Here is a 65,122-nt window from a genome sequence, read left to right on the forward strand (position 1 = left end):
GACTGGCCATCCGACGCGCCCCCGACATCTGGCGCTGCCAGTCCTGGAGGCCCGTGCTGGTATCGACAGGGGTCTGCAGGTTTGCAGCCATGGAGCCCAGGGGGTTGTCGAACCCTGTCTGCGACAGTGCGACGCCAGCTCGCACATGGCCACTGGCGCCGATGCCCTCAGCGATGGCCTGCTGAGACTGGGCCATGGCCTGCAGAGACTGGGCCATGGCCTGCAGAGACTGGGCTATGGCCTGCTGAGACTGGGCCATGGCCTGCTGAGACTGGGCTATGGCGTTGAGCGCCTCTGCCATCTGGCGCTGGCACTGGCTCATGGCCTCCTGTGAGAGGGCAGCCATTTCCTGGGCCACAGACGCCGCCTGCACGGAAGGCCCCAGGCCTCGCAAACCGTTCCCCATGTCTGACACCGTCGCACCCATTGCCTCCACCGCGGACGCCACCCGTGCGGTGTCAGCCTGGGTGGCACGCATGACCGGGACCACTCCCAGCTCCTGGACGCGGGTGGACTCCTCCACCTGCGACCGCAGCCGCCGCAAGCCACCCGTCACCCTATTCGCTCGTCTCCGTGTCGGTGGTTGCATCGGATCTATGTGTGGGTGTGGTAACTGCAGGAACCCGGGATCCATCTGGGCGGCAGATGTTCGCTTGGCCTGGGCTGCCCTCCGACCGCCCGGTCCCTCTGCTGCTCCTACCTCCACCTGCTGTACCGGGACGGCTGTGTTGTGCGCACCAGTGAGTGTACCAGACGCCTCATCACTAAAGTGCCCAACCGTGGTGAGTGTTTCTGCGATGGTGGAGGGTGTTGGTGACAGCAGTGGCGTTGTGTCGTGCTCTTCGTCCCACTCTGAGTCCATGGCACTTTGGGGTGGGGGTTCGTCTCCACCCATCCACTCTGAGTCACTGTCCGGTATTTCGTCTTCCCGGGTAGGGGTGTCCTGGGTAGTGCTGTCCCGGGTAGTGCTGTCCCGGGTAGGGGTGTCCTGGGTAGTGGTGTCCCGGGTAGGGGTGTCCTGGATAGTGGTGTCCTGGGTAGTGGTGTCCTGGCTCGGATGTGACGGGGGCCTGTGGCTGCCCCCCTCATCGCTGGGTGGTCGCTCCCGCACGTGACGGGGGTGTCGTCTCCCTGTTGCTCCAGGTCTCTCCGTCTCCCGTGGTCTCCGAGGGGCATCCTGCGGGCGTCGCATGCTGGAGGGTTCGGGTCTCTCCGTCTCCCGTGGTCTCCGAGGGGCATCCTGCGGGCGTCGCATGCTGGAGGGTTCGGGTCTCTCCGTCTCCCGTGGTCTCCGAGGGGCATCCTGCGGGCGTCGCATGCTGGAGGGTTCGGGTCTCTCCGTCTCCCGTGGTCTCCGAGGGGCATCCTGCGGGCGTCGCATGCTGGAGGGTTCGGGTCTCTCCGTCTCCCGTGGTCTCCGAGGGGCATCCTGCGGGCGTCGCATGCTGGAGGGTTCGGGTCTCTCCGTCTCCCGTGGTCTCCGAGGGGCATCCTGCGGGCGTCGCATGCTGGAGGGTTCGGGTCTCTCCGTCTCCCGTGGTCTCCGAGGGGCATCCTGCGGGCGGTCTGCATCTGCGGGGATGGGTGCCTGGACGTTTGGTCCTGCGATACACAATGAAGCATGCATGGTTAGACATCAGGCAGTGATCAGGTGATACGGGAGAGGGGGATATAGGGGAGGGGGGATATGGGGACGGGCTGTTGGTGGCTCACTTGCTCGTGGGGCCCCGACCTCTGCATCAGCAACCTCCCGGTCCTCAGGTCCGCCAGCCAGTTCCAGGGCCCTTTCCTCGTGTACGGTCAGTGGCCTCTCATCAGCGGGCCCTCCTCCAGTCCTCACATGCTCCCTATTGTTGTGTGCGCGCTTCTCCTGGGGGGGGGGGGGGGGGGGGGTGGTGGCAGGGGTAAAAGGCAACAGTGTTAGGCAGGTATATGAATGCACGCCATCGGTTGCGCGTGCATTGCAGAGGTTAAGGTTAGGGCTGGATTCACTTGGGGATATGGGGGAGGGGGGATATGGGGGAGGGGGGATATGGGGGATATGGGGGAGGGGGGATATGGGGGAGGGGGGATATGGGGGAGGGGGGATATGGGGGAGGGGGGAATATGGGGGATATGGTGGAGGGGGGATATGGGGGAAGGGGGATATGGGGAATATGGGGGAGGGGGGATATGGGGGAGGGGGGGATATGGGGGAGGGGGGATATGGGGGAGGGGGGATATGGGGGAGGGGGGGATATGGGGGAGGGGGGATATGGGGGAGGGGGGATATGGGGGACGCTCACCCTGCCTGCTCTGACGAGGTCGTTCACCTTCTTGTGACACTGGGTGCCTGTCCGTGGTGTTAGGGCCACAGCGGTGACGGCCTCTGCCACCTCCCTCCACAGACGCCGGCTGTGTCGTGGGGCAACTCTGCGGCCGTGCCCGGGATACAGGGCGTCCCTCCTCTGCTCCACCGCATCCAGGAGCGCCTCCACATCGCGTGACTCGAACCTCGGGGCTGAGCGACGGCCAGCCATCAAGTCGGGTGTTGCGGTCGGCTGTTCCGGTCGGGTGGGGGGGAGCTGCGCGGCCTTATGAGCCGTCACGCCGTGCAGCGCGTATGACGCTGCACGGCGTGAACCACTGCGCAAGCGCGGATCCCGTTACGTCGCTGCTCGCCCATTTCGGGCCGCAGACTATCGGCCCATTTTTATGACGTGACGCAAGTGGGATTTGCGCCGTTTTTTGCGCCGATCGGCGGAGTTTCCGCCGATAACGGAGAATTTCGCCCCCTGCGACTAAGGGCGGGATTCTCTGATCCTGCGACTAAGGGCGGGATTCTCTGATCCTGCGACTAAGGGCGGGATTCTCTGATCCTGCGACTAAGGGCGGGATTCTCTGATCCTGCGACTAATGGAGGGATTCTCTGATCCTGCGACTAATGGAGGGATTCTCTGATCCTGTGACTAAGGGCGGGATTCTCTGATCCTGCGACTAAGGGCGGGATTCTCTGATCCTGCGACTAAGGGCGGGATTCTCTGATCCTGCGACTAAGGGCGGGATTCTCTGATCCTGCGACTAAGGGCGGGATTCTCTGATCCTGCGACTAAGGGCGGGATTCTCTGATCCTGCGACTAATGGAGGGATTCTCTGATCCTGTGACTAAGGGCGGGATTCTCTGATCCTGCGACTAAGGGCGGGATTCTCTGATCCTGCGACTAAGGGCGGGATTCTCTGATCCTGCGACTAAGGGCGGGATTCTCTGATCCAGCGACTAATGGAGGGATTCTCTGATCCTGCGACTAATGGAGGGATTCTCTGATCCTGTGACTAAGGGCGGGATTCTCTGATCCTGTGACTAAGGGCGGGATTCTCTGATCCTGCGACTAATGGAGGGATTCTCTGATCCTGCGACTAAGGGCGGGATTCTCTGATCCTGCGACTAATGGAGGGATTCTCTGATCCTGTGACTAATGGAGGGATTCTCTGATCCTGCGACTAAGGGCGGGATTCTCTGATCCTGTGACTAAGGGCGGGATTCTCTGATCCTGCGACTAAGGGCGGGATTCTCTGATCCTGCGACTAAGGGCGGGATTCTCTGATCCTACGACTAAGGGCGGGATTCTCTGATCCTGCGACTAAGGGCGGGATTCTCTGATCCTACGACTAAGGGCGGGATTCTCTGATCCTGCGACTAAGGGCGGGATTCTCTGATCCTGCGACTAAGGGAGGGATTCTCTGATCCTGCGACTAAGGGCGGGATTCTCTGTTCCTGTGACTAAGGGCGGGATTCTCTGATCCTGCGACTAAGGGCGGGATTCTCTGATCCTGCGACTAAGGGCGGGATTCTCTGTTCCTGGGCGTCATTCTCCGACCCCCCGCCGGGTCGGAGAATGGCCGTAGGCCGCCGTAAATCCCGCCCCCGCCGAAGTCTCCGGTACCGGAGATTGGGCAGGGGCGAGAATCAGGCCGCGCCGGTTGGCGGGACCCCCCGCTGGATTCTCCGTCCCGGATGGGCCGAAGTCCCGCCCAGAAATTGCCTGTCCCGCTGGCGTAAATCAAAGCTAGTATTTACCGGCGGGACCAGGCGGCGTGGGCGGGCTCCGGGGTCCTGGGGGGGTGCGCGGGGCGATCTGACCCCGGGGGGTGCCCCCACGGTGGCCTGGCCCGCGATCGGGGCCCACCGATCCGCGGGCGGGCCTGTGCCGTGGGGGCACTCTTTCCCTTCCGCCTCCGCTACGGCCTCCACCATGGCGGAGGCGGAAGAGACTCTCCCCACTGCGCATGCGCAGGAAACTGACAGCGGCCGCTGACGCTCCCGCACATGCGCCGCATTTCCGCGCCAGCTGGTGGGGCAACAAACGCTATTTCCGCCAGCTGGCGGGGCGGAAATCCCTCCGGCGTCGGCCTAGCCCCTCAATGTTGGGGCTAGGCCGCCAACGATGCGGAGCATTCCGCACCTTTGGGCCGGCGCGATGCCCGTCTGATTGGCGCCAGTCGGCGGACATCGCGCCGTTGGGGGAGAATTTCGCCCCCTGTGACTAAGGGCGGGATTCTCTGATCCTGTGACTAAGGGCGGGATTCTCTGATCCTGTGACTTTGGGAGGGATTCTCTGATCCTGCGACTAAGGGTGGGATTCTCTGATCCTGCGACTAAGGGCGGGATTCTCTGATCCTGCGACTAAGGGCGGGATTCTCTGATCCTGCGACTAAGGGCGGGATTCTCTGATCCTGCGACTAAGGGTGGGATTCTCTGATCCTGCGACTAAGGGCGGGATTCTCTGAACCTGCGACTAAGGGCGGGATTCTCTGATCCTGCGACTAAGGGCGGGATTCTCTGATCCTGCGACTAAGGGCGGGATTCGCTGATCCTGCGACTAAGGGCGGGATTCTCTGAACCTGCGACTAAGGGCGGGATTCGCTGATCCTGAGACTCAGGGCGGGATTCTCTGAACCTGCGACTAAGGGCGGGATTCTCTGATCCTGCGACTAAGGGCGGGATTCTCTGAACCTGCGACTAATGGAGGGATTCTCTGATCCTGCGACTAAGGGCGGGATTCTCTGATCCTGCGACTAAGGGCGGGATTCTCTGAACCTGCGACTAAGGGCGGGATTCTCTGATCCTGCGACTAAGGGCTGGATTCTCTGTTCCTGCGACTAAGGGAGGGATTCTCTGTTCCTGTGACTAAGGGCGGGATTCTCTGATCCTGCGACTAAGGGCGGGATTCTCTGTTCCTGCGACTAAGGGCGGGATTCTCTGATCCTGCGACTAAGGGCGGGATTCTCTGATCCTGCGACTAAGGGCGGGATTCTCTGATCCTGCGACTAAGGGCTGGATTCTCTGTTCCTGTGACTAAGGGTGGGATTCTCTGTTCCTGTGACTAAGGGTGGGATTCTCTGATCCTGCGACTAAGGGCGGGATTCTCTGTTCCTGTGACTAAGGGTGGGATTCTCTGATCCTGCGACTAAGGGTGGGATTCTCTGATCCTGCGACTAAGGGAGGGATTCTCTGATCCTGTGACTAAGGGCGGGATTCTCTGATCCTGCGACTAAGGGCGGGATTCTCTGATCCTGCGACTAAGGGCGGGATTCTCTGATCCTGCGACTAAGGGCGGGATTCTCTGATCCTGCGACTAAGGGCGGGATTCTCTGATCCTGCGACTAAGGGCGGGATTCTCTGATCCTGCGACTAAGGGCGGGATTCTCTGATCCTGCGACTAAGGGCGGGATTCTCTGATCCTGCGACTAAGGGTGGGATTCTCTGATCCTGCGACTAAGGGAGGGATTCTCTGATCCTGCGACTAAGGGCGGGATTCTCTGATCCTGCGACTAAGGGCGGGATTCTCTGATCCTGCGACTAAGGGCGGGATTCTCTGATCCTGCGACTAAGGGCGGGATTCTCTGATCCTGCGACTAAGGGCGGGATTCTCTGATCCTGCGACTAAGGGCGGGATTCTCTGATCCTGCGACTAAGGGAGGGATTCTCTGATCCTGCGACTAAGGGCGGGATTCTCTGATCCTGCGACTAAGTATTGAAGCCGCCAATACTTTTACGACGGCGTCAACAGGCCCCCAGGAGCAGCGATTCTGAGCCCTACAGGATGCCCGCACGGCACTGGAGCGACCCACGCAGCTCCGGCTGCCGATACCGGTGCCGCTGATCTGCGCATGCGCGCTGCAACCTTGCACATGCGCGCTGCGACCTTGCACATGCGCGCTGCGACCTTGCACATGCGCGCTGCAACCTTGCACATGCGCGCTAGCTTCCTTCTCTGCGCCAGCCCCAAGGCAACTTGGGAAGAGCTACAGGGGCTGGCGCGGAAGAACAAAGGCCCCCACCAGGAGAAGCCAGCCCGCCGATCAGTAAGCCCCGATCGCGGGCCAGGCCACGGTGGAGGCCCCCTCCTCCCCGGGGTCAGATTTCCCCTCCCCCCCCCCCCCACCAGGCCACCCCCCGCAGAATGGACGCCAATGTCCCGCTGGGTAAGACCACATGTGACTGGCGCCGGCGGGACTCGGGCTACCTTGGCGGCCACTCAGCACACCCCGCGCGGGGAATCGCCAGGGGGCGCCGCGTAGAGCGCATCCCTGACAAGCGCAGCGCCGACACCAATGGCGCCGATTCTCTGGTTACCGTCGTCGGGGCGTCGCCGCATGAATCGTGCGTGGCCTGGCTATTCTCCAACCCGACCCTGGGGTCAGAGAATCCCGCCCTAAGGATTCGTGGACTTTCACGACAGCAAAACTGACGCCGCACCCGGACCAATTCAGCAGCCGTGGAGGGGCTAACACCGGCGCCACTCACAACACAAAGGGCAGCAAGGTAGCACAGTGGTTAGCACTGCTACTTCACAGCTCCAGGGCCCGGGGTAGCACTGCTACTTCACAGCTCCAGGGTCCCAGGTTCGATTCCTGGCTCGGGTCACTGTCTGCACGTTCTCCCCGTGTGTGCGTGGGTTTCCTCCGGGTGCTCCGGTTTCCTCCCACAGTCTAAAGATGTGCAGGTTAGGTGGATTGGCTGTGCTAAATTGTCCCTTAGTGTCCAAAAAGGTTAGGTGGGGTTTCTGGGTTACGGGATTAGGGCGGAGGTGTGGGCTTAAGTAGGGTGCTCTTTCCAAGGGCCGGGCAGACTCGATGGGCCGAATGGCCTCCTTCTGCACTGTAAATTCTATGATTCCAATGAGAAACGGTGTGGGATTTGCTGAGTCCATGATTGACACTTGGAAGGCTGACAAGCTACAGTTGCATGTGCATATTACACACCCCACACACACTCATCCCGGCCTCACACACATATTACACTCCCCACACACACTCATCCCGGCCTCACACACATATTACACTCCCCACACACACTCATCCCAGCCTCACACACATATTACACACCCCACACACACTCATCCCAGCCTCGCACACACATTACACTCCCCACACACACTCATCCCAGCCACACACACACATTACACTCCCCACACACTCATCCCAGCCTCACACACACATTACACTCCCCACACACACTCATCCCAGCCTCACACACATATTACACTCCCCACACACTCATCCCAGCCTCACACACACATTACACTCCCCACACACACTCATCCCAGCGCACACACATATTACACTCCCCACACACACTCATCCCAGCCAACACGATGGCACTGGTTGTGCTGGAGCGCGCCCATACAGCTGAGGGGTCAGCTGGGGCCATAGGGCACCTGGGTTGCCCTAAGTTCACCATGGGCTGTTAGCGATGTGCACAGCTGCATGGCTGCCTTGCCGGCTGCGGCAATGGTGTTCCGTGCCCGTCCACCCCGACCCCACAGCCCACCTCCTGGCCACCCCCCACTACTCCCCCCTGCCCTGGCAGGTGCCCCCCCCCCCAGCCAGCGGCACAACTGTCAGCAAACTATGGCGATGTTGGACATTGTCCGTACCCCCTCTCTCCCTCAGCAGCTGCCTCGCCAGTTTCCCGATTTTTCAAAGCACAAGTGAACCGCGCCGTTGGGAACTCGGCCCATCGGGAGGCGGAGAATCGCGGAGGCCCCGGAGAATACCGGGTCGGGCCTGCTAATGACCTGCCAACGGCGTTTACTGGTCATGCGTTCTGGAACGCATTGACGCCGCTGTCGAGGTGACGGAGAATTGAGATTTGGCTTGAAACCTGCGCCAGCCACGAATTCGGCGTCAAAACCGATTCTCCGCCCAATCGCCTTCCGTGATTCCGGCGTCGGCCAACGGAGAATTATCCCAATTTCTTTGATCCAGCTTTGGTCTCATTTCTCTGTACGCCGTGGGCAGCTTCATACTTCAACAGCAGGGTCGGGAAGCTAACAGTGGAGATGCGGGAATTCTTGGACCTTTAACACTATCTCTCCTGAATTGGAGTATAAATAGCAATAGGCGCCATTGGTCACAACGCACCTTTGACAGCAAATTCAAATCACCAGAAGTCCTGTGACTATTGATGCCTCGCATTCAGATGTTAGGGTTTCAGTCAGTTGCCATCTCCCATTCGATGCATTGCCAGAGATTTGATCATGCGACATTTGATGTGGCGTTCAATCATGTGACACCTGGGTGATCCTATTGCGCAGTAACTTCATTGCAGTGTGAATGTAAGCCTACTTGTGACAATAAATTATTTGCAAATACATGACTCAATGTTTTAGCATCACCAAACATCACAAATATTTGACTTTGTTTAATGCTGTAATAAAAATGTAGAAATTAAAGAACACATGGCATAAGTAAAGTGTAAATACACCAAGTAAATACAAATTGATTAAGCAGCACCATTGATAAAAATATCTGATACCGATGCAGCAGTCCGTACATGTCCATTTGCAGCAAGACCTGGACAATATCCAGGCTTGGACTGGTTAACATTTAATGTCATTATCATTGATGAACACCCACCCCCCCTTACTCTCAACATCCTAGACACCAGATAATGAATAGAAACATTACAGAAACAAAGTGGGCTCAGTAAGAAGTCTGACAACACCAGGTTAAAGTCCAACAGGTTTGTTTCGAATCCCTAGCTTCGGAGCACAGCCTCACATTCAAAGATCGCCTTGCTTCATTGACTTTCTCTATATATGCTGTATTTCTGGAACCCACCTCTTCATTCACCTGAGGAAGGAGCAGTGCTCCGAAAGCTAGTGATTCCAAACAAACCTGTTGGACTTTAACCTGGTGTTGCCAGACTTCTTACTGAGCCCACCCCAGTCCAACGCCGGCATCTCCACATCATAAACAAAGTGGCTACGGGACTGGGTTCGACGAGAGGCAGTCAATCCTGGAAGGCATGACTAACTTCTTAGCTCCACAAAGTCTGTCCATACTCTGCTGGACTGTGATGGAATTCTCCCCACTTGCCTGGATGAGCGCACCTCCAACAACACTCAAGAAGCTCCACACCATCCCGGACAAAGCAGCCCCGCTTGATTGGTGTCCCTTCCATTCACTCCCTCCCCCTCCGATGCCTAATGGATGCAGCACACACCATCCACAGTCATATTCACTATGTGGTTCCTGTGTCCCGCTCACTGACCCTCCTCGTCACCACCCTCCTGTTCACCAATCCTGAACCTGGCCACTTCCCTCCCCAGGTGTCCCTCTTTCTGCCCTTCTCCTCAATACTAGCCCACGGAGTGCTGGGGAGAAGGAAAAAGCAAGAAACGGCAAGGCTTGGGGAGTGGGAGCGCTCTTTCTCCCTCCCCCAGTCTGTCTCACTCCCTCTCTCTCTCCCAGTCCCTGCCTCACTCCCTCTCTCTCCCAGTCCCCACCTCACTCTCTCTCTCCCACCCAGTACCTGCCTCACTCTCTCTCTCTCCCAGTCCCTGCCTCACTCTCTCTCCCACCCAGTCTGTGCCTCACTCTCTCTCCCACCCAGTACCTGCCTCACTCTCTCTCCCACCCAGTCCGCGCCTCTCTCTCTCTCCCACCCAGTCCGCGCCTCTCTCTCTCTCCCACCCAGTCTGTGCCTCACTCTCTCTCCCACCCAGTCTGTGCCTCACTCTCTCTCTCTCCCACCCTGTCCCTGCCTCTCTCTCTCTCAGTCCGTCACTCTCTCTCCCAGTCCCTGCCTCACTCCCTCTTTCTTCCAGTCCCTGCCTCACTCCCTCTCGCTCCCAGTCCCTGCCTCACTCCTTCTCTCAGTCCCTGTCTCACTCTCTCTCCCAGTCCCTGTCTCACACTCTCTCCCAGTCCCTGCCTCACTCCCTCTCCCGGTCCCTGCCTCACTCCCTCTCACTCTTTCTCTCTCCCACCCAGTCCGTGTCTCACTCTCTCTCCTAGTCCATGCCTCACTCTCTATCTCAGTCCGTGCCTCACTCTCTCTCTCCCAGTCCCTGCCTCACTCTCTCTCCCAGTCCCTGCCTCACTCTCTCTCTCTGTCCCTGCCTCACTCCCTCTCTCTCTCTCCCAGTCCCTGCCTCACTCTCTATCTCTGTCTGTGCCTCACTCTCTCTCTCTCCCAGTCCCTGCCTCACTCCCTCTCTCTCCCAGTCCCTGTCTCACTCTCTCTCCCAGTTCCTGCCTCACTCCCTCTCTCTCCCAGTCCTTGCCTCACTCCCGCTCTCCCAGTTCCTGCCTCACTCTCTCTCTCTCCCAGTCCCTGCCTCACTCTTTCTCTCTCTCTCCCAGTCCCTGCCTCACTCTCTATCTCTCAGTCCGTGCCTCTCTCTCTCTCTCCCAGTCCCTGCCTCACTCTCTCTCTCTCCCAGTCCCTGCCTCACTCTCTCTCTCTCAGTCCCTGCCTCACTCCCTCTCTCTCAGTCCCTGCCTCACTCTCTCTCTCTCAGTCCCTGCCTCACTCTCTCTCTCTCCCAGTCCGTGCCTCACTCTCTCTCCCAGTCCCTGCCTCACTCTCTCTCTCTCAGTCCGTGCCTCACTCTCTCTCTCTCTCCCAGTCCCTGCCTCACTCTCTCTCTCTCCCAGTCCGTGCCTCACTCTCTCTCCCAGTCCCTGCCTCACTCTCTCTCTCTCAGTCCGTGCCTCACTCTCTCTCCCAGTCCCTGCCTCACTCTCTCTCTCTCAGTCCCTGCCTCACTCTCTCTCTCTCCCAGTCCCTGCCTCACTCTCTCTCTCTCTCAGTCCCTGCCTCACTCTCTCTCTCTCCCAGTCCGTGCCTCACTCTCTCCCAGTCCCTGCCTCACTCTCTCTCTCTCAGTCCGTGCCTCACTCACTCTCTCTCCCAGTCCGTGCCTCACTCTCTCTCTCTCCCAGTCCGTGCCTCACTCTCTATCTCTCAGTCCGTGCCTCACTCTCTATCTCTCAGTCCCTGCCTCACTCTCTCTCTCCCAGTCCGTGCCTCACTCTCTCTCTCTCCCAGTCCGTGCCTCACTCTCTATCTCTCAGTCCCTGCCTCACTCTCTATCTCTCAGTCCCTGCCTCACTCCCTCTCTCTCTCCCAGTCCCTGCCTCACTCTCTCTCTCTCTCTCTCTCAGTCCCTGTCTCACTCCCTCTCTCTCTCCCAGTCCCTGCCTCACTCTCTCTCTCTCAGTCCCTGCCTCACTCTCTCTCTCTCAGTCCGTGCCTCACTCTCTATCTCTCAGTCCGTGCCTCACTCTCTATCTCTCAGTCCCTGCCTCACTCTCTCTCTCCCAGTCCGTGCCTCACTCTCTATCTCTCAGTCCCTGCCTCACTCTCTATCTCTCAGTCCCTGCCTCACTCTCTCTCTCAGTCCCTGCCTCACTCCCTCTCTCTCTCCCAGTCCCTGCCTCACTCTCTCTCTCTCTCAGTCCGTCTCACTCCCTCTCTCTCTCCCAGTCCCTGCCTCACTCTCTATCTCTCAGTCCCTGCCTCACTCTCTCTCTCCCAGTCCCTGCCTCACTCTCTATCTCTCAGTCCCTGCCTCACTCTCTATCTCTCAGTCCCTGCCTCACTCTCTCTCTCAGTCCCTGCCTCACTCCCTCTCTCTCTCCCAGTCCCTGCCTCACTCTCTCTCTCTCTCTCAGTCCCTGTCTCACTCCCTCTCTCTCTCCCAGTCCCTGCCTCACTCTCTATCTCTCAGTCCCTGCCTCACTCTCTATCTCTCAGTCCCTGCCTCACTCTCACAGTCCCTGCCTCACTCTCTCTCTCTCAGTCCGTGCCTCACTCTCTATCTCCCAGTCCCTGCCTCACTCTCTATCTCTCAGTCCCTGCCTCACTCTCACTCTCTGTCCCTGCCTCACTCTCTATCTCTCAGTCCCTGGCTCACTCTCTCTCTCTCAGTCCCTGCCTCACTCTCTATCTCTCAGTCCCTGCCTCACTCTCTATCTCTCAGTCCCTGCCTCACTCTCTCTCTCATTCCCTGCCTCACTCCCTCTCTCTCTCCCAGTCCCTGCCTCACTCTCTCTCTCAGTCCCTGTCTCACTCCCTCTCTCTCTCCCAGTCCCTGCCTCACTCTCTATCTCTCAGTCCCTGCCTCACTCTCTATCTCCCAGTCCCTGCCTCACTCTCTCTCTCTCCCAGTCCCTGCCTCACTCTCTCTCTCCCAGTCCGTGCCTCACTCTCTATCTCTCAGTCCCTGCCTCACTCTCAGTCTCTCAGTCCCTGCCTCACTCTCTCTCTCTCCCAGTCCCTGCCTCACTCTCTATCTCCCAGTCCCTGCCTCACTCTCTCTCTCTCAGTCCCTGCCTCACTCTCTCTCTCTCCCAGTCCGTGCCTCACTATCTCTCTCAGTCCCTGCCTCACTCTCTATCTCCCAGTCCCTGCCTCACTCTCTATCTCTCAGTCCGTGCCTCACTCTCTATCTCTCAGTCCCTGCCTCACTCTCTCTCTCCCAGTCCCTGCCTCACTCTCTATCTCTCAGTCCCTGCCTCACTCTCTATCTCCCAGTCCCTGCCTCACTCTCTATCTCTCAGTCCCTGCCTCACTCTCTCTCTCCCAGTCCCTGCCTCACTCTCTCTCTCCCAGTCCGTGCCTCACTCTCTATCTCTCAGTCCCTGCCTCACTCTCTCTCTCCCAGTCCCTGCCTCACTCCCTCTCTCTCAGTCCCTGCCTCACTCTCTATCTCTCAGTCCGTGCCTCACTCTCACTCTCCCAGTCCCTGCCTCACTCCCTCTCTCTCAGTCCCTGCCTCACTCTCTATCTCTCAGTCCGTGCCTCACTCCCTCTCTCTCAGTCCCTGCCTCACTCTCTATCTCTCAGTCCCTGCCTCACTCTCTATCTCTCAGTCCCTGCCTCACTCTCTATCTCTCAGTCCCTGCCTCACTCTCTATCTCTCAGTCCCTGCCTCACTCTCTATCTCTCAGTCCCTGCCTCACTCTCTATCTCTCAGTCCCTGCCTCACTCTCTATCTCTCAGTCCCTGCCTCACTCTCTATCTCTCAGTCCCTGCCTCACTCTCACTCTCTCAGTCCCTGCCTCACTCTCTCTCTCCCAGTCCCTGCCTCACTCCCTCTCTCTCAGTCCCTGCCTCACTCTCTATCTCTCAGTCCGTGCCTCACTCCCTGTCTCTCAGTCCCTGCCTCACTCTCTATCTCTCAGTCCCTGCCTCACTCTCTATCTCTCATCCCTGCCTCACTCTCTCTCTCTCTCTCAGTCCCTGCCTCACTCCCTCTCCCAGTCCCTGCCTCACTCCCTCTCTCCCCGTCCCTGCCTCACTCCCTCTCTCTCAGTCCCTGCCTCACTCCCTCTCTCTCAGTCCCTGCCTCACTCTCTATCTCTCAGTCCGTGCCTCACTCTCTATCTCTCTCCCAGTCCCTGCCTCACTCTCTATCTCTCTGTCCCTGCCTCACTCCCTCTCTCTCAGTCCCTGCCTCACTCTCTATCTCTCAGTCCCTGCCTCACTCTCTATCTCTCAGTCCGTGCCTCACTCTCTATCTCTCAGTCCCTGCCTCACTCTCTCTCTATCTCTGTCCGTGCCTCACTCTCTATCTCTCAGTCCCTGCCTCACTCTCACTCTCTCAGTCCCTGCCTCACTCTCTCTCTCCCAGTCCCTGCCTCACTCCCTCTCTCCCAGTCCCTGCCTCACTCTCTATCTCTCAGTCCGTGCCTCACTCTCTATCTCTCTCCCAGTCCCTGCCTCACTCTCTATCTCTCAGTCCCTGCCTCACTCTCTATCTCTCAGTCCCTGCCTCACTCTCTCTCTCAGTCCCTGCCTCACTCCCTCTCTCTCTCCCAGTCCCTGCCTCACTCTCTCTCTCTCTCAGTCCCTGTCTCACTCCCTCTCTCTCTCCCAGTCCCTGCCTCACTCTCTATCTCTCAGTCCCTGCCTCACTCTCTCTCTCTCAGTCCCTGCCTCACTCTCACTCTCTCAGTCCCTGCCTCACTCTCTCTCTCAGTCCGTGCCTCACTCTCTATCTCTCAGTCCCTGCCTCACTCTCTATCTCCCAGTCCCTGCCTCACTCTCTATCTCAGTCCGTGCCTCACTCTCTATCTCCCAGTCCCTGCCTCACTCTCTCTCTCCCAGTCCCTGCCTCACTCTCTATCTCTCAGTCCCTGCCTCACTCTCTATCTCCCAGTCCCTGCCTCACTCTCTCTCTCTCAGTCCCTGCCTCACTCTCTCTCTCTCAGTCCCTGCCTCACTCTCTCTCTCTCCCAGTCCGTGCCTCACTCTCTATCTCTCAGTCCCTGCCTCACTCTCTATCTCCCAGTCCCTGCCTCACTCTCTATCTCTCAGTCCGTGCCTCACTCTCTATCTCTCAGTCCCTGCCTCACTCTTTCTCTCCCAGTCCCTGCCTCACTCTCTATCTCTCAGTCCCTGCCTCACTCTCTATCTCCCAGTCCCTGCCTCACTCTCTATCTCTCAATCCCTGCCTCACTCTCTCTCTCCCAGTCCCTGCCTCACTCTCTCTCTCCCAGTCCCTGCCTCACTCTCTCTCTCCCAGTCCCTGCCTCACTCTCTATCTCCCAGTCCCTGCCTCACTCTCTATCTCTCAGTCCCTGCCTCACTCTCTATCTCCCAGTCCCTGCCTCACTCTCTATCTCTCAGTCCCTGCCTCACTCTCTCTCTCCCAGTCCCTGCCTCACTCTCTCTCTCCCAGTCCGTGCCTCACTCTCTATCTCTCAGTCCCTGCCTCACTCTCTCTCTCCCAGTCCCTGCCTCACTCCCTCTCTCTCAGTCCCTGCCTCACTCTCTATCTCTCAGTCCGTGCCTCACTCTCACTCTCTCAGTCCCTGCCTCACTCTCTCTCCCAGTCCCTGCCTCACTCCCTCTCTCTCAGTCCCTGCCTCACTCTCTATCTCTCAGTCCGTGCCTCACTCCCTCTCTCTCAGTCCCTGCCTCACTCTCTATCTCTCAGTCCCTGCCTCACTCTCTATCTCTCAGTCCCTGCCTCACTCTCTATCTCTCAGTCCCTGCCTCACTCTCTATCTCTCAGTCCCTGCCTCACTCTCTATCTCTCAGTCCCTGCCTCACTCTCTATCTCTCAGTCCCTGCCTCACTCTCTATCTCTCAGTCCCTGCCTCACTCTCTATCTCTCAGTCCCTGCCTCACTCTCTATCTCTCAGTCCCTGCCTCACTCTCTATCTCTCAGTCCGTGCCTCACTCTCTATCTCTCAGTCCCTGCCTCACTCTCTATCTCTCAGTCCCTGCCTCACTCTCTCTCTCTCTCTCTCAGTCCCTGCCTCACTCTCTCTCTCCCAGTCCCTGCCTCACTCCCTCTCTCCCAGTCCCTGCCTCACTCCGTCTCTCCCAGTCCCTGCCTCACTCCGTCTCTCCCAGTCCGTGCCTCACTCTCTATCTCTCAGTCCGTGCCTCACTCCCTCTCTCTCAGTCCCTGCCTCACTCTCTATCTCTCAGTCCCTGCCTCACTCTCTATCTCTCAGTCCCTGCCTCACTCTCTCTCTCTCTCTCTCTCAGTCCCTGCCTCACTCTCTCTCTCCCAGTCCCTGCCTCACTCCCTCTCTCCCAGTCCCTGCCTCACTCCGTCTCTCCCAGTCCCTGCCTCACTCCGTCTCTCCCAGTCCGTGCCTCACTCCCTCTCTCTCAGTCCCTGCCTCACTCTCTCTCTCTCAGTCCCTGCCTCACTCTCTATCTCTCAGTCCGTGCCACACTCTCTCTCTCCCAGTCCCTGCCTCACTCTCTCTCTCTCTCCCAGTCCCTGCCTCACTCTCTCTCTCTCCCAGTCCGTGCCTCACTCCCTCTCTCTCAGTCCCTGCCTCACTCTCTCTCTCTCTCTCTCTCTCAGTCCCTGCCTCACTCTCTCTCTCTCAGTCCCTGCCTCACTCTCTATCTCTCAGTCCCTGCCTCACTCTCTATCTCTCAGTCCCTGCCTCACTCTCTATCTCTCAGTCCCTGCCTCACTCTCACAGTCCCTGCCTCACTCTCTCTCTCCCAGTCCGTGCCTCACTCTCTCTCTCTCAGTCCCTGCCTCACTCTCTCTATCTCAGTCCCTGCCTCACTCTCTCTCTCTCTCTCAGTCCCTGCCTCACTCTCTCTCTCTCAGTCCCTGCCTCACTCTCTATCTCTCAGTCCCTGCCTCACTCTCACTCTCTCAGTCCCTGCCTCACTCTCTCTCTCCCAGTCCGTGCCTCACTCTCTCTCTCTCAGTCCCTGCCTCACTCTCTCTCTCCCAGTCCCTGCCTCACTCTCTCTCTCTCTCAGTCCCTGTCTCACTCTCTCTCTCTCTCTCAGTCCCTGTCTCACTCCCTCTCTCTCTCCCAGTCCCTGCCTCACTCCCTCTCTCTCAGTCCCTGCCTCACTCTCTATCTCTCAGTCCCTGCCTCACTCTCTCTCTCTCAGTCCCTGCCTCACTCTCTCTCTCCCAGTCCCTGCCTCACTCTCTCTCTCTCAGTCCCTGTCTCACTCCCTCTCTCTCTCCCAGTCCCTGCCTCACTCCCTCTCTCTCAGTCCCTGCCTCACTCTCTATCTCTCAGTCCCTGCCTCACTCTCTCTCTCCCAGTCCCTGCCTCTCTCTCTCCCAGTCCCTGCCTCACTCCCTCTCTCTCTCAGTCCCTGCCTCACTCCCTCTCTCTCTCCCAGTCCTTGCCTCACTCTCTCTCTCCCAGTCCCTGCCTCACTCTCTCTCTCCCAGTCCATGCCTCACTCTCTCTCTCCCAGTCCCTGTCTCACTCTCTATCTCTCAGTCCGTGCCTCACTCTCTCTCTCTCAGTCCCTGCCTCACTCCCTCTCTCTCTCCCAGTCCTTGCCTCACTCTCTCTCTCCCAGTCCCTGCCTCACTCTCTCTCTCCCAGTCCATGCCTCACTCTCTCTCTCCCAGTCCCTGTCTCACTCTCTATCTCTAAGTCCGTGCCTCACTCTCTCTCTCCCAGTCCCTGCCTCACTCTCTCTCTCCCAGTCCATGCCTCACTCTCTCTCTCCCAGTCCCTGCCTCACTCTCTATCTCTCTCTCTCAGTCCCTGCCTCACTCTCTATCTCTCAGTCCCTGCCTCACTCTCTCTCTCCCAGTCCCTGCCTCTCTCTCTCCCAGTCCCTGCCTCACTCCCTCTCTCTCAGTCCCTGCCTCACTCCCTCTCTCTCTCCCAGTCCTTGCCTCACTCTCTCTCTCCCAGTCCCTGCCTCACTCTCTCTCTCCCAGTCCATGCCTCACTCTCTCTCTCCCAGTCCCTGTCTCACTCTCTATCTCTCAGTCCGTGCCTCACTCTCTCTCTCTCAGTCCCTGCCTCACTCCCTCTCTCTCTCCCAGTCCTTGCCTCACTCTCTCTCTCCCAGTCCCTGCCTCACTCTCTCTCTCCCAGTCCATGCCTCACTCTCTCTCTCCCAGTCCCTGTCTCACTCTCTATCTCTCAGTCCGTGCCTCACTCTCTCTCTCCCAGTCCCTGCCTCACTCTCTATCTCTCAGTCCCTGCCTCACTCTCTATCTCTCAGTCCCTGCCTCACTCTCTCTCTCCCAGTCCATGCCTCACTCTCTCTCTCTCAGTCCCTGCCTCACTCGCTCTCTCCCAGTCCCTGCCTCACTCTCTCTCTCTCTCACTCCCTCTCTCTCTCCCAGTCCCTGCCTCACTCCCTCTCTCTCAGTCCCTGCCTCACTCTCTATCTCTCAGTCCCTGCCTCACTCTCTCTCTCCCAGTCCCTGCCTCTCTCTCTCCCAGTCCCTGCCTCACTCCCTCTCTCTCAGTCCCTGCCTCACTCCCTCTCTCACTCCCAGTCCTTGCCTCACTCTCTCTCTCCCAGTCCCTGCCTCACTCTCTCTCTCCCAGTCCATGCCTCACTCTCTCTCTCCCAGTCCCTGTCTCACTCTCTATCTCTCAGTCCGTGCCTCACTCTCTCTCTCAGTCCCTGCCTCACTCCCTCTCTCTCTCCCAGTCCTTGCCTCACTCTCTCTCTCCCAGTCCCTGCCTCACTCTCTCTCTCCCAGTCCATGCCTCACTCTCTCTCTCCCAGTCCCTGTCTCACTCTCTATCTCTCAGTCCGTGCCTCACTCTCTCTCTCCCAGTCCCTGCCTCACTCTCTATCTCTCAGTCCCTGCCTCACTCTCTATCTCTCAGTCCCTGCCTCACTCTCTCTCTCCCAGTCCATGCCTCACTCTCTATCTCTCAGTCCCTGCCTCACTCTCTCTCTCCCAGTCCCTGCCTCACTTTCTCTCTCCCAGTCCCTGCCTCACTCTCTATCTCTCAGTCCCTGCCTCACTCTCTATCTCTCAGTCCCTGCCTCACTCTCTATCTCTCAGTCCCTGCCTCACTCTCTATCTCTCAGTCCCTGCCTCACTCTCTCTCTCAGTCCCTGCCTCACTCTCTCTCTCAGTCCCTGCCTCACTCTCTCTCTCCCAGTCCCTGCCTCACTCTCTCTCTCCCAGTCCCTGCCTCACTCTCTATCTCTCAGTCCGTGCCTCACTCTCTCTCTCTCCCAGTCCCTGCCTCACTCTCTCTCTCTCAGTCCCTGCCTCACTCTCTCTCTCCCAGTCCCTGCCTCACTCTCTCTCTCCCAGTCCCTGCCTCACTCTCTATCTCTCAGTCCGTGCCTCACTCTCTCTCTCTCCCAGTCCCTGCCTCACTCTCTCTCTCTCAGTCCCTGCCTCACTCTCTCTCTCCCAGTCCCTGCCTCACTCCCTCTCTCTCAGTCCCTGCCTCACTCTCTCTCTCCCAGTCCCTGCCTCACTCCCTCTCTCTCAGTCCCTGCCTCACTCTCTCTCTCTCAGTCCCTGCCTCACTCTCTCTCTCCCAGTCCCTGCCTCACTCTCTCTCTCCCAGTCCCTGCCTCACTCTCTCTCTCCCAGTCCCTGCCTCACTCTCTCTCTCTCTCAGTCCCTGCCTCACTCTCTCTCTCTCAGTCCCTGCCTCACTCTCTCTCTCTCTCAGTCCCTGCCTCACTCTCTCTCTCTCTCAGTCCCTGCCTCACTCTCTCTCTCTCTCAGTCCCTGCCTCACTCTCTCTCTCTCTCAGTCCCTGCCTCACTCTCTATCTCTCAGTCCCTGTCTCACTCCCTCTCTCTCTCTCAGTCCCTGCCTCACTCTCTATCTCCCAGTCCCTGCCTCACTCTCTCTCTCTCTCAGTCCCTGCCTCACTCTCTCTCTCTCTCAGTCCCTGCCTCACTCTCTATCTCTCAGTCCCTGTCTCACTCCCTCTCTCTCTCTCAGTCCCTGCCTCACTCTCTATCTCCCAGTCCCTGTCTCACTCCCTCTCTCTCTCTCAGTCCCTGCCTCACTCTCTATCTCCCAGTCCCTGTCTCACTCCCTCTCTCTCTCTCAGTCCCTGCCTCACTCTCTCTCTCTCAGTCCCTGCCTCACTCTCTCTCTCCCAGTCCCTGCCTCACTCTCTCTCTCCCAGTCCCTGCCTCACTCTCTCTCTCCCAGTCCCTGCCTCACTCTCTCTCTCCCAGTCCCTGCCTCACTCCCTCTCTCTCAGTCCCTGCCTCCCTCTCTCTCTCTCAGTCCCTGCCTCCCTCTCTCTCTCTCAGTCCCTGCCTCACTCTCTCTCTCTCAGTCCGTGCCTCACTCTCTCTCTCCCAGTCCCTGCCTCACTCTCTCTCTCCCAGTCCCTGCCTCACTCTCTCTCTCCCAGTCCCTGCCTCACTCTCTCTCTCCCAGTCCCTGCCTCACTCTCTCTCTCCCAGTCCCTGCCTCACTCTCTCTCTCCCAGTCCCTGCCTCACTCTCTCTCTCCCAGTCCCTGCCTCACTCTCTCTCTCCCAGTCCCTGCCTCACTCTCTCTCTCCCAGTCCCTGCCTCACTCCCTCTCTCCCAGTCCCTGCCTCACTCCCTCTCTCTCAGTCCCTGCCTCACTCTCTCTCTCCCAGTCCCTGCCTCCCTCACTCTCTCTCAGTCCCTGCCTCACTCTCTCTCCCAGTCCCTGCCTCACTCCCTCTCTCCCAGTCCCTGCCTCACTCCCTCTCTCTCAGTCCCTGCCTCACTCTCTCTCTCCCAGTCCCTGCCTCACTCTCTCTCTCTCAGTCCCTGCCTCCCTCACTCTCTCTCAGTCCCTGCCTCACTCTCTCTCTCAGTCCCTGCCTCACTCTCTATCTCTCAGTCCCTGCCTCACTCTCTCTCTCCCAGTCCCTGCCTCACTCCCTCTCTCCCAGTCCGTGCCTCACTCTCTCTCTCCCAGTCCCTGCCTCCCTCACTCTCTCTCAGTCCCTGCCTCACTCTCTCTCTCCCAGTCCCTGCCTCACTCTCTCTCTCTCAGTCCCTGCCTCCCTCACTCTCTCTCAGTCCCTGCCTCACTCTCACTCTCTCAGTCCCTGCCTCACTCTCTCTCTCTCAGTCCCTGCCTCCCTCTCTCTCTCTCAGTCCCTGCCTCACTCTCTATCTCTCAGTCCCTGCCTCCCTCTCTCTCTCTCAGTCCCTGCCTCCCTCACTCTCTCTCAGTCCCTGCCTCACTCTCTCTCTCTCAGTCCCTGCCTCCCTCTCTCTCTCTCAGTCCCTGCCTCACTCTCTATCTCTCAGTCCCTGCCTCCCTCTCTCTCTCTCAGTCCCTGCCTCCCTCACTCTCTCCCAGTCCGTGCCTCCCTCTCTCTCTCTCAGTCCCTGCCTCACTCTCTCTCTCTCAGTCCCTGCCTCACTCTCTCTCTCTCAGTCCCTGCCTCCCTCTCTCTCTCTCAGTCCCTGCCTCACTCTCTATCTCTCAGTCCCTGCCTCCCTCTCTCTCTCTCAGTCCCTGCCTCCCTCACTCTCTCTCAGTCCCTGCCTCACTCTCTCTCTCTCAGTCCCTGCCTCACTCACTCTCTCTCAGTCCCTGCCTCACTCTCCCACTCTCAGTCCCTGCCTCACTCCCTCTCTCCCAGTCCCTGCCTCACTCCCTCTCTCTCAGTCCCTGCCTCCCTCACTCTCTCTCAGTCCCTGCCTCACTCTCTCTCTCTCAGTCCCTGCCTCACTCCCTCTCTCCCAGTCCCTGCCTCACTCCCTCTCTCTCAGTCCCTGCCTCACTCTCTCTCTCTCAGTCCCTGCCTCACTCTCTCTCTCTCAGTCCCTGCCTCACTCTCTATCTCTCAGTCCCTGCCTCACTCTCTATCTCTCAGTCCGTGCCTCACTCCCTCTCTCTCAGTCCCTGCCTCACTCTCTCTCTCTCCCAGTCCCTGCCTCACTCTCTCTCTCCCAGTCCCTGCTGGTTTTCCAGGTTGACACATTCGTTACGGATCCGGGTTGGTTTTCCGGATCGGGTATTCCGGTTGGATCCAGGTGGGTTTTCAGGGCGGGTTTTCCGGGCGGGATTCCCGCTTCCGGCGGGTTTTCCGGGCTGACGGATCCGGGCGGGTTTTCCGGGCTGACGGATCCGGGCGGGTTTTCCGGGCTGACGGATCCGGGCGGGTTTTCCGGGCTGACGGATCCGGGCGGGTTTTCCGGGCTGACGGATCCGGGCGGGTTTTCCGGGCTGACGGATCCGGGCGGGTTTTCCGGGCTGACGGATCCGGGCGGGTTTTCCGGGCTGACGGATCCGGGCGGGTTTTCCGGGCTGGGACGGTGGGGACGGATCCGGGTGACAGTTTTGACGGTTGGCGCTTTGAAATGTGACGGTTGGCCATTGCGACGTCACGGACTGTGACGTCGCGGCGGGCGCCGACCAATGGAAGGGGCGGCCGGCGCCCCACGTGGCCCCGCCCCGGCCAATGGCGGGACGGGGCGGGACATTTAAAAACTTCCGGTCGCCCGCGAGCCCCTTGAACGGAAAACTCCAGCGGGAACCTCGTCCCGGAAAACCGGCCTCGTCCCGGAAAACCGGCCTCGTCCCGGGAATCCGCGCCTCGTCCCGGGAATCCGCGCCTCGTCCCGGGAATCCGCGCCTCGTCCCGGAAAACCGGCCTCGTCCCGGAAAACCGGCCTCGTCCCGGGAATCCGCGCCTCGTCCCGGGAATCCGCGCCTCGTCCCGGGAATCCGCGCCTCGTCCCGGGAAACCGGCCTCGTCCCGGGAAACCGGCCTCGTCCCGGAAAACCGGCCTCGTCCCGGGAAACCGGCCTCGTCCCGGAAAACCGGCCTCGTCCCGGGAAACCGCGCCTCGTCCCGGAGCTCGTCTTGGGTGAGAGAGAATTTAAACCAGGAGAGAGGGAATGTGAGAGAGAGAGAGAGAATTTAAACCAGGAGAGAGGGAATGTGTGAGAGAGAGAGAGAGAATTTAAAGCAGGAGAGAGGGAATGTGTGAGAGAGAGAGAGAATTTAAACCAGGAGAGAGGGAATGTGTGAGAGAGAATTTAAACCAGGAGAGAGGGAATGTGAGAGAGAGAGAATTTAAACCAGGAGAGAGGGAATGTGTGAGAGAGAGAGAGAATTTAAACCAGGAGAGAGGGAATGTGAGAGAGAGAGAGAGAATTTAAACCAGGAGAGAGGGAATGTGAGAGAGAGAGAGAGAATTTAAACCAGGAGAGAGGGAATGTGTGAGAGAGAGAGAGAATTTAAACCAGGAGAGAGGGAATGTGTGAGAGAGAGAGAGAATTTAAACCAGGAGAGAGGGAATGTGAGAGAGAGAGAGAGAATTTAAACCAGGAGAGAGGGAATGTGTGAGAGAGAGAGAGAATTTAAACCAGGAGAGAGGGAATGTGTGTGAGAGAGAGAATTTAAACCAGGAGAGAGGGAATGTGAGAGAGAGAGAGAATTTAAACCAGGAGAGAGGGAATGTGAGAGAGAGAGAGAGAATTTAAACCAGGAGAGAGGGAATGTGTGAGAGAGAGAGAGAATTTAAACCAGGAGAGAGGGAATGTGTGTGAGAGAGAGAATTTAAACCAGGAGAGAGGGAATGTGAGAGAGAGAGAGAGAATTTAAACCAGGAGAGAGGGAATGTGTGAGAGAGAGAGAATTTAAACCAGGAGAGAGGGAATGTGAGAGAGAGAGAGAGAATTTAAACCAGGAGAGAGGGAATGTGTGAGAGAGAGAGAGAGAGAATTTAAACCAGGAGAGAGGGAATGTGAGAGAGAGAGAGAATTTAAACCAGGAGAGAGGGAATGTGTGAGAGAGAGAGAATTTAAACCAGGAGGGAGGGAATGTGAGAGAGAGAGAGAGAATTTAAACCGGGAGAGAGGGAATGTGAGAGAGAGAGAGAGAGAATTTAAACCAGGAGAGAGGGAATGTGTGAGAGAGAGAGAGAGAGAATTTAAACCAGGAGAGAGGGAATGTGAGAGAGAGAGAGAGAATTTAAACCAGGAGAGAGGGAATGTGTGAGAGAGAGAGAGAGAATTTAAACCAGGAGAGAGGGAATGTGAGAGAGAGAGAGAGAATTTAAACCAGGAGAGAGGGAATGTGTGAGAGAGAGAGAGAATTTAAACCAGGAGAGAGGGAATGTGTGAGAGAGAGAGAGAATTTAAACCAGGAGAGAGGGAATGTGTGAGAGAGAGAGAGAGAATTTAAACCAGGAGAGAGGGAATGTGAGAGAGAGAGAGAATTTAAACCAGGAGAGAGGGAATGTGAGAGAGAGAGAGAGAATTTAAACCAGGAGAGAGGGAATGTGTGTGAGAGAGAGAATTTAAACCAGGAGAGAGGGAATGTGTGAGAGAGAGAGAGAGAATTTAAACCAGGAGAGAGGGAATGTGTGAGAGAGAGAGAGAATTTAAACCAGGAGAGAGGGAATGTGTGAGAGAGAGAGAATTTAAACCAGGAGAGAGGGAATGTGTGTGAGAGAGAGAATTTAAACCAGGAGAGAGGGAATGTGTGAGAGAGAGAGAGAGAGAATTTAAACCAGGAGGGAGGGAATGTGAGAGAGAGAGAGAATTTAAACCAGGAGAGAGGGAATGTGTGAGAGAGAGAGAGAGAGAGAATTTAAACCAGGAGAGAGGGAATGTGAGAGAGAGAGAGAATTTAAACCAGGAGAGAGGGAATGTGAGAGAGAGAGAGAGAATTTAAACCAGGAGAGAGGGAATGTGTGTGAGAGAGAGAATTTAAACCAGGAGAGAGGGAATGTGTGAGAGAGAGAGAGAGAATTTAATCCAGGAGAGAGGGAATGTGTGAGAGAGAGAGAATTTAAACCAGGAGAGAGGGAATGTGTGAGAGAGAGAGAATTTAAACCAGGAGAGAGGGAATGTGTGTGAGAGAGAGAATTTAAACCAGGAGAGAGGGAATGTGAGAGAGAGAGAGAGAATTTAAACCAGGAGAGAGGGAATGTGAGAGAGAGAGAATTTAAACCAGGAGAGAGGGAATGTGTGAGAGAGAGAGAGAATTTAAACCAGGAGAGAGGGAATGTGTGAGAGAGAGAGAATTTAAACCAGGAGAGAGGGAATGTGTGAGAGAGAGAGAGAGAATTTAAACCAGGAGAGAGGGAATGTGTGAGAGAGAGAGAGAGAGAATTTAAACCAGGAGAGAGGGAATGTGTGAGAGAGAGAGAGAGAGAATTTAAACCAGGAGAGAGGGAATGTGAGAGAGAGAGAGAATTTAAACCAGGAGAGAGGGAATGTGTGAGAGAGAGAGAATTTAAACCAGGAGAGAGGGAATGTGTGAGAGAGAGAGAATTTAAACCAGGAGAGAGGGAATGTGTGAGAGAGAGAATTTAAACCAGGAGAGAGGGAATGTGAGAGAGAGAGAGAATTTAAACCAGGAGAGAGGGAATGTGTGAGAGAGAGAGAATTTAAACCAGGAGAGAGGGAATGTGTGAGAGAGAGAGAATTTAAACCAGGAGAGAGGGAATGTGTGAGAGAGAGAGAGAGAATTTAAACCAGGAGAGAGGGAATGTGAGAGAGAGAGAGAATTTAAACCAGGAGAGAGGGAATGTGTGAGAGAGAGAGAGAGAGAGAGAGAATTTAAACCAGGAGAGAGGGAATGTGTGAGAGAGAGAGAATTTAAACCAGGAGAGAGGGAATGTGTGAGAGAGAGAGAGAGAGAGAGAGAGAGAGAGAGAATTTAAACCAGGAGAGAGGGAATGTGTGAGAGAGAGAGAATTTAAACCAGGAGAGAGGGAATGTGTGAGAGAGAGAGAATTTAAACCAGGAGAGAGGGAATGTGTGAGAGAGAGAGAGAGAATTTAAACCAGGAGAGAGGAAATGTGTGAGAGAGAGAGAGAATTTAAACCAGGAGAGAGGAAATGTGTGAGAGAGAGAATTTAAACCAGGAGAGAGGGACTGTGTGAGAGAGAGGGAGAGAATTTAAACCAGGAGAGAGGGAATGTGTGTGAGAGAGAATTTAAACCAGGAGAGAGGAAATGTGTGAGAGAGAGGGAGAGAATTTAAACCAGGAGAGAGGGAATGTGTGTGAGAGAGAGAATTTAAACCAGGAGAGAGGGAATGTGAGAGAGAGAGAGAGAATTTAAACCGGGAGAGAGGGAATGTGAGAGAGAGAGAATTTAAACCAGGAGAGAGGGAATGTGTGTGAGAGAGAGAATTTAAACCAGGAGAGAGGGAATGTGAGAGAGAGAGAGAGAATTTAAACCAGGAGAGAGGGAATGTGAGAGAGAGAGAGATTTTAAACCAGGAGAGGGAATGTGTGAGAGAGAGAGAGAATTTAAACCAGGAGAGAGGGAATGTGTGAGAGAGAGAGAGAGAGAATTTAAACCAGGAGAGAGGGAATGTGTGAGAGAGAGAGAGAGAGAATTTAAACCAGGAGAGAGGGAATGTGTGAGAGAGAGAGAGAATTTAAACCGGGAGAGAGGAAATGTGTGAGAGAGAGAATTTAAACCAGGAGAGAGGGACTGTGTGAGAGAGAGGGAGAGAATTTAAACCAGGAGAGAGGGAATGTGTGAGAGAGAGGGAGAGAATTTAAACCAGGAGAGAGGGAATGTGTGTGAGAGAGAATTTAAACCAGGAGAGAGGGAATGTGAGAGAGAGAGAGAGAATTTAAACCGGGAGAGAGGGAATGTGAGAGAGAGAGAATTTAAACCAGGAGAGAGGGAATGTGTGTGAGAGAGAGAATTTAAACCAGGAGAGAGGGAATGTGAGAGAGAGAGAGAGTATTTAAACCAGGAGAGAGGGAATGTGAGAGAGAGAGAGATTTTAAACCAGGAGAGGGAATGTGTGAGAAAGAGAGAGAGAATTTAAACCGGGAGAGAGGGAATGTGTGTGAGAGAGAGAATTTAAACCAGGAGAGAGGGAATGTGAGAGAGAGAGAGAGAATTTAAACCAGGAGAGAGGGAATGTGAGAGAGAGAGAGAGAATTTAAACCAGGAGAGAGGGAATGTGAGAGAGAGAGAGAGAGAGAATTTAAACCAGGAGAGAGGGAATGTGTGTGAGAGAGAGAATTTAAACCAGGAGAGAGGGAATGTGAGAGAGAGAGAGAGAATTTAAACCAGGAGAGAGGGAATGTGAGAGAGAGAGAGAATTTAAACCAGGAGAGGGAATGTGTGAGAGAGAGAGAATTTAAACCGGGAGAGAGGGAATGTGAGAGAGAGAGAGAGAATTTAAACCAGGAGAGAGGGAATGTGTGAGAGAGAGAGAGAATTTAAACCAGGAGAGAGGGAATGTGAGAGAGAGAATTTAAACCAGGAGAGAGGGAATGTGTGAGAGAGAGAGAGAATTTAAACCAGGAGAGAGGGAATGTGTGAGAGAGAGAGAGAATTTAAACCAGGAGAGAGGGAATGTGTGTGAGAGAGAGAATTTAAACCAGGAGAGAGGGAATGTGTGAGAGAGAGAGAGAATTTAAACCAGGAGAGAGGGAATGTGTGAGAGAGAGAATTTAAACCAGGTGACAGGGAATGTGTGAGAGAGAGAGAGAATTTAAACCAGGAGAGAGGGAATGTGTGAGAGAGAGAGAGAATTTAAACCAGGAGAGAGGGAATGTGTGAGAGAGAGAGAGAATTTAAACCGGGAGAGAGGGAATGTGTGAGAGAGAGAATTTAAACCAGGAGAGAGGGAATGTGTGAGAGAGAGAGAGAATTTAAACCAGGAGAGAGGGAATGTGAGAGAGAGAGAGAGAATTTAAACCAGGAGAGAGGGAATGTGTGAGAGAGAGAGAGAATTTAAACCAGGAGAGAGGGAATGTGTGAGAGAGAGAGAGAATTTAAACCGGGAGAGAGGGAATGTGTGAGAGAGAGAATTTAAACCAGGAGAGAGGGAATGTGTGAGAGAGAGAGAGAATTTAAACCGGGAGAGAGGGAATGTGTGAGAGAGAGAATTTAAACCACGAGAGAGGGAATGTGAGAGAGAGAGAGAGAATTTAAACCAGGAGAGAGGTTATGTGTGAGAGAGAGAGAGAATTTAAACCAGGAGAGAGGGAATGTGAGAGAGAGAGAGAGAATTTAAACCAGGAGAGAGGGAATGTGAGAGAGAGAGAGAGAATTTAAACCAGGAGAGAGGGAATGTGTGAGAGAGAGAGAGAATTTAAACCAGGAGAGAGGGAATGTGTGAGAGAGAGAGAATTTAAACCAGGAGAGGGAATGTGTGAGAGAGAGAGAATTTAAACCGGGTGAGAGGGAATGTGAGAGAGAGAGAGAGAATTTAAACCAGGAGAGAGGGAATGTGTGAGAGAGAGAGAATTTAAACCAGGAGAGAGGGAATGTGAGAGAGAGAGAGAGAATTTAAACCAGGAGAGAGGGAATGTGTGAGAGAGAGAGAGAATTTAAACCAGGAGAGAGGGAATGTGTGAGAGAGAGAGAATTTAAACCAGGAGAGAGGGAATGTGTGAGAGAGAGAGAATTTAAACCAGGAGAGAGGGAATGTGTGAGAGAGAGAGAGAATTTAAACCAGGAGAGAGGGAATGTGAGAGAGAGAGAGAGAATTTAAACCAGGAGAGAGGGAATGTGTGAGAGAGAGAGAGAATTTAAACCAGGAGAGAGGGAATGTGAGAGAGAGAGAGAGAATTTAAACCGGGAGAGAGGGAATGTGTGAGAGAGAGAGAGAATTTAAACCAGGAGAGAGGGAATGTGTGAGAGAGAGAGAGAATTTAAACCGGGAGAGAGGGAATGTGTGAGAGAGAGAATTTAAACCAGGAGAGAGGGAATGTGTGAGAGAGAGAGAATTTAAACCAGGAGAGAGGGAATGTGAGAGAGAGAGAGAATTTAAACCAGGAGAGAGGGAATGTGTGAGAGAGAGAGAGAATTTAAACCAGGAGAGAGGGAATGTGTGAGAGAGAGAGAATTTAAACCGGGAGAGAGGGAATGTGTGAGAGAGAGAATTTAAACCAGGAGAGAGGGAATGTGTGAGAGAGAGAGAATTTAAACCGGGATAGAGGGAATGTGTGAGAGAGAGAATTTAAACCAGGAGAGAGGGAATGTGAGAGAGAGAGAGAGAATTTAAACCAGGAGAGAGGGAATGTGAGAGAGAGAGAGAATTTAAACCAGGGGAGAGGGAATGTGAGAGAGAGAGAGAGAGAATTTAAACCAGGAGAGAGGGAATGTGAGAGAGAGAGAGAGAATTTAAACCAGGAGAGAGGGAATGTGAGAGAGAGAGAGAGAATTTAAACCAGGAGAGAGGGAATGTGTGAGAGAGAGAGAGAATTTAAACCAGGAGAGAGGGAATGTGAGAGAGAGAGAGAGAGAGAGAATTTAAACCAGGAGAGAGGGAATGTGTGAGAGAGAGAGAGAATTTAAACCAGGAGAGAGGGAATGTGAGAGAGAGAGAGAGAATTTAAACCAGGAGAGAGGGAATGTGTGAGAGAGAGAGAGAATTTAAACCCGGAGAGAGGGAATGTGAGAGAGAGAGAGAGAGAATTTAAACCAGGAGAGAGGGAATGTGAGAGAGAGAGAGAGAGAATTTAAACCAGGAGAGAGGGAATGTGAGAGAGAGAGAGAGAGAGAATTTAAACCAGGAGAGAGGGAATGTGTGAGAGAGAGAGAGAGAATTTAAACCAGGAGAGAGGGAATGTGAGAGAGAGAGAGAGAGAATTTAAACCAGGAGAGAGGGAATGTGTGAGAGAGAGAGAGAGAATTTAAAGCAGGAGAGAGGGAATGTGAGAGAGAGAGAGAGAGAGAGAATTTAAACCAGGAGAGAGGGAATGTGAGAGAGAGAGAGAGAATTTAAACCAGGAGAGAGGGAATGTGAGAGAGAGAGAGAGAGAATTTAAACCAGGAGAGAGGGAATGTGAGAGAGAGAGAGAATTTAAACCAGGAGAGAGGGAATGTGAGAGAGAGAGAGAATTTAAACCAGGAGAGAGGGAATGTGAGAGAGAGAGAGAATTTAAACCAGGAGAGAGGGAATGTGAGAGAGAGAGAGAGAATTTAAACCAGGAGAGAGGGAATGTGAGAGAGAGAGAGAGAATTTAAACCAGGAGAGAGGGAATGTGAGAGAGAGAGAGAGAATTTAAACCAGGAGAGAGGGAATGTGTGAGAGAGAGAGAGAATTTAAACCAGGAGAGAGGGAATGTGAGAGAGAGAGAGAATTTAAACCAGGAGAGAGGGAATGTGAGAGAGAGAGAGAATTTAAACCGGGAGAGAGGGAATGTGAGAGAGAGAGAGAGAGAATTTAAACCAGGAGTGAGGGAATGTGAGAGAGAGAGAGATAGAATTTAAACCAGGAGAGAGGGAATGTGAGAGAGAGAGAGAGAGAATTTAAACCAGGAGAGAGGGAATGTGAGAGAGAGAGAGAATTTAAACCAGGAGAGAGGGAATGTGAGAGAGAGAGAGAGAGAATTTAAACCAGGAGAGAGGGAATGTGAGAGAGAGAGAGAATTTAAACCAGGAGAGAGGGAATGTGAGAGAGAGAGAGAGAGAATTTAAACCAGGAGAGAGGGAATGTGAGAGAGAGAGAGAGAGAGAATTTAAACCAGGAGAGAGGGAATGTGAGAGAGAGGGAGAGAATTTAAACCAGGAGAGAGGGAATGTGAGAGAGAGAGAGAATTTAAACCAGGAGAGAGGGAATGTGAGAGAGAGAGAGAGAATTTAAACCAGGAGAGAGGGAATGTGAGAGAGAGAGAGAATTTAAACCAGGAGAGAGGGAATGTGAGACAGAGAGAGAATTTAAACCAGGAGAGAGGGAATGTGAGAGAGAGAGAGAATTTAAACCAGGAGAGAGGGAATGTGTGAGAGAGAGAGAATTTAAACCAGGAGAGAGGGAATGTGAGAGAGAGAGAGAATTTAAACCAGGAGAGAGGGAATGTGTGTGTGAGAGAGAGAGAATTTAAACCAGGAGAGAGGGAATGTGAGAGAGAGAATTTAAACCAGGAGAGAGGGAATGTGTGTGAGAGAGAGAATTTAAACCAGGAGAGAGGGAATGTGAGAGAGAGGGAGAGAATTTAAACCAGGAGAGAGGGAATGTGTGAGAGAGAGAATTTATACCAGGAGAGAGGGAATGTGAGAGAGAGGGAGAGAATTTAAACCAGGAGAGAGAGAATGTGTGAGAGAGAGGGAGAATTTAAACCAGGAGAGAGGGAATGTGAGGGAGAGAGAGAGAGAATTTAAACCACGAGAGAGGGAATGTGTGAGAGAGAGAGAGAATTTAAACCAGGAGAGAGGGAATGTGAGAGAGAGAGAGAGAATTTAAACCAGGAGAGAGGGAATGTGTGAGAGAGAGAGAATTTAAACCAGGAGAGAGGGAATGTGTGAGAGAGAGAGAATTTAAACCAGGAGAGAGGGAATGTGAGAGAGAGAGAGAGAGAATTTAAACCAGGAGAGAGGGAATGTGAGAGAGAGAGAGAATTTAAACCAGGAGAGAGGGAATGTGAGAGAGAGAGAGAATTTAAACCAGGAGAGAGGGAATGTGAGAGAGAGAGAATTTAAACCAGGAGAGAGGGAATGTGAGAGAGAGAGAGAATTTAAACCAGGAGAGAGGGAATGTGAGAGAGAGAGAGAATTTAAACCAGGAGGGAGGGAATGTGAGAGAGAGAGAGAGGATTTAAACCAGGAGAGAGGGTATGTGAGAGAGAGAGAGAATTTAAACCAGGAGAGAGGGAATGTGAGACAGAGAGAGAATTTAAACCAGGAGAGAGGGAATGTGAGAGAGAGAGAGAATTTAAACCAGGAGAGAGGGAATGTGTGAGAGAGAGAGAGAATTTAAACCAGGAGAGAGGGAATGTGTGAGAGAGAGAGAATTTAAACCAGGAGAGAGGGAATGTGAGAGAGAGAGAGAGAATTTAAACCAGGAGAGAGGGAATGTGAGAGAGAGAGAGAGAATTTAAACCAGGAGAGAGGGAATGTGAGAGAGAGAGAGAGAATTTAAACCAGGAGAGAGGGAATGTGTGAGAGAGAGAGAGAATTTAAACCAGGAGAGAGGGAATGTGAGAGAGAGAGAGAATTTAAACCAGGAGAGAGGGAATGTGAGAGAGAGAGAATTTAAACCGGGAGAGAGGGAATGTGAGAGAGAGAGAGAGAGAATTTAAACCAGGAGTGAGGGAATGTGAGAGAGAGAGAGAGAGAATTTAAACCAGGAGAGAGGGAATGTGAGAGAGAGAGAGAGAGAGAATTTAAACCAGGAGAGAGGGAATGTGTGAGAGAGAGAGAGAGAGAATTTAAACCAGGAGAGAGGGAATGTGAGCGAGAGAGAGAGAATGTGAGCGAGAGAGAGAATGTGAGAGAGAGAGAGAGAATTTAAACCAGGAGAGAGGGAATGTGTGAGAGAGAGAGAATTTAAACCAGGAGAGAGGGAATGTGAGAGAGAGAGAGAGAGAATTTAAACCAGGAGAGAGGGAATGTGAGAGAGAGAGAGAATTTAAACCAGGAGAGAGGGAATGTGAGAGAGAGAGAGAGAATTTAAACCAGGAGAGAGGGAATGTGAGAGAGAGAGAGAGAGAATTTAAACCAGGAGAGAGGGAATGTGAGAGAGAGAGAGAGAGAATTTAAACCAGGAGAGAGGGAATGTGAGAGAGAGAGAGAATTTAAACCAGGAGAGAGGGAATGTGAGAGAGAGAGAGAGAGAATTTAAACCAGGAGAGAGGGAATGTGAGAGAGAGAGAGAATTTAAACCAGGAGAGAGGGAATGTGAGAGAGAGAGAGAGAGAATTTAAACCAGGAGAGAGGGAATGTGAGAGAGAGAGAGAGAGAGAATTTAAACCAGGAGAGAGGGAATGTGAGAGAGAGAGAGAGAATTTAAACCAGGAGAGAGGGAATGTGAGAGAGAGAGAGAATTTAAACCAGGAGAGAGGGAATGTGAGAGAGAGAGAGAGAATTTAAACCAGGAGAGAGGGAATGTGAGAGAGAGAGAGAATTTAAACCAGGAGAGAGGGAATGTGAGAGAGAGAGAGAATTTAAACCAGGAGAGAGGGAATGTGAGAGAGAGAGAGAATTTAAACCGGGAGAGAGGGAATGTGAGAGAGAGAGAGAGAGAATTTAAACCAGGAGAGAGGGAATGTGAGAGAGAGAGAGAATTTAAACCAGGAGAGAGGGAATGTGTGAGAGAGAGAGAGAATTTAAACCAGGAGAGAGGGAATGTGTGAGAGAGAGAGAATTTAAACCAGGAGAGAGGGAATGTGAGAGAGAGAGAGAATTTAAACCAGGAGAGAGGGAATGTGTGTGAGAGAGAGAGAATTTAAACCAGGAGAGAGGGAATGTGAGAGAGAGAATTTAAACCAGGAGAGAGGGAATGTGTGTGAGAGAGAGAATTTAAACCAGGAGAGAGGGAATGTGAGAGAGAGGGAATGTGAGAGAGAGGGAGAGAATTTAAACCAGGAGAGAGGGAATGTGTGAGAGAGAGAATTTATACCAGGAGAGAGGGAATGTGAGAGAGAGGGAGAGAATTTAAACCAGGAGAGAGGGAATGTGTGAGAGAGAGGGAGAATTTAAACCAGGAGAGAGGGAATGTGAGGGAGAGAGAGAGAGAATTTAAACCACGAGAGAGGGAATGTGTGAGAGAGAGAGAGAATTTAAACCAGGAGAGAGGGAATGTGAGAGAGAGAGAGAGAATTTAAACCAGGAGAGAGGGAATGTGTGAGAGAGAGAGAATTTAAACCAGGAGAGAGGGAATGTGTGAGAGAGAGAGAATTTAAACCAGGAGAGAGGGAATGTGTGTGAGAGAGAGAGAGAGAGAGAGAGAGAGAATTTAAACCAGGAGAGAGGGAATGTGTGTGTGAGAGAGAGAGAATTAAACCAGGAGAGAGGGAATGTGTGAGAGAGAGAGAATTTAAACCAGGAGAGAGGGAATGTGAGAGAGAGAGAGAGAGAATTTAAACCAGGAGAGAGGGAATGTGAGAGAGAGAGAGAGAATTTAAACCAGGAGAGAGGGAATGTGAGAGAGAGAGAGAATTTAAACCAGGAGAGGGGAATGTGTGAGAGAGGGAGAGAATTTAAACCGGGAGAGAGGGAATGTGTGAGAGAGCGAGAGAATTTAAACCAGGAGAGAGGGAATGTGAGAGAGCGAGAGAATTTAAACCAGGAGAGAGGGAATGTGAGAGAGAATTTAAACCAGGAGAGAGGGAATGTGTGAGAGAGAGAATTTAAACCGGGAGAGAGGGAATGTGTGAGAGCGAGAGAATTTAAACCAGGAGAGAGGGAATGTGTGAGAGAGAGAGAGAATTTAAACCAGGAGAGAGGGAATGTGTGTGTGAGAGAGAGAATTTAAACCAGGGGAGAGGGAATGTGTGAGAGGGAGCGGGAATGTGTGAGAGGGAGCGGGAATGTGTGAGAGGGAGCGGGAATGTGTGAGAGGGAGCGGGAATGTGTGAGAGGGAGCGGGAATGTGTGAGAGGGAGCGGGAATGTGTGAGAGGGAGCGGGAATGTGTGAGAGGGAGCGGGAATGTGTGAGAGGGAGCGGGAATGTGTGAGAGGGAGCGGGAATGTGTGAGAGGGAGCGGGAATGTGTGAGAGGGAGCGGGAATGTGTGAGAGGGAGCGGGAATGTGTGAGAGGGAGCGGGAAATTGTGAGAGGGAGCGGGAAATTGTGAGAGGGAGCGGGAATGTGTGAGAGGGAGCGGGAATGTGTGAGAGGGAGCGGGAATGTGTGAGAGGGAGCGGGAATGTGTGAGAGGGAGCGGGAATGTGTGAGAGGGAGCGGGAATGTGTGAGAGGGAGCGGGAATGTGTGAGAGGGAGCGGGAATGTGTGAGAGGGAGCGGGAATGTGTGAGAGGGAGCGCATTTAAACCAGGAGAGAGGGAATGTGTGAGAGGGAGAGAGAGAGAATTTAATCCTGTGTGGTTTGGGGAGGGAGAGGAGTGTGAGGGGTTGGGGAAATGTGGGAGCACTGGAATGTGGGGGGGGGGGGAAATGTGGAAGTGCTGGAATGTGGGTGGGGGGGGAAATGTGGGACAGCTGGAATGGGGAGAGGGGGAGATGTGTAAGGAGGAGAGGGGGGAATGTGGGAGGGTGAGAGAGAAGAGTGTGGGTATTTGGAGGCAGGGGAGAGAATAAGACCATAAGACGTAGGTACTGAGGCAGGCCACTCGGCCCATTGAGTCTGCTCTTCCATTCAATGAGATAATGGCTGATCTGATGTGATAATCCACAACACTTTCCCCATAACCCTCGATTTCCTCATTGATTAACAGTCTGTCTCTCTCGGCCTTGAACATACCTAACAACCCGGCCTCGACAGCTCTCTGCGGGAAAGAATTCCACAGATTCACTCCCCTCTGAGAGAAGAAATTCCTCCTCATCTCTGTCTTAAATGGACGACCCCCTTCCCCCGAGTATGCCGTCTCAGAGGGTGTGGGGGGGGGGCTTTGGGCAGAGGATGGTGGAGGCTCTGTTATTGAGAGCTTGCTGCTGGATTTGAGGGTAGTCTGGTGTGGTAGATGATCGGCTGTGATCCAGTGGAGCAGGCTCGAGGGGCCTGATGGTCTGCTCCTCGGTTTCTGTATTACGTACTGGCATTGTTTTAAAGTACCATGTGGGTGAAGGCGGTGTTGACGCTGTTCTCACTTTTGGCAACGTTCCTCTTTTTGAAGAATCCGGTGTGAGGTCATGGCTGCAAACCAACACAGCTTCACATTGCAGCCACACCTGGGTCCAGAGACCATTGCGAAGAAGCGCAAAGTGACAGATGACAATGCAGCGGTAAGTAGCACATTCAGTGGGGAGAAATCCCGCCATTGATCCGAAATAAACTGCAGGCCCTTTGCTGCTGCTCTGTGTATTGTGTGTATCGCAGGAGCAAATATCCGGCAAGATTGAGAAGTGAAGAGAAAAGGCTGAAGTGGTGTTGGAGTTAAAGGGAGATGACTGGGGACAAGGGTGTCCAACAGTGACGCTGCAGAACCAGTTACAATACCTCATCTCAATCCACTCCATCACTGATAACAGAACTGGGTCTTTTCAGCTGATATTTGAAAGCTTCTTATCTTGAGCTTTTAACTTCTCTCTCCTTATGACCTTTGAAATGTTTTTCGGTCAAATCTACCTTTGCCGCAGTGTCTATTTATGTCTGATCACATGCCTGTTTTGTGCTTTGGGACATTGCCTATGTTTCATGTATGATAAATGTGGAATATGACCAGGAACCCCAAGGCTATTGATCTCATCCATAACAATAATCTTTAGTGTCACAAGTAGGCTTACGTTAACGCTGCAATGAAGTTACTATGAAAATCCCCCAGTCGCCACATTCCGGCGCCTGTTTGGGTACACAGAGGGAGAATTCGGAATGTCCAATTCACCTAACAAGCACGTCTTTCGGGACTTGTGGGAGGAAACCGGAGCACCCGGAGGAAACCCACGCAGACACGGGGAGAACGTGCAGACTCCGCACGGACAGTGACCCAAGCCGGAATCGAACCTGGGACCCTGGCACTGTGAAGCAACAGTGCTAACCACCGTGCTACAGTCTACTGCGGCAGAAGAAAACTGAAGGCTACCCTGTGTTCTGTGTCTGAAGTATTTTTTTCAATGTTTATTTCAAAGGTTTTATGGTCTTCACTAGATCAGACCAGAGCTGTCGCTGCTGTCCTGGACATCCAATCTCCATGAGACGTAACTGGCCATGATTTTGCAACGTTTGATCAAGTCGAGTGTTAGAGCAAAAAGAACTTCATCCTGTCCTGATGGAATGTCGCCATCCTGAATCATTTCTCTCTCACAGATGTGTCATTATTAGTGTCACAAGTAGGCTAACATTAACACTGCAATGAAGTTACTGTGAAAATCCCCTAGTCTCCACATTCCGGTGCCTGTTCGGGTACACAGAGTGGGAATTCAGAATGTCCAATTCACCTAACAAGCATGGCATTCGGGACTTGTGGGAGGAAACCGGAGTGAACCCACGCAGACACTGGGAGTGCGTGCAGACTCCACACATGCTCCCAGACCTGAGTAGACTGCAGGTGTAAAATAATGTGTGAATACAAAAGTAAGACTGCTGGGGATGTATTCGTGAAGCACTGACCTGCTTTTACCCAAATTGCCCTGCACAGTTCAATCACAGCATGCTGATGCTTGGATGTAGCACTCGGTGTATGTGATATGATTAACTCGAAGTGGAATCCACAAATGCCATTCCCATTAAAATAACGCTGTGTGATTGCTGTGCAAAGTACATCTCTGCAGAACAATTTTTAAAAATTGTCTTTTTTCATTGTGCCTCTGCTGAAAATCCACTTTAATCGATGTGTTCCCAGGCTCTCTGTGCCAGGTTAGCACGTCCACTTGTGATAGTTTAAATGTAAACGTGCGGATACAGGTGACACTGAAATAGTTGCTCGCTTTTGACAGCGCTCTCCTCTAATGGACCGGAAGGTTAATATCGCGACCGTTGCTAACGATAACGGGAACCCATCTCATCGCTCACGCCTTCCTCAACCATCAGCAAAGAGAATGAAGCTGAATACAGCGGTGGACAACATTGATGTGAGTCCCCCAAAGTGGCTCTGTAGTCATAGACGTGGGGATAAACTGTGATGGGGGTGGGGTGGGAGTCAGTGCCTTTTTAAAAAAAAAAAAAGAAACCACAGTATTGAAGGCAGCAACAGGCGCTGAAATGATTGCAGCAATCATTCTCCAGACGCCATTGATCCTGAAACGCGGTCTCTGCACCACTGATTGTCCAGCCTGCCACTGCACGTTGGGGTCTCTGCTCTGCAAGCCCACCTCGGGACGGGCTGAAAGAGTTTGCTTTAAAGCAGCATCTTTCGCTTGAGTCGAGTTTATAGGATCAGGTCCCATGCTGCATTTCTGAGCTGCAGTTAATCTTTATTATTGCCACAAGTGGGCTTACATTAACACTGCAATGAAGTTACTTGAAATTCCCCTCGTCGCCACATTCCGGCGCCTGTTCGGGTACACAGAGGGAGAATTCAGAATGTCCAATTCACCTAACAAGCGCGTCTTTCGAGACTTGTGGGAGGAAACTGGAGCACCCGGAGGAAACCCACACAGACACGGGGAGAACGTGCAGACTCCGCACAGACAGTGACCCAAGCCGGGAATCGAACCTGGGATCCTGGCACTGTGCTACCGTGCGTTTAAACTAACACTTCAGCTCGTTGCTTCTGTCCGATGACTTGTTAAACCAAGACTCCTGCATGTGAATGTAAAGATTCCACCACCTGATTCGTAGGCAGTAGAAAAGCTCTTGAGCGCGCCACCCATCAGTAAACCAGTTGAAGTTGTTTTGTGTTGAAGAAAAACTGTCACCGGAACAGACTCTTGAATCAAAGACTGCTTTTGAGTATAGCTGCTGGATGATTCTGGGGGGCCCTGTCTGAGCTTATTTTTCTAGCTTTTGTGTTGCTAATGCCGTGTGACAACAAAGCCAGTTGAGGATTTATTTGCACAATAATGAAGTGTTATTTTTCTTACCTGATGCAGCCTGCCGTGGTTGTGAAGAAGTTTGGCTGTAGCAGCAGAATGATTTCAAACAGGCCCTCGATTGGGGTGAGGAGCCAGTATGGAGGTATGGACCTGTGCCTTGTTTCAGATTTGACAATCACTGCAGTGTTTTTTTTAATCCTCTCTGCATTCCCTGCTAATAATAATATTTATTAGTGTCACAAATAGGCTTCCATTACAACAAAGTTACTGTGAAAATCCCCAAGTCGCCACATTCCAGCGCCTGTTCGGGTACACAGAGGGAGAATTCAGAATGTCCAATTCACCTAACAGCACGTCTTTGGGACTTGTGGGAGGAAACCGGAGCACCCGGAGGAAACCCCCACGCAGACACTGGGAGAACGTGCAAACTCCGCACAGACAGTGACCCGAGCCGGAAATCTAACCTGGCGCTGTGAACTAACAGTGCTAACCACTGTGCTACCGTGCCGCTGTCTAGTTGCGTGCTGTTGGCTTACCAAACCCTTACTGAGATGAGGTGGGGGAAGTGGTCCAGTGGTTGCAACCTAGTACCACACAGTTTCCCCCTTTTTGAGCAGTGATGGTGTGATAAAGCCAGTGCAGTTTGCTCAGCCTGTCCCGTAAACATAGCATTTCTCTTACCGAAAGTGCATGTTGATTACTGTTCACAATTCATTTGCTGTCTGCACTGGCTAGGGAGCATATTGTTGCAAACCTGGTCTGCTCATGGCTAGCTCTCCATGCTCATCTCATTCCTCAACGCCTCCATATAACAGCATTCAGAATCCCACCGCCCACATCGTTATCCTTCCTCTCATCACCCACCCAAATACTTATAAGATCCTACTCCCGTCTAGGGGACGTTGTTGATTCTGACTCAGACTCCGAGAATTGGTTCCAATCTGCCGGTCCATAATGGAATGTCATCCAGCATTTAAATGACTATTTTGTTTGATGTAACTCTGAACAGTTAATGAGGTGGGGAGCTAAAGTTGATGGTGTGCAGCTTCGGGACAGAGTAATGAGCTTTGCCATATTCGAGCCAGTGTTCTGGCAGTGTTAACTGCAGAAAGTTAATGTGACCACAAACATGGCCCTGACCCGATGACTTGCTCTGCTAGATTTTGTAGCTTTGCGATGAATGGATGCCTCCACATAGGGTTCATATAAAACCTGTGCCATCTCATTTCCTACAGCTGGATTGACGAGAGCTGCTCAAGGGGCGGAGGCTAGGAGTCGGCCTGTGAACGGTGCTGCCACAGTCGCTGGAGGTAAGTGTGGTTCCTGCCTTGAGTTTCCCCCCACCCCGAGAAGGGAATAATCAGCATAAACCAGTTGATGTAACCCAACAATGCAACCAAGCCCATGTGAATTAGCACACCGTTTCACCTACAGCAGGGCTGATGCATGGTGTGGTGTTCTAATCTACCTATGGTAAGATAGAATTCGCTCTCTTCAAGAGTTCACGGTCTAGGGAAAGGTATGTCATTACAACTGAGATAAGACCATCCGATATAGGAGCACTGTACCCACTGTGCTACTGTGCTGCCTAGTACATATTCATCACAGGAACTCAACGAGGTTCCTCAGGCAGCACCTTCCAAACCCTCTGCTACCACCACCTAGAAGGACAAGAGCAGCAGGTATCTGGTGGGGTTCCCCTCCGAGTCACTCCCCACCCTGACTGGGAAATATATTGGCCGTTCCTTCACTGTCGCTGGGTCAAAATCCTGGAGCTCTCTCTCTATCTAACAGCACAGTCAGGTACTGCAGTGGGTTCAAAAAGGCAACTTACCAAGAACTTGGAGGGCAAGTTGAGATGGGGAATAAATGCTGGCCGAACCAGCAACGCGCACATCCCGTAAATTACATTTTTTTAAATTTCCAGTTTTTAAACCTTTATTATCAACTGACACTTAAATAGACAGGAATTCCCTGGCCAATAGAATTCTCTGTTCTCGCTGGCAGAGCACTCCCACTTGGGGGTTTCCCAGTGCCTTGTGGTGTGGTCAATGGGAAATTCCTTGATGGGTGTCATGCGTAGAGATTCCCACCACCAGCGGACGAAACACCGCCGAGAAACGCGGCTGGGGAACGAAGAATCCAGCCCTGCATTTACACCGTGAAAATTAGTCTTACAAACCCCCCCCCCCCCCCCCCCCCAAACACCAGGCAAACCCCCTCTTGAGTTGGGGAAGGCATGTCATAGGGCTTCCACTCTGTTGTGGAAATGCAAGAAACCTCAAAACAACCCTGCTTTCTGAAAAACAGACACTTCTGGCTGGAAACCTGCCACACTTTGCCTCTTCACAGCTGTTTTTCCAGTGCAGAGCAGCACTGCGCAGGCGGTGTAACTTGGCCACTCCTAACCCCTCGAGTATTCTTCGGCCTCTTTCATGTTCGAGTCCATTGTTCTTAACCCCCTTTTATACTTTCATGTCCCCCTTTTGCCCCCAGTTTCTGGTCAAAAGAAATTTTAATAACCTCTCCCTATTAATTTATGACGTTTTCCATCTATCATAGAATTTACAGTGCAGAAGGAGGCCATTCGGCCCATCGTGTCTGCACCGACCCTTGGAAAGAGCATCCTATTTAAACGCACACCTCGCCCTATCCCAGTAACCCCACCTAACCTTTTGGACACTAAGGGTCAATTGATGATGGCCAATCCACCTAATCTGTACATCTTACGACACTGCAATGAAGTTACTGTGCTAAGCCCCTAGTCGCCACATTCCGGCACCTGTTCGGGTACACAGAGGGAGAATTCAGAATGTCCAATTCACCTAACAGCACATCTTTCGGGGCTTGTGGGAGGAAACCGGAGCACCCGGAGGAAACCCACGCAGACACGGAGAACGTGCAGACTCTGCACAGACAGTCACCCACGACCGGAATTGAACCTGGGACTCTGGAGCTGTGAGGCCGCAGTGCTAACCGCTGTGCCACCCACTTTCCTCAAATTACTGAATATATTTAAGAAGGAAATACATAATCATTTATTGTCACAAGTAGGCTTCAATGAAGTTACTGTGAAAAGCCCCGAGTCGCCACATTCCGGCGCCTGTTCGGGGAGGCCGGTACGGGAATTGAACCCGTGCTGCTGGCCTTGTTCTGCATTACAAGCCAGCTGTTTAGCCCACTGTGCTTAACCAGCCCCATTAAAAGAAGAGGGTGCCTCCAGCTGTGCTGCACTCACTCAGTACTGTGCTGTAGTCGCAGCCTCATTTTCAGACATTAAAGACATCAAGGAGAATATGGCCAATGACGTTGAGAGTGAGGATTAGCTGTGACCACATTGAATGCTGAAACCTACTCGTGTTTTCTATGCTTCTGGAAGGGTGATGGTGGGCTTCGTGTCTGGACCATTCATTACTGCAAGCTGTGTGCTATTGTAGCTTCGAGTGTTTGGGGCGAGAGGGAGTTGAAAGGGATGAAAACCATAACCACAGGAAAATATGGAAGTAATTTTGAGGCCCTGCAACTAATTATTGACCATTCGAATCTTTCAAACTGCAAGCTGATGACGGGTTTTCTGATTTGCATGGGGGATAATCTCCCTCTACAGACCTGCTGCATGTTTTCTTTTCTGCCAGGGAGCTATTCATTCCTCACTTTTATTTTCTTTTATAGTTATAGGGAAGAAGCCAAGAGTAGCAGTGACTGCACCCTCCTCTGGCCAGACAGCAGGTAAAGTACTTGATATCCGTACAGCCAACACTGGAATCTCTCATGACAGAGACTGGTCCTAATGTAATTCAAAGACCTATTTTGGAGCTGATTCATATTGGACTAAGATATTTGAATATAGAATCCCTACAGTGCAGACGGGAGGCCATTCGGCCCATTGAGCCGGCACTGGCCCTCCGAAAGTACACCCTATCTAAGCCCAGTCCCCTGCCATATCCCTGTAACCCCACCTAACCTGGTCTCTATAAGGGGCAATTGATCATGGCCAATCCACCTAACCTGCACATCTTTGGACTGTGGGAGGAAACCGGAGCACCCGGAGGAAACCCGTGCAGACAGGTGCAAACCCAAACAGTCACCTGAGGCCGGGATTGAACCCGGGTGCTAACTGCCGTTGATGTAGTGTAGAACTGTTTCCTAGTTCTGTGGTTCGGGTAATCTTAACCAAATTCGATTTTTAATTCCGATCCACTTTGCTACAGTTTCCCCTTCACGTTTCATGAACTTCAGCGCCACATTTAATGCAATAATTAATTTGAAGTTATTTTACTTTTTATTCCAGCAAAAAAAAATTCTCATAACTTTTTGTGAACTTTGTTTTGTCGCTTCATGTCCAGCTCACTAGTACAGATTGTGTTGCTTGTATAAACATTTCAAAAAAATCAGTGAACGGTTTTGTTTCAACATCTGCCAACAGTTTGCCCGAAGAAGCGCCCAGCGTGGGATTTGAAGGGGCAGCTTAGTGACATGAAGGTGCAGCTGGGTAACATGAAGACACGGGTGTCTGAGTACACGGGCAAGCTGGAGGTCTCTGATCTGCAGAGCAGGCAGCTTCACGAGAGTATGATTCTGAGAGACGAACAGCTGGATGCTGCCAGATCGCAGATATGTGAGCTGCAAAGCAATCTAAAGTAAATATCGGTGTGCGCGCGCGTGTGTATTACAAACATTACAAAATGGCCGTCACAAAGTGCAGTGATGTTCAAGTCTGCATAGATCACGTTGCCCTCTGAAGTGCTGCAATAAAACTGCGATGCATGTAACATTCACCGTATGCATTCTGTGTGAGCCCAAGGGTTTCTCTACAATTCCCCTCCCCTCTGTGCACTATGGCTGAAAGGTCTTAGACCACGTGCTTTCTCCAGCGGGCCTCTTGAGGCAGCTGCCCCAAGCTTTGGGTGTCCCTCAGTACGTGGTCCTGGGGCTTTGGAATGTGCCACTCTGCAGCACTCCATCAGGGAGAACTCTTTGTGCTGGGGGCAGCATGTGGTGCAGTGGTTAGCACTGCTGTCTACGGCGCCGAGGTCCCCGGTTCGGTCCTGGCTCTCGGTCACTGTCCATGTCGAGTTTGCACATTCTCCCAGTGTCTGCGTGGGTCTCACCCCCACAACCCAAAGATGTGCAGGGTAGGTGGATTGGCCACGCTAAATTGCCCCTTAATTGGAAAAAATGAATTGGGTACTCTAAATTTATTTTTAGAAACGCTTTGCGCTGACCAATGAGCGCCCATCCCCCCCCCCCCCCCCCCCCCCCCCCCCCCACCACAGCTACCTCAAGGGGAACATGTAGACGGGCTGAGACTCTGGGTGTGTAGTTTGGGTCTAACAGGGTGGGCCTTTCCCATCACCATCCAAGCTAGGTTTTGGTGCTTGTTTGAAAGTTCTGATGAGGGAACCACCTGCCGGGATCCACCACCTCCTTTTCCTACAGGGCCTCGGGAATGTTACATACAGACCACTGCCTGATGGACTTGTGATTTGTGCTCCACGCTTGCTTACTTCAGAAAGAGGCACCGTGTCTGTCTGTGCAAGAGGCACCGTGTCTGTCTGTGCAAGAGGCACCGTGTCTGTCTGTGCAAGAGGCACCGTGTCTGTCTGTGCAAGAGGCACCGTGTCTGTCTGTGCAAGAGGCACCGTGTCTGTCTGTGCAAGAGGCACCGTGTCTGTCTGTGCAAGAGGCACCGTGTCTGTCTGTGCAAGAGGCACCGTGTCTGTCTGTGCAAGAGGCACCGTGTCTGTCTGTGCAAGAGGCACCGTGTCTGTCTGTGCAAGAGGCACCGTGTCTGTCTGTGCAAGAGGCACCGTGTCTGTCTGTGCAAGAGGCACCGTGTCTGTCTGTGCAAGAGGCACCGTGTCTGCATGTCTTCCTTTTCCCTGCAGAGGATGGGTCTCGACATATCAATAAACATAAGATGGGAGGGATCCCCTCCTGGCAGCAGAGGTAACTCCACTGATGTCCTGCTGGAAGTCGATGGGCCATTTGCATTGCCCCCCCCCCCCCATGGGGAACCCACTGGGGAGCTTTGGCGGGTGGAGAGGGACAGAAAGTCTGGAAGCTCATGTGAGCTCCATTGTGAACCCAACGGTAATTATTAATAATAATAATAATCTCTTACTGTCACAAGTCGGCTTCAATGAAGTTACTGTGAAAAGCCCCTAGTCTCCACATTCCGGCGCCTGTTCGGGGAGGCCGGTACGGAAATTGAAGCCGTGCTACTGGCCTTGTTCTGCATTACATGCCAGCTGTTCAGCCCACTTGTGCTAAACCAGCCCCTATAATTCTTAGTCCTGCGATGAGTTTAAAATGTTGGCGCCCAGTGATTGGCCTTGCCCTTCCCGATCTCCAACCTCCTGCAGCCCTCCCAAGATCTCAGCTCCGGAATTCCCTGCCTAATTGTCCCCATGTCTCTGCCCCTCTCGGCCATGAAGATACAGGCCACAATGTCCCTATTTTCCCAAGATTCTATCTGTCCTAATATCCCACATGGCTCAATTATTTTGTGATGACCCGACTGTGAAGTGCCGTCAGACAAAGGTGCTATATCAATGCAGGTTGTTGTAGTTTGTGTCCCCACTCCTGTTCCAGCTCCTAAAGCCTGATTATTCACCATTTCTGCTTAGTGCCGTGGAGCTCCTGTTGAAAGAGCGAGCAGTGGAGCTGGACAAGTGTCGAGATGAAAGTGCAGCCATGCAGGGAGTGTTGGAGGTACGGGAAACTGAAATACAATGCTTAACTGGCGAGGTTAAAGAACTGAAGACCAGTAGGAGTCTGCTCCAGGGCAACTATCTGACCCTGTCCACTGTGGCTGAGGATACAGAGGTAGTGTCACCTTTCTGGATGTTTGACTATTGACCCTGTTACACAAGCATCAAAGTGTGTTTTGAAGGGTACATCTTGGGTATGTCAAGCTGGAGAGTAGGTGGAGGTTGGTTCGATCGAGGCATTCAAAAGGGAATTGAACCCGAGTCTGAAAAAGAGTAATGCTCAGGAGCACGTGGGGGAATAGCAGCAGGCAAATTCTTTCCTGGCAAACCAGCGCAGAGATGCTGGTCCAAATGGTGCCTTGCACTAGCTCTACCTCGTGTTTCATTACGTCAACACAGTGGTTAGCACTGCCACCTAAAGTGCCAGGGAGCCGGGTTCAATTCCGGCCTCGGATGACTGTATGTGGAGTCTGCACGTTCTCCCAGTGTCTGCGTGGGATTCCTCCCACAGTCCAAAGATGTGCAGGTTAGGTGGGGTTATGGTGATAGGGAGGGAAGTGGGCCTAGTTTCGGTGCTCTTTCAGAGAGTCAGTGCAGACTCGATGGGCCAATTGGCCGCCTTCTCCACCATAGGGATTCTGTGTCTGTACCAAATAGGCACTGCACCACTAACCTGAGACACATGCTCGAAGCTGCAGCTGATAATATGAAATTGGAGGGACATGGTCACCAAAAGATCAGATCTGTGGTGCGTTGAGTACTTCTCTGGGTGTTCCAGTACTGGATCAAGTTGGACTGATTTTCACGGGTCAGTATTAGTAAGCTTTGCTGTCTTTATGAAGGTGGATTTGGGTTAGTGTCATCTTTAATCCTCTTGGATGACGTGCTACGAGGGACATATCACTGTAGTCCAGTGGATGATGCCGGTTGACTAAACTGATCCATCATTCTGACGGGGAGACCGTGCTTTAGTGCAACCGGAGGCCCAGGCTAATACTCCGGGGACGTGGGTTCAAATCCCACCATGGCAGCTGATGATATTTAAATTCCATGAATAGAATCGGAATTGAAAACTAGTCTCCGTAAGATCATGAAAAAACAACCACGTGCTTCACTGAGTCAGAGGTTTACAGCATTTAAACAGGCCCTTCGGCCCAGCTTGCCCATGCCGCCCAGTTTTTACCACTAAGCTAGTCCCAATTGCCCACATTTGGCCCATTTCCCTCTATACCCATCTTGCCCATATAACCGTCTAGATGCTTTTTAGAAGACAAAATTGTATCTGCCTCTACTATTGCCTCTGGCAGCTCGTTCCACTCTCTTGTGAAAATATTGCCCCTCTGGACCCTTTTGTACCTCTCACCTTAAACCTATGCCCTGGGCAAAGATGTTGACTATTTACCTTATCTATGCCATTCATTATTTTGGAGACCTCTAAGATCACCCCAAAGCCTCCAACGCTCTAGGGAAAAAAAGTCCCAGTCTATCCAGCCTCCCCTTATAACTCAAACCATTACGGTAGCATCCAAGTAAATCTCTTCTGCACTCTTTCTAGTTTAATAATATCCTTTCTATAATAGGGTGACCAGAACTGCATACACTATTCCAAGTGTGCCCTTACTAATGTCTTGTACAACTTCAGCAAGGCGTCACAAATCCTGTATTCAATGTTCTGACCAATGAAACCTAGCATGCTGAATGTCTTTTTTACCACCCTGTCCACCTGCGACTCCACCTTCAAGGAGCTATGAACCTGTACCCCTAGATCTTTGTTCTGTACCTCTCCCCAACTCCCTACCATTAACTGAATAGGGGACATAACTTTAAACTGAGGGGTAATAGATATAGGTCAGAGGTAGGTTCTTTACGCAAAGAGTAGTGAGGCCGTGGAATGCCCTACCTGCTACAGTAGTGAACTCGCCAACATTGAGGGCATTTAAAAGTTTATTGGATAAACATATGGATGATAATGGCATAGTGTAGGTTAGATGGCTTTTGTTTCGGTGCAACATCGTGGGCCGAAGGGCCTGTACTGCGCTGTATTGTTCTATGTTCTATGTTCTATGAATAGGTCCTGCCCTGATTAATTCTACCAAAATACATCAGCTCACACTTATCTAAATTAAACTGCATCTGCCAGTCATTGGCCCACTGGCCCAATTGATCAAGATCCCGTTGCAAGGGAGGCACACGGCACAATGGTTAGCACTCTACGGCGCAGAGGACCTGGGTCACTGTCCGTGTGGAGTTTGCACATTCTCCCCGTGTCTGCGTGGGTTTCACCCTCACAACCCAAAGATGTGCAGGGTAGGTGGATTGGCCACGCTAAATTGCCCCTTAATTGGAAAAAAATAATTGGGTACTCTAAATGTATAGAAAAAAAAGATCCTGTTGCAATCCTAGATGACCTTCTTCATTGTCCACCCTACCACCAATCTTGGTGTCATCTACAAACTTACTAACCACGCCTCCTAAATTCTCAGCCAAATCATTAATATAAATAACAAATAACAGTGGACCCAGCACCGATCCCTGAGGCCTGTTCCTGTGCTGTACTCTTCTTTGAATAGAATAAAAATATCTAGTTACTAGGAGTAAATATTTTGGGGTTGGTTGTGTACTGTTTCTCAATGTGTCCCTTTTAGATGGTGCTGAAATTATTAACATTGGCCATTTTCCACTTTGGCTAGAACAAGCTGAAGACGAAAGAGATGGAGCTGTCACAAAAGGTTGTGTGCATAGAAGAACAGCAGTCCACAATTGAAAAACAACATGAAATGATCATGGAGCGGGACGAAAGGCTACACTGTGCAGAACAGGAGAGGCGGCGGCTACACAACACTGTGCAAGAGCTGAAGGTACGTGAGGGCCATTGCTGGCACCCTTCTATTCTCCAGATAATCGGGATTTGGACATGGGGAAGTTTCAAACGGGCAAAGTGTTACTGAGGGCATTGCAAATGGGTTATTGAAGACAGATGGAATGAACAGTACGTGACAAATACAGCCAGTGTTGAGGAGGTGGTTTTAGCCAGTGGGAGGAGGTGGTTTTAGGATCCCAGTTTAAGTTGCTTCTGGACAGTCAGATCCCAGAGAGGATCAAAGAACAACAAAGAAAACAAAGAACAAAGAAATGTTCAGCACAGGAACAGGCCCTTCGGCCCTCCAAGCCCGTGCCGACCATGCTGCCCGACTAAACTACAATCTTCTACACTTCCTGGGTCCGTATCCTTCTATTCCCATCCTATTCATATATTTGTCAAGATGCCCCTTAAATGTCCCTATCGTCCCTGCTTCCACTACCTCCTCCGGTAGCGAGTTCCAGGCACCCACTACCTTCTGCGTAAAAAAACTTGCCTCGTACATCTACTCTAAACCTTGCCCCTCTCACCTTAAACCTATGCCCCCTAGTAATTGACCCCTCTACCCTGGGGAAAAGCCTCTGACTATCCACTCTGTCTATGCCCCTCATAATTTTGTATACCTCTATCAGGTCTCCCCTCAACCTCCTTCGTTCCAGTGAGAACAAACCGAGTTTATTCAATCGCTCCTCATAGCTAATGCCCTCCATACCAGGTAACATTCTGGTAAATCTCTTCTGCACCCTCTCTAAAGCCTCCACATCCTTCTGGTAGTGTGGCGACCAGAATTGAACACTATTCTCCAAGTGTGGCCTAACTAAGGTTCTATACAGCTGCAACATGACTTGCCAATTCTTATACTCAATGCCCCGGCCAATGAAGGCAAGCATGCCGTATGCCTTCTTGACTACCTTCTCCACCTGTGTTGCCCCTTTCAGTGACCTGTGGACCTGTGCTCCTATATCTCTTTGACTTTCAATACTCTTGAGGGTTCTACCATTCACTGTATATTCCCTACCTGCATTAGACCTTCCAAAATGCATTACCTCACATTTGTCCGGATTAAACTCCATCTGCCATCTCTCTGCCCAAGTCTCCAGACAATCTAAATCCTGCAGTATCCTCTGACAGTCCTCATCGCTATCCGCAATTCCACCAACCTTTGTGTCGTCTGCAAACTTACTAATCAGACCAGTTACATTTTCCTCCAAATCATTTATATATACTACAAAGAGCAAAGGTCCCAGCACTGATCCCTGTGGAACACCACTGGTCACAGCCCTCCAATCAGAAAAGCATCCCTCCATTGCTACTCTCTGCCTTCTATGACCTAGCCAGTTCTGTATCCACCTTGCCAGCTCACCCCTGATCCCGTGTGACTTCACCTTTTGTACTAGTCTACCATGAGGCACCTTGTCAAAGGCCTTACTGAAGTCCATATAGACAACATCCACTGCCCGATCCCTGGATCGTAACTTTTATTTCATAGAATTTACAGTGTAGAAGGAGGCCATTTGGCACCGGCTCTTGGAAAGAGCACCCTACTTAAGCCTACACCTCCACCCTATCCCCGTAACCCAGCAAACCCCATCTAACCTAAGGGCAACTTAGCGTGGCCAATCCACCTAACTTGTGCATCTTTGGGCTGTGGGAGGCAACCGGAGCACCCGGAGGAAACCCACGCAGACACGGGGAGAACGTGCAGACTCTGCACAGACAGTGACCCAAGCCGGGAATCGCACCTGGCACCCTGGCACTGAGAAGCCACAGTGCCAATCACTATGCTACCGTGCTGCCCTTTTACCTTTTTGTTTTAGAGATATGGATGAACCGAATCACTGGACTGCCAATGAATAATTTCTTTCTTTAACAGTAAAAGATTGAATGAACTATGTTTAGCTCCTCTTCCTTTGCAGGGTAATATCCGTGTGATCTGCCGTGTTCGTCCTCTTCTTGACTCCGAGGCAGCAGGTTGCTCTGAAATTGAACATGTTCAGTTCTCTGCCAGTGATGGAAAGGTGATCACCTTGACAAAGAGGGAAGAGGTAAGATTGTCCTGTGGAGGGCCTGCGTGATGTATCAGATCCTTCAAACCATCCCCAAGCCAACGGCAACAATGCTGCCGACAACTACATTGGGGCACCAAGCGGGGAAGTCTAATCTTTCAACAAAGCAGAAAATGGAAGCGTTGTCCAATTGAATTTACTTGGGCCCGTGGTAAGCGGTAGCTGAACTACCCACCACCACTGCTTGCTCTCGGCTTCCAGTGCTTACCAGATGCTGAGAGATGCCATCTTGTGGCAGTGTAATTATTTCTTGGGTAGAATAAAGCAGCAGCGGATTTACATCCCTGTGATTTAAGATTGCCTTTCCTTGCATTCTGTACTGGCTCAGCAAGAAATCATCCTGAATAAACACAGCAGGTCTGAGTAAGGAATCTCGAATGTCTGTCTGATTCTTTTTGCTTGTTTACAAACTTGACCGTTCTTCCCTTGCCCTCTGACCATCTCCACAGTCTCACACTGGCCACGATTGGAAAGAGGAGTTGAAATATGACTTCAGTTTTGACCGTGTGTTCCAGCCGATAGCAACACAGAAGGATGTCTTTGAAGATATCTCCCAGCTAGTCCAGGTAATCGGGTGGGGAAGGCAATGGTGGGTTTGGATAGTCCAGGTAGTGAGTTGAGGAGGTGTGCAGGTGGGGTCGCCATGGTAGTCTGTGAGGGTAGGGGGCAGGTTGGGTGGCTGTGGTAGTTTAAGGATATGGGACTCCCCATACACGCACAATCTTCAAGGGACATTGTTTTAGATCCCCGTCCACGCACAATCTTTTAGGGACATTGTTCTAGCTCCCATCCACGCACAATCTTTTGGGGACAGTTCTAACTCTCTGCGCACATAATCTTTTAGGGACATTGTTCTAGCTCCACCAGCACACACAATCTCTTGGGGACTGTTCTAGCTCCACCAGCACGCACAATCTCTTGGGGACTGTTCTAGCTCCACCAGCACAGACAATCTCTTGGGGACTGTTCTAGCTCCACCAGCACGCACAATCTTTTAGGGACATTGTGCTAACTCTCCATTATCCTTTGTGTGAATAAGCATTCCTGAAACCGGGACTTGTCCACCTGAGGACAGAGTTACTCCACATCTAGCTGCCTGGCTAAGTTGTGCATTAAGGATTGGCTGCGGCATTTTGTGCTCCCTGTGCCCCTGCCCGATACTCCCAGTGTTTCTACCAGTCGTGGCAATGGATGGTGCCCATTGCACCTCTGGTTCTATATACAGGGAATTAGTGCTTCACTGAAGGACAAGACAGACAGTTGTGCTACTGGGAAGAGTTGAAAGCGGCACTCAACGTGGAGTAATTCTGTCTCTCTCTCGCCCCTGTTTGTTTCTAGTCTGCCTTGGATGGATACAATGTGTGTATCTTTGCTTATGGGCAAACGGGCAGTGGGAAGACCTTTACTATGGAAGGACCTGATGATATGACCTCTGAAACCAAAGGGATGATTCCACAAGCTGTTGACCAGATCTTCTCGACAGCACAGGAACTGAAGACCATGGGATGGACAGTGAGTTACTGCAGGGAGTGTGCAACGTCTTACTGCTCTGGAAGTACAAAGTTACAGCTAATCCTTCCCTAGAATTTTCTACACTTACCAGAATATGAAAATCGCTTATTGTCACAAGTAGGCTTCAGATGAAGTTACTGTGAAAAGCCCCTTGTCGCCACGTTATGGCACCCATTCGGGGATGCTGGTACGGGAATTGAACCGTGCTGGTCTGCATTTGTCTGCTTTAAAAGCCAGCTATTTAGCCCTGTGCTAAACCAGCTCCTACTAGGATATGACTGAGGTATTAGGATCCTGTAATTAAACCTCACCCGGAGTCTGATTTGGATTTTCTGTTGGAGAAGATGGACCACTAATCATCACTTTGACAAGCTTCCGATTGATACATAGATACATCGAAGATAGGAGCAGGAGGAGGCCTTTTGGCCCTTCGAGCCCGCTCCGCCTTTATCACTATCATGGCTGATCATCCAACTCAATAGCCTAATCCTGCTTTCTCCCCATAGCCTTTGATCCCATTCTCCCCAAGGGCTATATCCAGCCGCCTCTTTAATAAATTCAAAGTTTTAGCATCGACTACTTCCCGTGGTAATGAATTCCACAGGCTCACCACTCTTTGTGTGAAGAAATGTCTCCTTATCTCTGTCTGAAATGGTTTACCCTGAATCCTCAGACTGTGACCCCTGGTTCTGGACACACCCACCATTGGTGACATCTTCCCTGCATCGACCCTGTCCAGTCCTGTTACAATTTTATAGTCTCTATGAGATCCCCCCCCCTCGTTCTTCTGAACTCCAGTGAGAATAATCCCAACCGAGTCAATCTCTCCTCAGACAGTCCCGCCATCCCTGGAATCAGTCAGTACTGACGGTAACCAGGGATTAGGACTGACAGTGAGATTTGTGTCTCGTTGATTGATTGGGGGAAAAAGCAATTTGTGTAGTAGGACGGGCATTATGTTCAGAGCAGACCTTAGTCTGTATAAAAAAGTGACCAGACCGACACGTCTGCTGCCCTCTGGAACCACACCCATTTGTATGTTATCCCAATAGTTTTTTCTGTTTTCTCTGACCCAGCAGTGCAGAGAGCCCAGTCGTAATGCCTGTATATCGGCCAACTCCACAGGCATCAGTCCATTCCAGATAATGTCTTTCAATATTACAATTGTCATAAGAGAGAATTTTCATTTCTGTAACTTCTTCTGAGACCTGCAGGTGCCTCTGAAAGTACTTGAGCTTATGGAGGAAATCAGTTTGTTATGGTGCGGTGTGGGCGCGGGACGGGGTTTTCCTCCATCCTTTTGCTGTATCCAACACACACGACCACAGAATCCAGGGTGTAAAACCAGGACTTGGACGAAATGTTAAGTGAGGAAAATGGGAATGGATTCTGTACTCTCTCCAGAATTTGTAATCATTTGATTAGTGAAGTGCTTCAAAGGCACAGAAAACGGAGCTTGGTGTTTCCTGACAAAGCATGACTTGGTGTAATTTAAAAAAAAAAAAACCTGAATATGGCTATTGATTCGCACTTTACTTTCTGACCAAACAAAAAAAAAACCCTCGTGTTCACCACTGAGTCAGTTAATTCCACCTGTGCCTTATCTGTTTCAGTATAAATTCACAGCCAGCTTTTTGGAGATCTACAACGAGACAATCCGTGACCTGCTTGTGACAAAGCCAGAAAAAAATACCGAGTACGAGATCAAACTCCTCAGCAGCAAGAGCAAACAGCTGCACGTCACAAACCTCAAATATGTCATCGTCACTATGAGGGATCAGGTGTGTAACATTGTGGATCTGTATTTAGTACGATTGATTTGATTTATTGTCACATGTACCGAAGTACAATAAAGTATTTTTCTGCGGCCGAGGGAATGTACACAGTACGTACATAGTAGACAAAAGAATAATCGACAGAGAACATTGACAAATAGTGATTGGTTACAGTGCGGAACAAGGGGCCAAACAAAGCAAAATACACTAGCAAGAGCAGCATAGAGCATCGTGAATAGTGTTCTTACAGGGAACAGTTGGCTTTGATGTGAAAAGTTGCAAAGAGACATGGAAGTACATCACCATGAAACTGAACAGGGCTGCGCGTGCTCTGTACCTATCTTTGGGCAGACCACTTGTCACTAAGCTTTTGTTCTTCAGATTTTGCGTTTATTTAATTGTTCCTGGTTCACCAGCAACTTGCCATCAGTAGAAAACAAATGGAGTTGGATCACCGATGATCCTGTCGAATGGCTGAACAGGCTTGGGGCTATTCCTTTTCCAGTGGGCCTTCTGGCTTCATTTGCATTTCTTTCAACTCATCCAGTTGCAATTGCTGTGTTCAGCACCGTCGGTATTTCGAAAGAGACGCGTGAGTCAGGAAGCAGAGTTACCAGCAGTTAAATGTTTTCTCTGATCCCCTCCTCTCTACCATTGCAGGTTCACAACTTAATTGCATTGGCAAAAGCCAATCGGTCGGTGGCAAAAACAGCAGCGAATGACCATTCCTCGCGGAGCCACAGTGTCTTCCAGCTCAAAATTGAAGGGAGCAACTCGGGCCGTGATCTCCAGTGTACATGTGCGTATCTGCGCCCGAATTCACCTTGTAACTGAAATCTCCTCATCTGTGCACCCTCTCGAATCTTCACACCCTTCCTAGTTGTGGGTGAGCCAGAGCTTTGTAACGATGCAGCAAACGTCCCTTTTTATACACAATACCTCTACTTCTGCAGCCAGGGTGCCATGTGCTAACTCTTTTCAGTAAGCCATGGCAACTTGAAAGATTGATACCGCAGGTGCTTCTGCCTCTCCATTCTTTAACTGTGCTATTGGCGGGGGAGATCTTTCCACTCCTTTGTTTTGTTGGTCCTGGGAATACCATGGGAGTACCAAAACGGCTTTTATGCTGGCGGGATTTCTTGTTGCAAATGTGATGGGCATGTCTGTGTTCATGTCCACATATCAGGCTGGATACAACAAACTGGGGGAAAGGTACGGAATAAATTCATGGCTGTTTACTGATTAACTTTCCACATAGAGTGCAACAGGTTTTTTTTATTACTTAATAATAATAGTCTTTATTGTCACAAGTGGGCTTATATTAACACTGCAATGAAGTTACTGTGAAAAGCCCCTAGTCGCCACATTCCGGCGCCTATTCGGGTACACTGAGGGAGAATTCAGAATGTCCAATTCACCTGACTTGTGGGAGGAAACCGGAGCACCCGGAGGAAGCCCACGCAGACACTGGGAGAACGTGCAGACTCCACACAGGCAGTCACCCAAGCCGGGAATCGAACCTGGGACCCTGGAGCTGTGAGGCAACAGTGCTAACCACTGTGCTACCGTGCTGCCCACTTAATATGTTACACCAAACAAACCCGTTGGAAAGATTGCCATGCCCCACAAACCCAAAGACACGCAGGGTGGGTGAATTGGACACGTGAAATTGCCCCTTAATTGGAACCAAATAATTGGGTGCTCTAAATTTAGGGGAAAAAAATGAAAGATTGCCATACAAATCCAGGAAAATGATTCAAACTCAAACCATCACTTCTATCCCGCAACACACTTTGAGACACAGAACCAGGGAAGATTTACCACTATTTTGACCCCAAGGCTTGGGCTGGCATGGTTACAGATTGGTGAGCATTCACTAGCTGCCTTTTCCCCAGCTGGTGTCTGAGACTTCTAAACTCCAGTGAATGCAGGCCCAGTAACCCCATCTCTCCCCATAAAACACGCCTGACATTCCAGGAAGCAGTCTGATCAACCTTTGTTGCACTCACTCTCTGGCTGCATAAGGAGACCAAAACGGCACACCAAACTCCCAAGTGTGGTCTCACTAAAGCCCTATTACAGCTGCAGTCAGACATCCTTGCTCCTGTACGCCAATCCTCAGGTAATGAATGCCAGCATATCATTTACCTTCCTAACTGCTTGCTGTTGCTGTACCTGCAGATTTTCTTTCAGTGACTGGTGTACTAGGACACCAAGGTCCCTTTGTGCATCAACATTTCCCAATCTATTACTATTTAAATAATATTTTGCCATGGGCAGCATAGTGGTGCAGTGGTTAGCACTGCTGCCTCATGGCGCCGAGGTCCCAGGTTCGATCCCGGCTCTGGATGTGCAGGGTAGGTGGATTGGCTATGCTAAATTGCCCCTAAATTGGAAAAAATGAATTGGGTACTCTAAATTTAAATAAATAATATTCTACCATGCTGTTTCTCCATCTGAAGTGGATAACGTCACGTTAATCTGCATTAAACTGCATCTGCCACACGTTTACCCACTCACTCAATTTGTCTGAATCACAATCACCATGAAGCCTCTTAACATCATCCTCACCACTCACATTCCCACCAAATTCCATGTCATCAGCAAACTTGGAAATATTACATTTGGTTCCCTCATCCAAATCGCTGATGCATATTGCCAATAGCTGGGGCCCTAGCACTGATCCCTGCAGGACCCCAGCAGCCACTCCATGTCACCCCGAAAAAGACCCATTTATTCCTATTCTCTGCTTCCTGTCTGATAACCAATTCTCAGTCCCAGCTACTATATTACCCCAATCGGTTGGCTTTAATTTTGCATTAGCCTCTTGTGCTCAAAAAGCTTTCTGAAAACCCAAATACAGCACATGCTCTGGTTCACCCTTTTTTTAATTTTAGAGTACCCAATTCTTTTTTTCCCCAATTAAGGGACAATTTAGCGTGACCAATCCACCTATCCTGCACATCTTTAGTTGTGGGGGTGAGACCCATGCAGACACTGGGGGAATGTGCGAACTCGGGGCCGGGATCGAAGTTGGTTTGTCAAACACGAGTTCCCTTTCATAAATCCATGTTGACTTCATCCGATCCTGTTTATAGTTGTGTCCTGTTAACATATCCTTTATAATAGACTCTAGCATTTTCTCTCGTGTTAGACTAAACCAGCCTGTAATTTCCTGTTTTCTCTTGCCATCCTATTTTAAATAGTGGTGTTATTAATGTTTGCGACCAGAGATTGTGATGTTGTGACATTTGTGGAATGTCTAAGAGATTGTTTTTTGCAGCAGCTTGTGACCGAGCCTATTAGGGAACAGGCAATTCTGGATTTGGTGGTGTAATGAGGCAGACTTGATTAGGGAACTTAAGGTGAAAGGAACCCTTCAGGAACAGTGACCACAATATGATAGAATTTACCCGGCAGTTTGAGAGGGAGAAGCTGCAATCAGATGTAACAGTATTACAATTAAATAAGGGTAACTACAAAGACATGAGGGAGGAGCTGGCCAGAGTTGATTGGAAAAGGAGCCTAACAGGAAAGACAGTGGAACAGCAATGGCAGGGGTTTCTGGGGGTTATTAGGAGGCACAACAGAAATTCATCCCAAGGAGGAGGAAACATGCTAAGGGGAGGACAAGGCATCCATGGCTGACGAGGGGTGTCTAGGACAGCATAAAGGCTAAAGAAGAAGCAGACAAAGTGGCGAGTATTAGTGGGAAGCCTTTAAAAGCGAGCAGAGGACAACTGAAAAAGCAATAAGGTGAAGATGAAGTATGAGTGCAAGCTAGCAAGTAATATAAAAGAAGATAGGAAGAGATTTTTTCCCAAGATATAACAGATAAGAGAGAGGCAAAAATAGACATTAGACCACTAGAAAATGTGGCTGGAGAAGTAATAATAGGAAACCAAGAAATGGCAGACGAACTGAATAGTTACTTTGCATCAGTCTTCACGGTGGAAGACACCAGTGGGATGCCAGAGCTCCAGGAGAACCAGGGGGCAGAGGTGAGTGCAGTGACCATGACTAAGGAGAAGGTTCTGGAGAAACTGAAAGGTCTGAAGGTGGATAAGTCACCTGGACCGGATGGACAACACCCCTGCGTTCTAAAAGAGATTGCAGAGGAAATTGTGGAGACATTAGTGATCTTTCAGGAATCACTGAAGGCAGGAAGGGTCCCAGAGGACTAGAATGTAACACCATTTTTTAAGAAGGGACGGAGGCAGAACACTGGAAATGAGGATGGTTAGCCTGACTTCAGTCATTGGTAAGATCTTAGAGTCTGTTATTAAAGATGAGATCGCGAAGCACTTGGCAGTGCATGGTAAAATAGGACTGAGTCAGCACGGCTTCGTCAAAGGGAGGTCGTGTCTGACAAATCTGTTAGAGTTCTTTAAGGAGGCAACAAGGAAGTTAAACAAAGGAGAACCAGTGGACATGATTTATTTAGATTTCCAGAAGACCTTTGACGAGGTGCTGCACAGGAGACTGTTAAATAAGCTAAGAGCTCATGGTGTTCAGGATAAGATCCTGGCATGGATAGAGGATTGGCTGACTGGCAGAAGGCAGAGAGTGGGGATAAAGGGGTCTTTTTCAGAATGGCAGCCGGTGACTAGTGGTGTGTCTCAGAGGTCTGTGCTGGGACCACAACTTTTCACAATATACATTAATGATCTGGAGGAAGGTACTGAAGGCGCTGTTGCTAAGTTTGCAGATGATACAAAGATCTGTAGAGGGGCAGGTAGTACTGAGGAAGTGGGGGGGGGGCTGCAGAAGGATTTGGCCAAGCTAGGAGAGTGGGCAATGAAGTGGCAGATGGAATACAATGTGGAAAAGTGAGAGGTTATGCATTTTGGAAGGAGGAATTTAGGCACAGACTATTTTCTAAATGGGGAGTTGCTTCGGAAATCAGAAGCACAGAGGGACTTGGGAGTCCTTGTTCACGATTCTCTGAAGGTTAATGTGCAGGTTCAGTCGGTAGTGAGGAAGGCAAATGCAATGTGAGCATTCATGTCAAAAGGGCTAGAATACAAGAGCAGGAATGTACTTTTGAGGCTGTATCAGGCTCTGGCCAGACCCCATTTGGAGTATTGTGAGCAGTTTTGGGCCCGTATCTAAGGAAGGATGTGCTGGCCTTGGAAAGGGTCCAGAGGAGGTTCACAAGAATGATCCCTGGAATGAAGAGCTTGTCGTATGAGGAACGGTTGAAGACTCTGGGTCTGTACTCGTTGGAGTTTAGAAAGATAAGGGGGGGGATCTTATTGAAACTTACAGGATACTGCGAGGCCTGAATAGAGTGGACGTGGAGAGGATGTTTCCACTTGTAGGAAAAACTAGAAGCAGAGGACACCATCTCAGACTAAAGGGACGATCCTTTAAAACAGAGATGAGGAGGAATTTCTTCAGCCAGAGGGTGATGAATCTGTGGAACTCTTTGCCGCAGAAGGCTGTGGAGGCCAAATCACTGAGTGTCTTTAAGACAGAGATAGATAGGTTCTTGATCAATAAGGGGGTTAGGGGTTATGGGGAGAAGGCAGGAGAATAGGGATGAGAAAATATCAGCCAGGATTGAATGGCGGAGCAGACTCGATGGGCCGAGTGGCCTAATTCTGCTCCTATGTCTTATGGTCTAAGCGTGGAATATGAGCTCTGTCCTTTTTGATGTCTTTGAGTCCTGTGCTGTGCATCCTTCCATCTGCTAATGCTTGTTTTTCCTCAGCCACCTTAAATCTGGTGGACTTGGCGGGCAGTGAGCGCCTGGACAAATCTCAGTCCAAGGGTGATCGTTTGAGGGAGGCGCAGGCAATCAACACCAGCCTTTCCTGTCTGGGGCACGTCATCATGTCACTGTCGAACAAGGTAAGATGCAACCCTGGTTCTTAAATAGGACAAATTCTCCATGTTAGTAGAGTTAAAATTGGAGCAAATATTTCTGTACCTTGCTCTTTCTCCTCACGTGACCCTTCAGTCCCACTTGTTTCGATCCCAGTTCATATAGCTGGAAGGGAAGATCCCAGAATTTAACCCTGACTTGGGAGACCGTGACTAAAATGTGGAGGAACAGTCACAGGACCGCAAATTAGTTTTAGAAACCAGAAAAAATAATTATGAAAGAATTGCATTATGATACAACGTGCCTTTACTCTCGCCTTAGCGTAACAGTTGGGCACAGGTTTTCGGACTAACATTGATTACAAAGTGTGCCTTAATCTACAAGGGTCTCATTAACACACAGTCACTTTTAATCTCACAAGATGACTGTGGGCAAATACACTCTCCACTTTGAACCCCAAGTGAATGTTTGTGGCTGCCTCCTCAGAATCCCCCAGCAGGGTGATACAGTGGTCAGCACTGCTGCCTCACAGCGCCAGTGACCCGGGTTTGTCTGACCTCGGGTGACTGTGCCGAGTCTGCATGTTCTCCGGGTGCTCCAGCTTCCTCCCACAGTCAAAGATGTGCAGGTTAAGTGGAATGGCCATGATAAATTGCCCTTCGTGTCCAATGGTTAGGTGGGGTTAGAGAGATAGAGCTGGGGATTGGGCCTAGGGTGCTCTTTCAGAGGGCCGATGCAGATTTGATGGGCCGAATGGCGTCCTTCTGAACTGTAAGGATTCTATCGTCGTCACGTGAGAGTTTCCAAACTCCTTTCCCAAAAACACATTAAAATCATCTCCGATAAATCTGCTTTCCTTTAGCGGATTGGGTTAGGGTTTTGTGTGCACAACAGGAACTGAATGACTGTTTACAAATTAAATCATACATTCAGTGAAGAGTAAAAGCTTAGCTTTCACACAACATATTCCCTTCCCTGCAAAGTTTGGCAATCCTATCAGTAAGTGGGAAGGGTGTGCTATTTTATAAAAGCTACATATGAAAACTGAAAAGACTTGCATTTCTTTAGCACCTTTCACAGCCTCCACATTTCGAGGTGCTTTACAGCCAATGAGGTGCAGCCACTGATGTAATGTGTGGCACAGTGGTTAGCACTGTTGCTTCACGGCGCCAGGGACCCGGGTTTGATTCCCGGCTTTGGTCACTGTCTGGGCGGAGTCTGCACATTCTCCCTGTGTCTGCGTGGGTTTCCTCCGGGTGCTCCGGTTTCCTCCCACAAGTCCCGAAAGATGTGCTGTTAGGTGAATTGGACATTCTGAATTCTCCCTCCGTGTACCCGAACAGGCGCCGGAATGTGGTGACTGGGGGATTTTCACAGTAACTTCATTGCGGTGTTAATGTAAGCCTAACCGTTGGCCTACTTGTGACAATAATAAAGATTATTATAATAATTATTATTAATGAAGGAAGGCCATTCGCACAAACGGCAATGTAATAAATCTGTTAATGATGTTGATTTGAGGTCTCTATGGGAGAGCGAGAAAGCTCCCCTGCCTTCCAATGCTACCTTTCGCACCTGCCCCAGGAAGAATGGGCCCCTTTTTAAGGATTCTGAAAGAAATCTTAACACTGTAGCATTCCCCAAGTACTACACTGGAGTCTAGGCCTGGATTTTGATAGTCTACTCCCTGGAGTGAGAAAGAGCTGAATTGGTTGAGGTTATTTTCCGAAATCTATCACTGAAAAGTTTTTGTATTTTCTAGGAATCGCACATTCCCTACCGGAACAGCAAGCTAACTTACCTACTCCAGAATAATCTTGGAGGCAATTCAAAGACGTAAGTTGCAACACCACTATTTAAGAAAGGAGTGAGACCGGAAACTATGGGCCAGTTATTTCTGTGCACGGGAAAATGCTGGAATTCATTATCAAAGCAGTAGTAGTGGCTGGAGTTAAATGTGCTTTCCACTGGAAGGAAAATCTTTTATTTTTTATTCAAATTTCCACAAAATATCAACAACAAAATACAGAAAGAAAAGAACAACCCCCCCCCCCATCCCCATATACATAAATAATAAATTAACAACCTTCACCACCACAAAGGCAAATATACCCCCCCCCTTGGGTTGCTGCCGCTACTGACCATCTTCTAACGTTCTGTCAGGAAGTCTAGGAACGGTTACCTCCGCCTGAAGAACCCTTGTACCGATCCCCTTAAGGCGAATTTCACCCTCTCCAACTGAATAAACCCCACCATATCGCTGATCCAGGATTCCACACTTGGGGGCCTCGCATCCTTCCACTGAAGAAGAATCCTTCGCCGGGCTACCAGGGACGCAAAGGCCAGAATACTGGCCTCTTTCGCCTCCTGCACTCCCGGCTCCTCTGCTGCCCCAAATATTGCGAGCCCCCAGCCCGGCTTGACCCTGGAGCATACCACCCTTGACACCGTCCTCGCTACACCCTTCCAAATGTCCTCCAGCGCTGGGCAGGCCCAGAACATGTGGGTGTGATTTGCTGGGCCCCCTGAGCACCTAACACACCTGTCCTCTCACCCAAAGAACCGGCTTATCCTTGCCCTGTTCAGGTGTGCCCTGTGCAGCACCTTAAATTGTATGAGGCTGAGCCTTGCGCAAGAGGAGAAAGAGTTCACCCTCCCCAGGGCATCCGCCCACATCCCCTCGTCAATCTCCTCCCCCAACTCCTCCTCCCACTTACCCTTTAGCTCCTCCACTGAGGCCTCCTCCTCCTCCTGCATCACCTGATACGTTGCCGAGATCCTCCCCTCTCCAACCCACATCCCCGACAGCACCCTGTCCTGGACCCCGCGTGGCGGCAACAGTGGGAACTCCACCACCTGCTGCCGAACAAACGCCCTTACCTGCATATATCTGAAGGTGTTCCCCGGGGGGAGCCCAAACTTCTCCTCCAGCTCACCCAGGCTCGCGAACTTCCTGTCCACAAACAGGTCCCCCATCCTTCTAATACCTACCCTGTGCCAGCTCAGAAACCCTCCGTCCATCCTCCCCGGGACAAACTGGTAGTTCCCCCGAATCGGGGACCACACCGAGGCCCCCACCTCATCCCTGTGACGCCCCCAAATTGTGAGTGTAGCCGCACCACCGGGCTCGTGGTATACCTCGTTGGAGGCAGCGGCGCCGTCACCAGCGCCTCCAGGCGCGTGCCCACACAGGACGCCATCTCCAGCCTCTTCCATGCCGCCTCATCCCCCTCCATCACCCACTTACGCACCATTGCCACGTTGGCGGCCGAATAATACCCACAGGTTAGGCAGCGCCAAACCCCCCCCCCCCATCCCTGCACCGTTCCAGGATCACCCTTCTCACCCTCTGGGTCTTCTGCGCCCATACAAACCCCACAACGCTCCTGTTAACCCGCCTGAAGAACGCCCTAGGGATCAGGATGGGTAGGCATTGGAACAGGAACAAAAACCTCGGGAGCACTGTCATTTTAACTGACTGCACTTTACCTGCCAGGGAGAGTGGCAGCACGTCCCACCTCTTAAACTCCTCCTCCATCTGCTCCACCAGCCTCGTGAAGTTACGCTTATGCAGGGCCCCCCAGCACCTAGCCACCTGGACCCCCAGGTACCTGAAACTCCTCTCCGCCCTTTTTAGCGGGAGCTCACCAATCCCCCTCTCCTGGACCCCCGGGTGCACCATGAACAACTCGCTCTTCCCCATATTACGCTTGTACCCGGCAAAATCTCCAAACTCCCTAAGGATCCTCATCACCTCCGGCATTCCCCCCACCGGGTCCGCCACATATAGCAGCAAATCATCCGCATAGAGCGACACCTGATGCTCCTCCCCACCCCGCACCAGCCCCCTCCAGTTCCTCGACTCCCTCAACGCCATGGCCAGTGGTTCAATCACCAGTGTAAAGAGCAGGGGGGACAGGGGTCACCAGTGGGGGCTTAGACCGGTACAGTTCCTCTTAGAAGTCCCCCTGCCTCGTCCCCCAGTGTAGCCAGAAATACTCTGACCTCCTTCTGTTCGTGGCCACACTCTCCACCGGAGCCTCATACAGCAGCCTCACCCACCTGACTAACCCCTCCCCGAACCTTTCCAACACCTCCCACAGGTACCCCCACTCCACCCTATCAAAGGCCTTCTCCGCATCCATTGCCGCCACTATCTCCGCCTCCCCTTCCATCGCTGGCATCATTATAACATTCAAAAGCCTCCGTACATTGGTACTCAACTGCCTCCCTTTCACAAACCCCGTCTGATCCTTGTGTATGACCTGCGGCACACAGTCCTCTATCCTCATGGCCAAAATCTTTGCCAGCAACTTTGCGTCTACATTTAAGTGTGAGATCGGCCTGTATGACCGACACTGTAGGGGGATCCTTGTCCTGCGTCAGGATCAGGGAAATCAGCGCTCTAGTCATCGTCTGGGGCAAAGCCCCCCCTTCCCTTGTCTTGTTAAAGGTCCTTACAACAGCGGGCACAGCAGGTCCGCATACTTCTTATAAAATTCAACCGGGAGCCCATCCAGCCCTGGTGCCTTCCCCATCTGCATGTTCCCTATCCCTTTGACCAACTCCTCCAACCCAACCGGCGACTCCAACCCCGCCACCTGCCCCACCTCCACCCTCTCAAACCCCAGCTGGTCCAGGAAGCGACCCATCCCTCCCTCTTCCAGTGGGGGCTTAGACCGGTACAGTTCCTCGTAGAAGTCCCTGAAGACCCCATTGATAGCCACCGCACTTCGCACAGTGTTCCCTCCTCCATCCCTAACTCCCCCGATCTCCCTAGTTGCCTCTCGCTTCCGAAGCTGGTACGCCAGCATACGGCTCGCCTTTTCTCCGTATACATATAACATCCCCTGCGCCTTCCTCCACTGCGCCTCCACCTTCCTGGTGGTCAACAAATCGAACTCCGCCTGGAGGCTACGCTGCTCCCTAAGAAATCCCTCCTCCGGGGCCTCCGCGTACCTCCTATCCACCCTCACCATCTCCCCCATCTCCCTCTCCCTCTCTCTCCTCTCCCCCCTCTCCTTGTGTGCCCTAATGGAGATCAGCTCTCCTCTGACCACCGCCTTCAGCGCCTCCCAGACCACCCCTACTTGCACTTCCCCATTGTCATTAGCCTCCAGGTATCTCTCTATACACTTCCGGACCCGCCCGCTCACTTCCTCGTCTGCCAGCAACCCCACCTCTAGGCACCACAGCGGGCGCTGGTCCCTCTCCTCCCCCAACTCTAGGTCCACCCAGTGCGGAGCATGATCAGAAATGGCTATCGCCGAGTACTCCGTATCCTCGGAATCAGCGCCCTGCTCATGACAAAAAAGTCAATCCGGGAGAAGGCCTTGTGAACATGGGAGAAGAATGAGAATTCCCTGGCCCCCGGCCTCGCAAACCTCCATGGATCCACCCGTCCCATCTGGTCCATGAACCCCCTCAGCACCTTGGCTGCCGCCGGCCTCCTGCCCGTCCTAGACCTCGAGCAATCCAATGCCGGGTCCAGCACCATGTTGAAATCCCCCCCTCCATTATCAGGCCCCCTATCTCCAGGTCTGGAATCCGGCCCAGCATATGCCGCATGAACCCCGCATCGTCCCAATTCGGGGCATATACATTGACCAACACCACCCGCTCCCCCTGCAGCTTGCCACTTACCATCACATACCTACCGCCATTGTCTGCCACAATGCTCGACGCCTCGAACGACACTCTCTTCCCCACCAAGATCGACCCCCCCCTCCCACCCCCGATTTTTTTTTTTTTTTTTTTGCATCCAAACCCTAATGAAACACCTGACCTACCCACCCCTTTCTCAATCTTGCCTGATCTGCCACCCTCAGGTGCGTCTCCTGAAGCATGGCCACATCCGCCTTCAGCCCCTTCATGTGCGCGAACACCCGGGCCCGTTTGACCAGCCCATTCAGTCCCCTTACATTCCAGGTTATCAGCCGGATCAGGGGGCTACCCGCCCCCCCTCCCCCGCCAACTAGCCATATCCCTTCCTAGGCCAGCCACATGCCCATGCCCCCCGCAGGGGCCCGTTCCCCACAGTGGCAGATCCCCGCCCCGACCTCCTCTACCAACTCCAGCTCCCCCTTGGCCATTCCAGCAGCAACCCGGTCCCCCGCCCCGGCTAGGTACCCCCAGCTGCATTGCTTGCCCCATTGCACTCCCGTATGTCTGCTGACCCCGGCCACTCCCGCCGCTCCATCGACCCCCTCCCCCCCCCCCCCCCCCCCCCCGGTCCACCAGCGGGATCTCGTCCATTCCTCTCCCAGCGCGGGAGAAAAAACCCGTCCGGATCGTCCTCATTCTCCGAGACCTTCTGCCAGACCTCCCGGATTGCCGCCCCTTGGGCCGCCTGGGTCTCCAGCAGCTTATCGATTGAAGCCTTCATCGGCTCCAGCAGCTCTGCTTTCAGTTCCTTAAAACAGCGCTGGAGAAGCTCCTGCTGCTCCTGCGCCCATGCTGCCTGGTCTCCGCCCGCTGCCACCTTGGTCCTCCTCCCTCATACTTTCTTTGCTTCAATGCCACTTTTTAAAATTGCCCCACTCCTGGTCCACTCCATACACTATCGGGGGAACGTTGCTGTCCCCTTCCAACACCGGGAAACGTCGAAC

General features: G+C 51.7%; 1 protein-coding gene across 5 annotated transcripts; it reads left to right on the top strand.

The window, feature by feature from the left end:
- The first annotated feature begins 21,372 nt into the window (after positions 1 to 21,372).
- Positions 21,373 to 60,354, top strand: kifc1 (kinesin family member C1). Of its 5 annotated transcripts, none has more exons than XM_072475814.1 (16): positions 21,373 to 21,487; positions 34,965 to 35,073; positions 36,724 to 36,858; positions 37,819 to 37,903; positions 38,997 to 39,071; positions 41,434 to 41,490; positions 42,188 to 42,401; positions 44,391 to 44,589; positions 47,165 to 47,332; positions 49,251 to 49,379; positions 49,850 to 49,966; positions 50,739 to 50,912; positions 52,526 to 52,693; positions 53,348 to 53,486; positions 58,401 to 58,540; positions 60,277 to 60,354. In XM_072475814.1, the coding sequence occupies exons 2-16, from the start codon at positions 34,981 to 34,983 to the stop codon at positions 60,352 to 60,354; spliced, it is 1,971 nt and encodes a 656-aa protein (XP_072331915.1). In that variant the 5' UTR covers positions 21,373 to 21,487; positions 34,965 to 34,980. The 5 variants fall into 5 exon arrangements, with proteins under 5 accessions (XP_072331915.1, XP_072331918.1, XP_072331914.1 ...); XM_072475813.1 differs by lacking the exon at positions 21,373 to 21,487 and adding an exon at positions 21,925 to 22,324; XM_072475816.1 differs by lacking the exon at positions 21,373 to 21,487 and adding an exon at positions 21,928 to 22,324 and having other exon boundaries at positions 44,391 to 44,475.
- The last annotated feature ends 4,768 nt before the right edge of the window (positions 60,355 to 65,122 follow it).

Source organism: Scyliorhinus torazame, chromosome 14, assembly GCF_047496885.1.
Source record: "Scyliorhinus torazame isolate Kashiwa2021f chromosome 14, sScyTor2.1, whole genome shotgun sequence".
NCBI lineage: Eukaryota > Metazoa > Chordata > Chondrichthyes > Carcharhiniformes > Scyliorhinidae > Scyliorhinus > Scyliorhinus torazame.

Bases quoted from the DNA above. Each gene is read 5' to 3' on its own strand.
- kifc1 (XM_072475814.1), top strand. From the start codon at position 34,981: ATGGCTGCAAACCAACACAGCTTCACATTGCAGCCACACCTGGGTCCA. The intron at 37,904-38,996 runs GTATGGACCTGT...CATTTCCTACAG, and splicing joins GGTGAGGAGCCAGTATGGAG to CTGGATTGACGAGAGCTGCT. The intron at 50,913-52,525 runs GTGAGTTACTGC...TATCTGTTTCAG, and splicing joins TGAAGACCATGGGATGGACA to TATAAATTCACAGCCAGCTT.